Source organism: Rhinoraja longicauda, chromosome 20 (assembly GCF_053455715.1).
Source record: "Rhinoraja longicauda isolate Sanriku21f chromosome 20, sRhiLon1.1, whole genome shotgun sequence".
Taxonomy (NCBI): Eukaryota; Metazoa; Chordata; class Chondrichthyes; order Rajiformes; family Arhynchobatidae; genus Rhinoraja; species Rhinoraja longicauda.
This window is the reverse complement of record NC_135972.1, coordinates 35,512,900-35,584,988: the sequence shown is the minus strand read 5'-3', so window position 1 is coordinate 35,584,988 and position 72,089 is coordinate 35,512,900. Positions and strand designations below refer to the sequence as shown.

The 72,089-nt window shown below is 42.9% G+C and overlaps 2 protein-coding genes and 1 long non-coding RNA gene across 5 annotated transcripts; 1 reads left to right on the top strand and 2 right to left on the bottom strand.

Moving 5' to 3' along the window:
* Positions 1–18,046: 18,046 nt before the first annotated feature.
* LOC144603722 (interleukin-22-like) lies at positions 18,047–20,017 on the bottom strand. The gene is made up of 5 exons (XM_078417399.1): positions 19,652–20,017; positions 19,494–19,559; positions 18,962–19,111; positions 18,463–18,525; positions 18,047–18,165 (listed from the first exon to the last, which is right to left on the bottom strand). The coding sequence occupies exons 1-5, from the start codon at positions 19,811–19,813 to the stop codon at positions 18,073–18,075; spliced, it is 534 nt and encodes a 177-aa protein (XP_078273525.1). The 5' UTR covers positions 19,814–20,017; the 3' UTR covers positions 18,047–18,072.
* Positions 20,018–28,159: 8,142 nt separating this feature from the next.
* LOC144603723 (uncharacterized) lies at positions 28,160–31,433 on the bottom strand. Its single transcript, XR_013548653.1, has 3 exons — positions 31,179–31,433; positions 28,821–29,068; positions 28,160–28,506 (listed from the first exon to the last, which is right to left on the bottom strand). It is a non-coding gene; the product is annotated as an uncharacterized LOC144603723 (long non-coding RNA).
* A 74-nt stretch (positions 31,434–31,507) lies between these two features.
* mdm1 (Mdm1 nuclear protein) lies at positions 31,508–61,854 on the top strand. 3 transcript variants are annotated; one of them, XM_078416650.1, is made up of 15 exons: positions 31,508–31,643; positions 36,026–36,140; positions 37,223–37,614; positions 39,594–39,728; positions 44,876–45,040; positions 51,083–51,192; positions 51,291–51,372; positions 51,717–51,755; positions 51,985–52,160; positions 52,547–52,810; positions 53,352–53,515; positions 54,493–54,626; positions 55,903–56,146; positions 57,969–58,037; positions 61,379–61,854. In XM_078416650.1, the coding sequence occupies exons 1-15, from the start codon at positions 31,626–31,628 to the stop codon at positions 61,492–61,494; spliced, it is 2,223 nt and encodes a 740-aa protein (XP_078272776.1). In that variant the 5' UTR covers positions 31,508–31,625; the 3' UTR covers positions 61,495–61,854. The 3 variants fall into 3 exon arrangements, with proteins under 3 accessions (XP_078272776.1, XP_078272775.1, XP_078272777.1); XM_078416649.1 differs by having other exon boundaries at positions 51,961–52,160; XM_078416651.1 differs by lacking the exon at positions 51,717–51,755.
* The last annotated feature ends 10,235 nt before the right edge of the window (positions 61,855–72,089 follow it).

The following is a 72,089-nucleotide window of genomic DNA, read 5'->3' as shown; positions in this document are numbered from 1 at the left end:
ACAATCAACCCTAAAGATAGAAACACATCTACAAGATTGGAAATGTGGTGAGACTTATGTGATATGTGAATAGCTACTAAAGATTACTCATTGAGCAGTTAACACTTTCCTAGAATTGGAGCTCGTGGGTTAGATTATACCGGGGAAAAGTTGGCACATTAAACATGCACTTTCATATAGTTAAAAATGCCAATTACCATATTTGCAGATGAATACAGATCTGAAGTATTGAGATGGTTCAAAAATTAGAAATGATATGAAACAAACACAAATGTAAGAAATGTCAGCCTATTTCAAGAGAAACTTCTCCATAACTATGCTCAGGCAACCTCTCGGGTCAGGCCCATTCTTCAGACTGACGATTAGACCAGGTGCAAAATGTTATCTGTTCATTTCCCTCCACAGATGCTGCCTGACCTGCTGAGTTCCACCAGTACTTTGGAAAGACAAAAACTGCTGGAGTAACTCAGTGTGTCAGGCTGCACCCTTGGGGAACTGGATAGGTGATGTTTTGAATCAGGACCCTTCTTCAGGGTCCCGACCCAAAACGTCACCTATCAATGTTCTCCAGGGTTACTGCCTGACACGCTGAGTTATTCCAGTATTTTTGTGTCTTTCTTTGGTAAAGTAGCATCTGCTTAATTCATTTTACTTAAAATGGCGTACACTGTTATTGACTCAATGTTGGTGCAATTAGCACAACCTTGGTCCATCAGCATGCCTACCATTTTCTGAATAAGCTGAGTTTTAATAAAAACTTATCATTCGATAATTTTAACATCCGAAATTATCTGACAGATAAAATAAATGAAAATACTTAAGTGCCATACATTTAAACGGATGATCGTTTGTGTTGCACGCCATAAGACTGATAGATGTGGGTTTGATTTTGCTGGTCAGCTGTTATTTTCCTCTAAAGATTTAACATAATCAAGTCAAGTCAAATTCATTGTCATAAGCATTGTGAGGTGCAGGTGCATTGAAACTAGAATACAATAAAGTAGAGAATAGCAGCTCAAAGTGATTCACATGATAAATGATCGTTGTGCTAAACATGTCAAAAATCATCTACAGCTCCCATACCAGGCGACAGTACAATGAGCAGTGATGGATACCATAGATCATTACTGGCACATCACTGGCAACTGAGTCCCGGCCATTCAGGACATTTTCTACCGGCGGTGCCTGCGGAAGGCACGCAGCATCATCAAGGACCACAGCCACCCAGCACGCAGGCTGTTCTCCTTGTTACCGTCAGGCAGACGATACAGGAGTATGGCTGCGCGTACCACCAGACTTAAGAACAGTTTCTACCATCAGGCCATCAGGCTTCTGAACTCATAAACACATTTCAAATCATATATAAGAAAATAACTGCAGATGCTGGTACAAATCGATTTATTCACAAAATGCTGGAGTAACTCAGCAGGTCAGGCAGCATCTCGGGAGAGAAGGAATGGGTGACGTTTCGGGTCGAGACCCTTCTTCAGACCCTTCTTTCAAATCATATATGTTGATTATTTTTAATATTGCCTTTTTACCTATTTTTAATATTGTCTTTTTACCTTACTAATGTCATTTTTAAAATCTTTTTATCCTTGGAATATTACTGCTGAGGTGACCCGTTGTCTTGTCAAATACATTTCATTGTATCGTTGACCCTGTGCCAACCTACATATGACAAATTAAATTTATTATTATTATAAATAGTGAACACAAATTCAGACCTAGCTGTAATACCAAATATGATGAAGTTGCCAAGCCATTCATAATCTCTGGAATGTGGATAATGAATCATTGGGATCAGGTAGTTAAGAACAACCAGTGTTCATAGACCCAGCATCATTCAGTGCCTTCAGTAGAAGGAGAAAGAAGAGAAAATAATAGAAGAAACAAAACTCAAAGCAAATATACTTCCAACAAAATTATTCTATCAGCATTTTTTTTCCTACATCTGTATTGGTTACAATTATTTTTTTCCCTTAAATATAAAATACTATTAAATTCCCTCAGCTGAGTTTAACATGAGAGCATGTTGTTGGGATTGAACTGGGCAACCTTGGCATCCATATATTAGTATCATTTTGATTGGTCATATGTAGCTGGAAGGAAATGTAATGATGATACACATTTTCATAAGATCATAAGGTCATAAGGGATAGGAGTAGAATTAGGCCATTCGGCCATCCATCAATTCAATCATGGCTGATCTATCTCTCCGGCCCAACCCCATTCTCCTGCCTTCTTCCCATAACCTCTGACATCTGTACTAATCAAGAATCCATCTATCTCTGCCTTAAATATATCCACTGACTTTGCCTCCACAACCTTCTGTGACAAAGAATTCCACAGATTCACCACCCTCTGACTAAATAAATTCCTCCTCATCTCCTTCCTAAAAGAACATCCTTTAATTCTGAGGCCTAGACTCTCCCACTTGTGGAAACATCCACTTCACATCCACTCTATCCAAGCCTTTTACTATTCTGTATGTTTCAATGAGGTCCCTTCTCATTCTTCTAAACTCCAGTGAATACAGGCTCAGTGCCCTCAAACACCCATCATGTGTTCACCTACTCATTCCTGGGATCATTCTTGTAAACCTCCTCTGGACCCTCTCCAGAGCCAGCACATCCTTCCTCAGATATGATGCCCAAAACTGCATATTCCAAATGCGGCCTGACCAGCGCCTTATAGAGCCTCAGTGTTACATCCCTGTTTTTGTATACAAGCCCTCTTGAAATAAATGCTAGCATTGCGTTTGCTTTCTTCGCTACTGGGCCAATTTTGGGCCAAAGTGCTTTAATTGTTTTATCTATACTATACCTACTGCGGGAATGAAGTGTTTTGACCCTGGGTGCAAAGGCAGGTGACCAAAGACAGTTGTGGCCAATTTAAACTAATTACATCTTTGCAGCTTTCCGTAACCATACAAGTTCGAAACGTAGAGATGGACTACTTGAGTATCAATTCTAGTTCAACAGATTCCTCATTTAAGTCACAGTAGGAAATATGTTCCCTTCTGTGACTTAAACGAGGTATCTGTTGAACTAGAGTAATTTCATGGTTGGCATAAATACATTTTCTGCACCACAGGCGGGTGCAAAATGCTGATATTTGTGGTAAAGTTACAGAGCAAATGCCAGTAACTGATGTCATGCATGGGGACATATGTCAGAGGTCTAATACTAAAACTGAAATTTCAAGCCCATTCCATTTCATGATCTGGTGCATCTAGAGTGCATGCAGTGTTATTAAAAAATATCCCATCATTAACGTTGACAATAATATATAGCTGGACTAGTTATGCAATTTATACAGTAAGCACATGAATCCTAACTCATACCACTCCTTAAAGTGTTTCCAGTGTTACGTGCGAGAAGAAAATTTTCATTCTACATTTCAGATCTGTAAATTGTAAGCAATTGATAGAATCAGGGGAAGTTGGTGGGAACAGGAGGAGAATAAAATGGGCATATGTAGGATTACTTTGAAAGTTTGCTTGTCAGTCGGCTTATGTTATTTTTGTTTGGCTTCCATCTGTTGCAAATGCCATAAGATTAAATTTATCAGAAGATTAACCGTTTCATTAGATTAAACGTTTTTATCATGACAGAGTAATGCGCATTCTTGCCTCTTCTTTTGAAACCAGGATAAATATGCTCTGATTCAATTCGACAGATCTAGCCCAGAATGAATCCCAGTACAGGCTGGGGTCAAGCAAGTCTTTATCATTGTTCCATCCCTCTTCTGAACCTTTATCATTGCAATGTTGCCCTCACCTCCAACAAACTTCCTAATCATGGAGCCAATTTACAGGGTGAATGGGATGCTGTTCAATCTCTGTCCCCTCCACTCCAAAACTGAAGTCACTGCAAACAAAGCCATCAGGTTGCAGTGTTGATGTGTACGCCTAGTTCAGGGCCCAAACTACAAATCACTGCGAACTCATTTAACAGAATGGATGAGAGAATGGCCTTAACATTAAATATCTGTAAAAGAGAAGTCCTTTAACAACTTGGCCTACTGCAAACATCACCCCCCAGTACAATGCCAGAACCTTTGACGACATGCATTATTTTCCATATCTCAAGAGCCGTCACAGAAAATACAGACGGCAAAATGAAATTAACCTTCAGCACTCCAAAACACTCTACATCTGAAGAAAACAGCACTTGCAGGTCAGGACCCTAAACCTAACATGAATGTTTAATAGGAAACAATGATCCCCAGCCTCATGTGCTCCTCATAAATATTGATGACCTTCAGCAGACGCTCAAGTACTGGAGAATTAGTCCAAAATCCTACATGGTCAGAAATGAACCAATGTCTATACCCTCTCCCAAGCCAAGGTCCCTAAGCATTGAAGTAATGTACTAATTACACGCAGACAGCTCTACTGGGCAGCCCACCGCAACTGCTTTCCAGACGTAGGCCCGATATCCCGAGTATAATAAGGCAAGAGATTAGAAGGAATGATTCAAGGATGTTCACCCAGAGAGTTCACCCAGAGGGTTGTGAATCTGTGGAATTCTCTGCCACAGAAGGAAGTGGAGGCCAATTCATTGGATGTATTCAAGAGAGAGTTAGATATAGCTCTTCGGGCAAACGGAATCAAGGGATATGGGGAGAAAGCAGGAACGGGGTACTGATTTTGGATGATCAGCCATGATCATATTGAAAGGCCATGCTGGGTCGAAGGGCCGAATGGCCTACTCCCACACCTATTTTCTATGTTCTCAAAGTTTCTTGCAGATGTTTAAAAGCATCACTGACTCCTGGGAACCAATGGCCTGTGACTGATTAACATGAAGAAGGAGCATTGGGAAGATACCGAGAAACTTGAGTCACTCCGTTGATAACGTGTGGAGGGTCACCAAATATAGTAGACGGTGAATTCCACCTCTCAAACCCACCCACTAGGGTGGCACATTGGCACAGCTGGTAAAGCTGTTGCCTCATAATGCCAGAGACCCCGGTTTGATCCTGATCTCAGGTGCTGTCTGTGTGGAGTTTGCATGTTCTCCCTGTGACCATGTGGTTTCCTCCAAGTGATCTGGTTTCCCACTACATTGGAGAGATGTGCAGGTTTGTTGGGGCGGCACGGTGGCGCAGCGGTAGAGTTGCTGCCTTACAGCGAATGCAGCGCCGGAGACTCAGGTTCGATCCTGACTACAGGCGCCGTCTGTACGGACTTTGTACGTTCTCCCCGTGACCTGCATGTGTTTTCTCCGAGATCTTCCGTTTCCTCCCACACTCCAAAGACGTACAGGTATGTAAGTTATTTGACTGGGTAAATGTAAAAATTGTCCCTAGTGTGTGTAGGATAGTGTTAATGTGCGGGGATCGCTGGGCGGCGCGGACTCGCTGGGCCGAAGGGCCTGTTTCCGCACTGTATCTCTAAATCTAAAAAAATCTAAATCTAATTGGCCTGTGTAAGATTGTTAAAAATTTAGGGAGTGAATGTACGAGTAGGATAACATCGAGCTAATGTGAACGGGCGATTGGTACTCAGCGTGGACTTTCCATGCTGTGTCTCTCAATCTAACCTGAAACTAAAAACACACATCAACTGTGAGTGAATATACGGATCCCAGACCAGCCCACAGAACTGTAAGGGAAGCAAAGCATCCCTGAACCTGGAAGACAGTTGAAGAAGCAAAATATGTTAAAGTAATGTATAGATGGATGCAAGAGACTGGGGATGCTGGAATCTTGAGTAAAATGCAAATTGCTGGAGGATCGCGGTGGTTCAGGCAACATCTGTGGAGGGAATTATACAGACGAAACATCATCAGTCCATTCCCTCCACAGATGCTGCCTGACCTGAGTTCCTCTAGCACTTTGTTTTCTTTGCAGAATAATGGGTGTTGTGTTAATAAATATTTGAATATTTAGCTTAGTTTTCTTTAGTGATATAGCATGGATACAGGCCTTTCGGCTAACCAAGTACGTGCCGACCATCAATCACCCTTTCACATTAGTTCTATGTTGTTCCACTTTTTTATCCATTCCCTACGTATCATAGGCAATTAACCTACAAATCTGCACATCTTGGGGTTGTGGGAGGAAGCCAGACTATTTGGAAGAAACCCATGCGATCATAGGGAGGACGTGCAGACTCCACACAGACAGCATCTGAGATCAGGATTGAACCCAATCTCTGGCACTGTGAGGCAACAAGTCTATTGGCTGTGCCACAGTCTTGCACTGTGTTACTGTATACATGTGTCAGATTACACATAATTCTTCATTTGTAATAACTATAGTTCAGAAATGTTTATTCACTGTGATGAAGTACTTATTATTATGATAATGTGGCTATAGGTTTATTTCCAACACAACAGTCTTTAGACCGACCTTGCCATGGGGTAAGCCGTTTGAATGGCACAATAGACGATGTTGCTACAATAAACGGGGACAAACCCTGGCAAGTGATTCCTGGATGCAGATGAGGAGGGGGGGGGGGGGGTGGGGGGGTGTTTGATTGTCAGATGGGGGGACAAAGACCAGGGATAAAATGACGATAACATACTTTTAGATATGCGAAGGAGTGAAATGTGAAGCCGGTGGAAGGCACGTGGGCGGAATGGAGTGGGAGGACAAGGAAAGGGAGGCAGAATAGTGGAAGAAATGGGTGTGTATCTGACTGGGACTCATGGAAGAGAGGGGGGGGGGGGGAGAAGGGGGTGGTGGGGGGGGGGGGGGGGGAGAAGGGGGTAGGGTTTGGGGTTTTTACCGAAGATTGGAGAATTCAACGTTGTTACCAATAGGTTGTAAACCAACCGAGTGGAATATGTGGTGCTGTTCCTCCAGTTTGCTTATGATCTCACTCTGGCAGTAGAGGAGGCCTGGGACAGAGAGGTCAGTATGGGAACGGGAAGGAGTGTTCCAGTGGTTAGCAACTGAAATGTAAAGCATGCATTGGTGGACAGCACACAAATGTTCTTCAAAACATTCGCCTAGTCTAAACTTTGTCTTGCCGATGTGAAGGAGGTCACATCAGGAGCATCGAATGCAGGAGGTGAGGTTAGAGGAAGTGAATGTGAACCTTTGTCTCATCTGGAAGTGTTGCTGGCCTCTCTGGATGGATGCAAGGGAGGAGGTGTAGGGACGAGTGTTACGTTTTGTTCAGTTGCAGTGGAAAGCACCTCGGAGGGGGGTAGTTTGGGTGGGATGAGTAAATAAAAGAGATGCAGAGCATAATTGAGAACAGAGGATGGCATCTTTGCAAGACACAGGAGGAGGTGAACTCCAGATAACTGTTGAAGTCAATGGGTTCGTCCCTTCCCACCCAAACCACCCCCTCCCCAGGTACTTTCCCCTGCAACCGCAGGAGATGCAACACCTGTCCCTTTACTTCCCCCCTCGACTCCATCCAAGGACTCAAGCAGTCTTTCCAGGTGAGACAGAGGTTCACCTGCACGTCCTCCAACCTCATCTGTTGTATCCGCTGTTGCAGATGTCAACATCTCTACATCGGCGAGACCGATGTAGGCTCGGCGATCGTTTCGGTGAACACCTCCGCTCAGTCTGTCTCAACCAACCTGATCTCCCGGTGGCTCAGCACTTCAACTCCCCCTCCCATTCCCAATCTGACCTTTCTGTCCTGGGCCTCCTCCATTGTCAGAGTGAGGCCTAGCGCAAATTGGAGGAACAGCACCTCATATTTCGCTTGGACAGTTTACATCCCAACGGTATGAACATTGACTTCTCCCACTTCAGGTCGTCCCTGCTGCCCCTCTCTATCCCCTCCCCCTTCCCAGTTTTCCTACTCGTCTTCCTGTCTCCGACTACATCCTACCTTTGTCCCATCCCCTTCCCTGACATCAGTCTGAAGAAGGGTCTCGACCCGAAACGTCACCCATTCCTTCTCTCCTGAGATGCTGCCTGACCCGCTGAGTTACTCCTGCAATTTGTGTCTACCTTAGGTTTGTAGTTGACGTTAGTCGACAGCCTGTCCCCTGTGATGGAGACAGAGAGATCGAGAAAGTGGAGAGAGCTACCCTAGATAGGCCAAGTGAATTTGATGGCAAGGTGGAAGTTAAATATTAGAAAATGCAGTTGGAATTGTTTCACTCATATTTAAATCTTTAAATATTTCAATGTAAGCTGAGTAGTTTTTAAATTGGCTTTGGTCCAGATTAAAGTTTTCCACTTATAGCAGGAAGCAACCGGTTTCAAAAATGGTGCAAAGATTGATTCAAGGTTCGTTCAAGTTGTGCAGCAACTTTCATCCAGCAGAGCCAGTGGCATAACCACACCCCAATGATGTCACCAAGCAAAGAAACTCTGCTTGCAATTGTCTCTGCCTTCGGAGTCTTTGACATGCAGGATCATTAGACCTAGGTTTTGTCTAATCCGGTTGATATATAATTTACTTCCTTCTCCGGAATACACCTGACAGAAATCTCCGATACATTCAACAATTGTAAATTGAGACACACCCTGAGTTAGGAATCAGGAAACTTCTTATTTGTCAATATTTTCAAAAGAAAAGATATAGACTGTTTAAAAAAAAAAAAAAAAAAAAAAAATTCCTTCATTTTGCAATTTACTGTAACTACTCTGATTATAATAATAAAATTTCCATTACATTTCACCATTGGAGTTTTGTATTTCAAAAGATAACTACATGAAATAAGTTTCTGAAAGGTTTAAAAGAATATAAGTATTTCACATAAATATTTTCATTAAAATTGCTATTTATGTAATGAATAACTTGGGAGAGAAAACTTTTGTTTTAATGCTTATCAAGAAACAATCAAATGAGAATTGCCTTGCCCTGTTCCTATTCAACCTGTATTGATGTCAGGACATCAATGTATCATTTGCACCTAAATCTAAGGTTATGCCAACATGAATATTTAAGATTTGAGCTTTTAAAGCACAGCTAAAATGTGAAGCCTTTCTAGAATCTGATACAGTGGCCCTATTTTCCAAACATGTTGAGCAGTGGATGCATTAATGCATACTTAGTTGTTTAGGTACATTTTACCTCATGAAATGCACTATAAATTTCACAATCTACTGGAACACCAGTCTTTTTAAATTAGTGGATGGAATGGCTATCATAGGAGACAAATACAACTAATCCAAGTGATTGTGCAATAAATAATAAAAAATTAACAATGTATCTTACTTCTGAAGTCTGAACTACATCCACATTCCTCTGCTGCTTGATCCAGCCTGACTTCACCAACAACAATCATGATCAAACTGGTGCACAAATGAAATCTTTTAACCCCGTTACATTGCTCTCCTGAACCCAATTTCCAAGGATTCACAAGAAAAGATTATGCTGACACACTTTCTCTCTCCTTCCCATTTCCACAAAACCACTTTGGCTCTGTTAAAGTGGTGTCAAACTGTTGTGCTGAATGTAATATCCAGCACCCAATCCTTGCCAAGAATATCATGGATGTGGTTTTGTTCATAGAGTGTAGAACGTAATACAGTACAGTACAAGGATGAATTGTACTATGGCCCATGAAAGCTCTACTGACCATGCTGCCAATCTATATTAAACCCACCTGCCTTCACATGGTCTATATCACTCCATTCATTCATGAAGTGTTTAGTTATAAATCAGTAATAAATATTCTTTCAGGAAACGTCAGAATCATAGAAAAATCAAATATCATTCAAGTGCTTGAGTTTGAGACTGAACTCAATTCCATTTTGTGTGTCTTTGCTCCATTTCCCTCATATATTTATCCAAAAAAGTGTCAAAGTTCAAAACAAAATATTTCAATCGAACCCAAAATATTGCAGATGCTGGAAATCTGAACATACTCAGTGGAAAGGCAGCATCTTTCGAGGGAAACTGTTAATATTTATGCCAGTCCAGTATTGATTCCCCTACCCTGGGGACTCTGTGCTTTCACCCAATTTATTCCTCTCATGATTTTATACACCTCTCTAAGATCTCCACTCCACCTCCTGCGCTCCAAGGAATAAAGTGCTAGTCTACCTAATCTCTCTTGAAAGCCCAGAGCCTTGAGCGCTGACATCTTTGTAAATCTCAAGTCAAGTCAAGTCAAGTATATTTGTCACATACACATACACGATGTGCAGTGAAATGAAAGTGGCAATGCCTGCGGATTGTGCAAAAAAAAGTTACAATTACAGCATATAAATTAAAATTAATACAGAAAAGAAAATTTAGTCCCTGGAGTTATAATAGTTAACAGTCCTGATGGCCTGTGGGAAGAAGCTCCGTCTCATCCTCTCTGTTTTCACAGCGTGACAGCGGAGGCGTTTGCCTGATCGTAGCATCTGGAACAGTCCGTTACTGGGGTGGCAGGGTCCCTCATAATCTTCTTGCTCTCGATCTGCACCTCCTGATGTATAGGTCATGCAGGGGGGCGAGTGTAGTTCCCATGGGGCGTTCTGCCGAACGCACTACTCTCTGCAGGGCCATCCTGTCCTGGGCAGAGCTGTTCCCAAACCAGACTATGATGTTGCCGGACAGGATGCTCTCTACAGCCCCAGAGTAGAAGCATTGAAGGATCCTCAGAGACACTCTGAATTTCCTCAGCTGTCTAAGGTGGTAAAGGCGCTGCCTTGCCTTACCCACCAGTACGGCAATGTGTGTTGTCCATGTCAGATCCTCTTTGATGTGGACTCCTAGGTATTTAAAGCTGCTCACCCAATCCACAGTAGACCCATTTATCTCCAGTGGCATGTATGTCCTTGGATGTTGAGCCCTTCTAAAGTCCACAATCAGCTCATTAGTTTTTTTGACATTCAAGAGGAGGCTATTGTCCTGACACCAGAGTGCCAGATCAGCCACCTCCTCCCGGTAGGCCTTCTCATTGTTATCGGAGATCCGGCCCACCACCACAGTGTCATCGGCAAACTTGATGATGGAGTTTGAGCTGAACCTGGCCCCACAGGCATGTGTGTACAGGGAGTACAGTAGGGGGCTAAGGACGCAACCCTGGGGGGATCCTATGTTCAGGGTGAGGGGGCTAGATGTGTGTTCCCCCATCCTGACCACTTGGGGCCTGGCGGTGAGAAAGTCCAGGACCCAGGCACACAGAGGGGTGCTAAGCCCCAGTTCCAGCAGCTTCTCAGCCAGTCTGCTGGGGACTATTGTGTTGAATGCTGAACTAAAGTCAATGAACAGCATCCTCACATAGCCCCCCTGGTTGTCCAGATGAGAGACAGCGGTGTACAGAATCTGGGAGACCGCATCATCCATGGACCTGTTCGTACGGTATGCGAACTGTAATGGGTCCATGTTGCGAGGAAGGAGGGCACAGATGTGCTTCTTGATCAGCCTTTCGAAGCATTTCATGACAACCGAGGTGAGGGCCACCGGTCGGTAGTCATTTAAACATGCTGGAGAGGCATTCTTTAGCACCAGTACAATAATGGATCTTTTGAAGCATGCAGGGACCACGGACTTGGCCAAGGAGAGGTTGAATATTGTGGTGAGCACTGGAGCAAGCTGAGTAGCACAAGACTTTAGTACTCGCCCAGATATACCATCTGGGCCTCCAGCTTTCCTCGTGTTCACATGCGTCAGAGCCCACCTCACCGAGAATGTGTGCACATCCCCGGCAGTGGATCCCCCTCCAGCCTCGCTAGCCAGCGCACTCTCGGTGTTGTTTTTAGACGGCGAGCTGGTGGTGTTACCCATCTCAAACCGTGCATAAAAAGAGTTCAGGTCATCAGCTAAGGAGGTGCCGGCACTTCTGGTTGAGGGGGGGCTGCACCGGTAACTAGTTATAGTCTGTAGCCCCTGCCAAAGGCGCCTGGTGTCCTGCTGCTCCATCTGCATCTCCATGCGTCCTTCACCGCCCTTCGCAGTCGGTAGGACTCTACCTTGTAGTCGTCCATATTGCCGGATGCTAGGCCGGAGTTGTAAGCAGCAGGGCGAGTATTCAAGGCAACGCGAATAGACCTGTCCACCCAGGGTTTTTGGTTAGGAAAGATACTAACCCTTACATGTTATCGGCCATTGTTGCAATGAAGTCCGTAACCGCTTCCGCAAACTCACTGACGTCTCTGGAACTTGCTTGGAACATATTCCAATCGACATCGCTCAGTGCATCTTGCAGCATGGCCTCTGAATGGTCAGACCACTGCTTTACGTCCCTCGTCACTGTCGTTTCCCGTACTATCCGTTGTTTATACTCCGGCAGCAGGAAAATGGCAGCGTGTTCAGATTGAATGGCATCTTTCCTACAGCAAGGGAACCAAAACCAAAACTGAACACAATACTGCGAGGAGTCTCACCAACATCTTGCGGAACTGTAACGTAATATCCCAATTTCTGCACTCAATGCCTGACTGATGAAGGGCAGCATGCCAAACGCCTTCTTCAACACTCTATCAAACTGTAATGCCACTTTCTGGAATCGATGTACTTGTACTCCTAGATCCCCCAGCTCCACGGCATTTCTTAGGACCCTACTGTTTTATTCATTTTCATTGTATTGATAGAACTTATTTACCTGAAATCCGTGAAAAACACTTTATAACGATGATCTTTAATTGCCATAATGCGCAATGCCTTGCAACGTACAAGTGCAAGGCATCAAGTGCCATCAAGTGCATATGCTGCCAGAATCTTGATTGTGAGGCTTGAGTGTCGATTGATGATAGAGTAACCTATTTAAACACAATCCAAAGCAAATATTGAATCTGATACAGTTTTATAAGAAACAATGTTCGGATACTATGAAGGAGGTTCACAAAATTGTGTCATAGACAATAGACAATAGGTGCAGGAGGAGGCCATTCGGCCCTTCGAGCCAGCACTGCCATTCAATGTGATCATGGCTGATCATTCTCAATCAGTACCCCGTTCCTGCCTTCTCCCCATACCCCCTGACTCCGCTATCCTTAAGAGATCATATTGAACATGATCTGTTCCCACTCTACTTCTGATATTACTAAGCGAGTTGCTATTTGGGCTGCTTTATTCAAATCATCTCTAAGCTCTAGAAGTGAGTGCATCACCCTTAATCCTGTCAGCATAAATTGTTTGTGCGTAGTAAGTGGTTCAACTCAGGGTTTGCAAATGAATAAACACACAAAGTTGAAGGATGAAGCCGGGTGTTTATTTCAGAAATATCACATTCAGATCCTTGCATGGCTTCAATCCCTCACTGTCTGTCATCTCCTCCATCCATCCAACCCTCCAATATCACCATTTTGGAAATTCTGGCTCTTGAGTACTACTGATTTAATTTATCCACCATTCAGCTCCCATGTAACTCAGCTCTGGAATTCTTTCCCTCAGCAATGATCGACTAGGGACATTTCTGCAGGAAAAAAAACTGCAGATGCTGGTTTAAATCGAAGATAGACTCAAAATGCTGGAGTAACTCAGCGGGTCAGGCAGCATCTCGGGAGAGAAGGAATGGGTGACGCTTCGGTTCTGAAGAAGGGTCTCAACCCGAAGCGTCACCCATTCCTTCTCTCCCGAGATGCTGTCTGAGCTGCTGACTTACTCCAGCATTTTGTGTCTACTATGGACATTTCCTCAGTTGCACTGCGTAATTTGGTTTACACTATTATGATCTTGTTACACGGCATAACTGATAAGTTATTGTATATTTATTTGTGTGTTGTTGCATTTATGTGCCTGTGAAGCTGTAGCTGTCATTAGCAAAGGGCACAATGTGTTCATTGATGATTGTCAGGAAGCATTAACAAAATGCTGGAGTAACTCAGCAGGTCAGGCAGCATCTCAGGAGAGAAGGAATGGGTGACGTTTGGGAATGGGAAACGTCACCCATTCCTTCTCTCCTGAGATGCTGCCTGACCTGCTGAGTTATTCCAGCATTTTGTGAATAAATACCTTCGATTTGTACCAGCATCTGCAGTTATTTTCTTACATTGTCAGGAAGCAGTTTTTTTGTGCTTTCCCTGTCTGGCCTGTGGGTGGCTCTAGACCCTGTGAAATAGTCCAGGAAGCCATTCTGTGGTCACAAGCCTTTACAAAAGGATAGGGTCAGAAACTGGGCATGTGCCAAACGCAAATATTGGGTCTGCTGAAAGGCCATTAGCCCGGCATTAACTCTATTTGTCTCTCCTCAGTTGCTGCCTGACATGCTGAGTGTTCCCAGCATTTTCCGTTTATATCCCAGCTATCCTGCATTTTTGTTTCATGACAAACATGGCTTTTTTGATGACAGTGGCTGTCAGAAACTACAGTGGCTGTCAGAAACTACAGTGGCTGTATGAAAATAAGTCAATAGAAATCAGGTAAGTCAATGGAAAATCCCCATGGGGTGGATGGATATTTAACTCAAAGCAAGAAATTAATGCATTTCTTAGGCTGGATGTGGTTCAGCTGCATAAATAACAATGACATTCCCTGCATCAGAAGGGCAAAAGTGGGAAAATTCACTGTGAATGGAATGGTGCATAATTCCATTCGTAACTCAGAAAATTATAGACAATAGGTGCAGGAGGAGGCCATTCGGCCCTTCGAGTCAGCACCGCCATTCAATGTGATCATGGCTGATCATTCTCAATCAGTACCCCGTTCCCGCCCTCTCCCTATACCCCCTGACTCCGCTATCCTTAAGAGCTCTATCCAGCTCTCTCTTGAATGCATTCAGAGAATTGGCCTCCACTGCCTTCTGAGGCAGAGAATTCCACAGATTCACAACTCTCTGACTGAAAAAGTTTTTCCTCATCTCAGTTCTAAATGGCCTACCCCTTATTCTTAAACTGTGGCCCCTTATGAAGTATATTGCGCCGGCAAAGAAGCAAGATTTGGACAACATTTAGCCTTGAGCTGCTTAATGGCAAGTACATTTAAGGGATCTTGACAAGGTTGATGCTGAAAGGTTACATCCAAGACCACAAGAAATTGTAGAGAATTGTGGACGCAGCCCAGACCATCACACAAACCAACCTTCCCCATCTAAATGGTGCTGCCTCGGCAAGGTCACCAGCGTAATCAAGGACTAGTCACATCCCAATCACTCCTCCCATCATGCAGAGGTATAGAAGTGTGAAAACGCACACCTCCAGATTCAGGGACCGTTTTGTTCCAGCTGTTATCAGCAACTAACCATCCTATGTGTAAGAAGGAACCACACATGCTGGTTTGTACCGACGATAGCCACAAAAATGCTGGAGTAACTTAGCGGGCCAGGCAGCATCTCTGGAGAAAAGGAATAGGTAACATTTCGATTCAAGACCCTTCATCGGACTGAACCATCCTATCACCAACTGATACCCAGTGGTCCTGAGCTTCAGGGACCATTTTGTCCCAGCTGTTATCAGCAACTAACCATCCTATGTGTAGTTGGTCATTGGAGAAGCTGGACTATCTTTAATTGGAGGTTAATCTTGCACTAAAGTTATTCCCTTTATCCTGTAACGACACAGTGGATGGCTTGATTGTAATCATGTATGGTCTTTCCGCTAACTGAACAGCAGGCAACAAAAAAGATTTTGACTGTACCGATACACATGACAATAAACTAAACTCCAACTAGACCATGGTCACCACAAACTGACGAACATTTTTTGCTCAGGTGAAAATAAACAGGTATTTTAGTATTATGCCGGTCATGTTGATATCACACGAATATGATTCCGGCTTTTCCCGTACTAAATCAAGAACAGATTTGCCCTGTATTTCTTAATGAAGCAGATGTCTTTAAAACGCACTCATACATGGTTCGTTCTTTCTAGTGAAATCCTAAGTGGGGCTAATTTAATTATTCTGCATAGGAAGGAACAGCAGTTCCTGGTTTACACCGAAGATAGATTCAAAATGCTGGAGTAACTCAGCGGGACAGGCAGCATCTCTGGAGAGAAGGAATGGGTGACGTTTCGAGTCTCGACCCGAATCGTCCCGCCGCCTGCCCCGTTGAGTTACTGTACCCAAGCATTTTGTGTCTTGATTCTTTTTTGAGGTCGAGAGTCCAGATTCAAGAGGGTTTGAATGACACGTGTACCGGTAAAGAGACAATGAAACCCTTACTTGCTGCAGCGGACAGACCCTTAACCTCAGATGGGCACAAAAATGCTGGAGTAACTCAGCGGGACAGGCAGCATCTCTGGAGAGAAGGAATGGGCGACGTCTCGGGTCGAGTCCATAAGGGTCTCGACCCGAAACATCCCCATTCCTTCTATACCGAGATGCTGCCTGTCCTGCTGAGTTAGTTACTCCAGCATTTTTTTTCTCCATCCTCGGTGTAAACCTCACCTGCAGTTCCTTCCTACACATAACCTGAGATTACCCCCGTGACAGGGCAGTAGCGCGCATTGCCCATGTCAGATTGTGTTTCAATTATTTATGTACCGGGAGAAATGTTTCTCTCGTCCGCGACTTGAAGAGTAGCTCTTCGATTCCATCGGGTTTTATTATGTCGCCGTCTAATTGAACAATGATGTGTGTGTGCACACATAGAAACAGAAACTTGGTTTATGAAATCCGAACCAACCTTCATTTGCCGACTGAGCCATATGCTTTCTTGCTGAACTGTAACAAAAATATAGCTGATGCTTATTAAAATAATTGATCAATGGTTTGATTCGGATGCAAAATGGTGACAAAGTATTTCCTCTGGGGGGAAAAAACTCGCAGACTCTGTTTACACTTCTCGCTCGCGTTTAGGTCGGTAATTCTTTACCCGAGCCGACAGCAGCTGTTTTTAACATGGAAAACTCATGTTTTCAACTCCAAATTATTCACTCATTTGAAACAAGCTTTGTGTTTTAGTGCATATGGTCACAATGAGAAAATTTGCCACTGTAAAGCCCTGCATTCCCTCTCTCTCCATCCCTCCTCCCATCCACGTCGCACCAGTTTCTTGTTAGCACCCAGTAAACAGCTATTGGCCTGTTTCCTTATTCATCTATATACTAAAACTCTCGTTTGTTATCTTGTTTGTGATCGAACTTCAGCCAAAACGGCACACGATGGCGGGACAATTTTAGGCCCACCTTACTCACCGTTGTCGCTTTAATGGTAAAGCAAGTAGTTTTATTGAAATCGGTGTTATATTTTTAAAGTTATTCACATTTTAAAGTTTAAATCTATCTCCAAGGGAGGGAGGGGGGGATAAGGGGGAAGGGGAAGTAGGGAGGGGAGGGAGTAGGAAAGCTTAAAAGGAGGGGAGGAGGGAGGGGGGAGAAAGGAGAGGGGGGTTGAGAGGAGGGGGGGGGGGTTGAGGAGAGAGGGGGGTGGGGGGTTGAGGAGAGAGAGGATGGGGCGGGGGGGGGGGGGGGGGTTGAGGAGAGAGGGGAGGGAGGACAGGGTGCTGCACCAATGCAGGAGGTTTGGGCCCAACGGGTCCACTTTGTCTAGTTTGTTCTATATCTCTCTGCATCACCGTCTATATATCTCCTTTCCCTTTCCCCTGACTCTAGTCTGAAGAAGGGCCTCGACCCGAAACGTCACCCATTTACTTCTCTCCAGCCTGTCCCACTAAGTTACTCAAGTATTTTGTTTCTATCCACGAAATAAAAACATGTTTTCCAAGTGCAATAGATTTCCCCATGTCTTCCACTTTGGAATAAAAGTGTATTAAAGTCATTGTGTAGGAAGGAACTGCAGACGCTGGTTTATACCGAAGGTAGACACAAAATTGCTGGAGTAACTCAGCGGGTCAGACAGCATCTCTGGAGAAAAGGAATAGGTGACATTTCGGGTCGGAACCCTCCTTGAGCAGATTAAAAGGTATGTTTTCCAACGGACAACCGAGTATATGTTTGTTTCTCACAGTTGTTTGTTTCCGAAGGAACCAGTTTTGAGCTTGGATCAAAATGTAAAACACTTCAATATATTTCGTCACGAACATAGTGATTCACATATAAAACGGCCCAGCCACGCGCAATTAAAAACACAATCACAACATAAAATTTGTATTAAAGGTTTATTCATTTTATAAAGACGCGATCTTTGACTTGCTACCAAACACGAATAAAAAATGACCAAACAAAATGCTACATAACTTACTGTAAGCAATTAGAATGTGCATGACGTTACACACGATAAATACATCAGAAATAAATATATGTCATTTGTTAAGTTAACAAAACGTGTTTTTGAGAAACTATTACAGTGTCCTTGTGTCTTGAGCTATTTCTTCATCCCCTTCCCGCGGTTGAGCAGCGGCTCCCTATCTCCTGAAGGAGGATGAAAAGTCCCCCCACGACCTTGGCCTTCCTCGCCTCGCCCAGCTGCAGTAGACGAGCACAAACAACAAGAACATCAGTCACATTCACTTAGTGCAAGAAAACCAAGAAACTGCTGTGCGCGGAGCATCGAAAGTCGTGCTGCTGAAAGTCGTGCTGCTGAACTCAGCTGGGGTCGGTTCTTTTCCTGACTCTTGGTCTCATCACAACGTGAAGTGTCTGGGGCTTTGATGCATCATATTCACGTGTGCACAGGTGACCCCTGACTATCAAAGCATCGACATGACTGTTTTTCGCCTTTAATCTGATACTCAACATGTGTGTTTTTTTGTTGTAAATTACCTGCTCCACTTTCTGCTTCAGTCGGTCAATGTTTTCGTTGGCTTTCGTTTTCTCTTTTGTATCCTGAAACGAACACACAACCAGTTCAATGTGTAGGAAGGAACTGCAGATGCCGAAGATAGACACAAAATGCTGGAGTAATTCAGGCAGCATCTCTGGATAAAATGGTTGACGTTTCGGGTCGAGACTCTTCTCGAGTCACAGTCTGAAGAAGGCTCTCGCCCCGAAACGTCACCCATTCCTTCTCTTCAGAGATGCTGCCTGTCCCGCTGAGTTACTCCAGCATTGTGTGTCTGCAAATTAGTTCAATCACAAGAGCGCGTTCCATCGGCTGTTCCACTGATTTTCTCCATTGATCTTCCTTCTGTCGTTGCCCCTGGACCTGAGCCGCCTGCCCATCGGGACAGTCATCGGCAGGGGGTTAAATTGGCCCTTTGAAGTGAGCGATATCTAGTCTATGTTTTCCCGAATTGGTTCGATCACAACAGGAAACACTTACGCAATCAGACATGTGCCGTTTCATCAGGACGGTGAGAAACTCCTTCACCTCGCCCAGATGCGGATAGTTGGTCTGCAATTCGTCGGAGTTCAGAACTGTTATAAGATAGAAGTCAATCACCTCTCTGAGCACGTAGCAGCTGCCAGATTCCTGCAAAATAAACCAGGGGTCTCTCAGGTATTCTCCAAACAATAACTTAATGCTGTGAATTGTTTAACTTGTGTAGGAAGGAACTGCAGATGCTGGTTTAAACCGGAGATACGACACAAAAAGCTGGAGTAACTCAGCGGGTCAGGCAGCATCTCTGGAGAAAAGGAATGGGTGACGTTTGGAGTCGTGACCCTTCTTCGGACTGGTTAGGGATAAGGGAAACGGGAGATGTAGGCGATGATGTAGAGAGATAAAGAACAATGAATGAAAGATGTGCAAAAAAAAAAGGAACTATGATAAAGAAACAGGCCATTGTTAGCCGTTTGTTCGGTGAAAACGAGAAGGTGAAATTGATGATCGTCGCACCAATGTAAGATTGTACCTCTAGTCCCCGGAATAGGTCCTTCCCCACCAGCCTGGTGTCCGTGTCTTCGTCGTGCCTTTGAGCCTGTGGGATGATTGGTGTGAATGAATGTTATTGTGAAAGCACGGAACAGCAATAACTTCCACACAGAGTGAAAGACAGAAACATTCGCTCACATCTCTAGACAACACGTGGAACTTGTGTCTCATCTGTCGCAGAAATCGTTCTTCAATTCGACAAACCGCATTCGTTGTCTTTGAATTCAACCTCGGGGCACAGTTCCCCAGGACTGCAAAGCAGCCAAGGACCAACACAGCTGCGGTGGTGAAGGGGTGCATTCTGAGAGCAATGTATCAGACAGACCTGGCCAACTTGCAAATCAAAACCGCCTCACGTCCCTGCACCTCAACTGGATTGAGATAAGGCTGACAACCAAAAGTGAGCAAGATAAATTAAACTACAGATTTAACCACGACATCTACTTTTATGAATACACCACTGGGGTGAACTGTTTATATATCCTTCACAGGTAGTTCAGAAATTTCGCTGAATGACATAATTACGTGCGGCATTTACTCAGTAAATTTCCGTTTTCTTCCAGGTAATTTTCCGATTGTGCAAATTCAAACACAAGCTTAAAAAAAACCCCACTATTGGTATATGGAATATAATAAATGTATTGACCAGTAATGCGAGCTTTCATAGCGAGATGTCACACCTTTGCTATTTTTTACTCGAGGAAAACCCCCGAATATCAATTGGTAAAAAAACCGCATGGTCTAATCTGCCGACACGGGTCATTTTAGAGAGACGCTGGGCAGCTTTATTTGTTTAAAATGTCTTTTCCAACCTTTGTCGTCCGGTTTACCCCAGGCAACTATTCGAAAGTAAATTTCCCCCCACCCTGTTTTGTTCAGTAATTTGAGTTTACACTTCTACCATAAAGCAACCGACAAAGGGGAAATGTTAAAATACTGTTTTTAACATTATTATTTTGTTCAAATTGACCCCTTGAGTAGGTGACATTTACCCCCTGGGGGTTAATTCACCCTAGGTTGGGAACTCTTGCTTTATTGGAAGAGTGCCAATTAGACAGGATGGTTAGATAAGGACGCCGAATGCTTTCTTTTCTTACCTGAAGCACACTATACACAGAGGGCGTCACAAATATCTGTCACAGTAAACTATGCTGGAATTATGTTCGTATTTATTCAGCATGGAGACGAAAGAAAGCCGAAAGACCGCACCTGGAGTACTGTGTGCAGTTTTGGTCTCCAAATTTGAGGAAGGATATTCTTGCTATTGAGGGCGTGCAGCGTAGGTTTACTAGGTTAATTCCCGGAATGGCGGGACTGTCATATGTTGAAAGACTGGAGCGACCAGGCTTTAGAAGGACCTGGAATTTAGAAGGATGAGAGGAGATCTTATGGAAACGTATAAGATTATTAAGGGGTTGGACACGTTAGAGGCAGGAAACATGTTCCCAATGTTGGGGAGTCCAGAACAAGGCGCCACAGTTTAAGAATAAGGGGTAGGCCATTTAGAACTGAGATGAGGAAAAACTTTTTCAGTCAGAGAGTTGTGAATCTGTGGAATTGTCTGCCTCAGAAGGCAGTGGAGGCCAATTCTCTGAATGCATTCAAGAGAGCTAGATAGAGCTCTTAAGGATAGCGGAGTCAGGGGGTATGGGGAGAAGGCAGGAACGGGGTACTGATTGAGAATGATCAGCCATGATCACATTGAATGGCGGTGCTGGCTCGAAGGGCCGAATGGCCTCCTCCTGCACCTATTGTGTATTGAAACGCCGAAATAACGCAGTGGTTGACGCAATCACTGAGTTAAATGTGATTTTACCAAAAGTTATATTACCAATAGGTTTTAAGTTAAGTTATTTTCATTACTGGCTAAATCGCAGTTTGAGCACTGGACACAGTTCTCAACAGTCAAGAGTATTTGATTATCATGTTTACCGACAACGGAACAATTAAATTCTTATTTGCAGCAGCAAATACACATATCCTTTTTCTCTAGAGATGCTACCTGAACCGCTGAGTTACTTAAGCACGTTGTGTCCATCTTTAGTACGAAAATCTGTATGACCCCCTTGGAAACAGGCTCAAATATCTGTCACAGTTAATGTTTTTCAGCAAGATCATTACTCTTGCATCGAAGGATTTCCAGCTATTGGCATGGGGTTTCTCTCCAAATGGTTTATTGGTATCATTGCATCAAACGCAAAGCGCAGCTTTCCACCTCCGGAACCTAGATGCGGTGCGATGGTCAACTGCAGGTGCGATGGAATGATGTCCTGTTGGAAGACTGCAAAGCCCCAAAGTACCTAGGTGTGGTCCTCGATCGCACTTATCACATCGCCAACATGTTGACGAAACCAAGACAAAGGTACCAACACCCGGAACAATGTCATGGAAAAACGGGCAAACAGCTCATTTGGAAGTGACCCAACACCAATCCGCACTGCAGCCCCGGCGCTCTGTTTCTCAGTGGTAGAATATGCAAGCTCCGCATGGGGCCGCTCTGAACATGCACGCAAGGTGGACTCTGCATTGAACACTGCCTGCAGGAAAGTCACAGGATGCCTGAAGCCGACAAAGGTTGAACATCTGTACGAGCTGGCTGGCATCGACGAACCATCTCGAAGATGTGATCGGGCAGCTGCAGTAGAACGCTTCATTGCAGACACAGACTCCCGTCACCCCTTGCAAATCACCAACATGCCAAGAAACGCTTGAAGAGTCAGAACAGCTTCATGAACGAGAGCCAACCATGCAAAGGGACCAAAACCAAGCAACAGACGGCACCAGGACACCACTACCTGGAAAGCCCTAAACCGCCTCCGCACTGGAGTGGGATGTTGCGGACTCAACCCGAAGAAGTGGGGCTTCTCGGACAATGACAAATGCAACTGTGGAGAGGCACAGACAATGGCCCACCTACTGACTTGTGATGGAGTGGCATGCACTGGGGACGATCTCCGCAGAGTCACAGATGTGGCACTGGCTGTGACAAATCCCACTCTTGAATTTGATTCATAATAGCCTAAGGCAATGCATGTTCTCCTTTCGTGTGTTTCAACCCAATAGAACATATACAACAAACTTGGAAGTACTTGTAGGGGCATAAGAAACACACACGTTGCTCATGGAAGATGATTATCAGAACAGAGTATGCAGCTACTATCTCTAATGCATGGAATTAGGTAATTTATCCCAATACATTGCAGGGTGGCACAATGGGACAGGTCGTTCAACTGCTGCTTCGCAGCTGGAGACCCAGGTACAACCATGACCTCGGGTGCTGTCTGTGTGGAGATTGCACGCTCTCCCTCTGAATGCTCATGTTTCCTCCAGGTGCACCAATTTCTTCACACATCCTAAAGAAGTGTGGGTTTGAGGGTTAGTTAGACTCTGTAAAATTGCCCTTAATGTGTAGGGAGTGGATGGGAAAGTGAGATAACATTGAACTAGTGTGAATGTATGATTGATAATCAGTCTGGACTCAGTGTGGTGAAGCGTCTGTTTCTCTGCTCTCAGCCAAACCAAACTAAACTAAACACCTTGCATTAGCAGGTCCAGGACAAGGCAGGAACTTTCTTGGAATTGCTGGGTGCAGTTCATCAGCATCATCAGGTTCAGGACTCCTTGTTGAATGCAAACCCCCAAACTTGCTGGGCAGGTTCAGTTGCCGATTTCCAGGTTTTGACCTGTTGCTGGACTCTGTATGACGGGCCACAACCTTGCAAAATTTTCTAGCACATAGTCTGAGGAAACTGTCCATTAAATCAATGGCAGGTTAGACCTATCCATGTTCATCAGTGATGATGCCTGACCCACTGAGTTATTCCTGCACTTTGTGTCCTTTAGACCTGGTACACGATCTGCAATAGTGAACTGCTTGGGTTTTAAATTAAAACTCAAACATAGCCAATCTGAACCTGATTTGAATGCACCTGTATAACTCAGACATTTGGAAACATTCAAGAATCTTCAAAGCTTCAAAAGGACGTATCCAATATTTTGTCCTCAACGCCAGTGTCCTTCACTCCATTCCATCCCACACAATCTAGTCCAGTTGTGCTGCCACCCCAGTCTGATAAGCTGTAAGATCTACATGTCAACTGGAATGCCTCATCAAAGTTTCAGAATTCCATTTAATCCTGCTGAAGTTTTTATATTTGACAGAGAGGAACTTGGGTCAAAAATTCGCAGCTGCACTTGGGAAGTGGAGAATGTAAGAGGAAGCCTCAGAGACACATTGTTGCCATAACCATCTTCAAGAAAGGAGGCAAATCTGGCTGTGGTAATTGCAGGGGAATTCATTGCAAAAGTCCTCCTTGTTTACGTACTCCCAGTACACCTATTTTTAAACTAAACAGTGGAGAAAGAGTAACTCAAAATCGCTTGCCCTTCCCCATCTCGATCACAGGACCTTTGTCCATATGGAAATAAATGATGACACCAAATAACGTCGAAAACAAATTTGCAGCGCGAAGCATCGACCACGAGACATGGCCTTTATTGGCTTTACACAACTTTCATTCTTTAAATCAGAAGATATTTTGGAAAATGCTGCACCTAAAAATTTACCTGCATTAAACTTTTGCTAACTGGTGGCTTGCAAACCATTATTCTAATCCATGTCTCCAACACAACTCTAATCCCAGTTAATGACAGGTTCAATGCTGTGTCTTTGCTTAAACTGTTCACACTATCTTTTGTGCTACAATGTTGTACCCTTTGCTACCTGCTGGAATAGAGTTAAACTACAAGATGAATGGGAAATTGTTCAACCCATGTTGTCTCACTCCAGAGCCATGGTCACCCAATTTTCAGTGCGCAGGTGGGGTTTGCCTGTTGTCACAGTGGCCAAGCACCAACCCGTTGCTCTGCAATCAATGAAGTGGACAAAATAATTGGCCTTGGATCACACATCAACAAAATGGAAATATTCTATCAACAAACCTAAGACAATAGAAGATCCATGAAGAAACCTTAGAAGAAATGTAATCCAGGGGCCTCCTCTCAGTGAGTCAGGCATCGCGAGCAAAATTAACCACCATGCCCAGGTTGTCTGAGCCAACTGATTGGGTGTCATCCATGGTTGTCACCAACAAGAAGAACAAACAGGAGATCAGAATATGCATCAATCCGAGAGACCTGAACATGGCGTTGAAAAGGCCACATCACCCTTTGCGTACGGTGGAAGAAGTGGCTGCACACATGTCAAATGCAACGGTGTTTTCTGTCTTGGATGCCAAGAACTCTTTTTGGCAGATTCCACCTGGCCACGCGTCTTCAATGCTAACCACTTTTAGCACTTCTTTTGGTCGCTACAGGTTTTTGAGGATGCCATTTGGAGTCACCTCTGCCAGTGAGGTGTTCCAGTGCTCCATGGAGCAGATTTTCGCTGGAAATCCCTGTGCGATCATTGTTGACGATATATTCAATTGGAGGCAAGAATGTAGAAGAACAGGACGCTAATTTGAAAAAAGTGCTCAACGTGCCAGAGAGGTGAACGTGAGGCTCAAATGCAAGTTCCGGCTGAAGCAGGTCAGCTATGTCGGACACGTTTTCACAAGTGAAGGCCTCAAAGCGGATCCTTCCAAAACAACAGCAATCAGCGAAATGCCGGTGCCAACAGATGTCCCCGCTCTGCAAAGATTTCTGGGGATGGTCAATTACTTTGGGAAATTCATTCCAATAGACAATAGACGCAGGAGTAGGCCATTCGGCCCTTCGAGCGGGCACCACCATTCAATGTGATCATGGCTGATCATTCTCAATCAGTACCCCGTTCCTGCCTTCTCCCCATACCCCCTGACTCTGCAATCCTAAAGAGCTCTATCTAGCTCTCTCTTGAATGCATTCAGAGACTTGGCATCTACTGCCTTCTGAGGCAGTGAATTCCACAGATTTACAACGTGTGATGCTTCTCAGTACAGACTCGATGCGGCATGTTTGCAGGAAGGAAAGCCCGTGGCATATGTCTCACAGACGCTCACTGACACCAAAACCAGATATGCTCAAATTGAAAAAGAGCTGTTGGCGGTGGTTTTTGTTCATTTCAAATTCAATGATTACATCTATGGCAAGCCAGTGACCATAGAAACAAACCACCAGCCCCTGGTCACCATACTAAAAAAGCCCATACATGCGGCATCGGCATGACTTCAAAGGATGATGTTAAGACTTCAAAAGTACAGCATCACCCTAATTTACAAATGTGGAAAACAGATGCACCTGGCAGACACTGTCTCGAGCTCCCAGGAGTTCCATGGTTCAGCATGCTGATCAGGAGGACTGCTTTGATGTCATAACAGTCAGCTACATGTCCTCTTCTCGCCTTGAAGAGGTAAAGAGACACACGGCAGATGACACGACCCTGCAGACATTCAGCGCTATCGTCGGCCATGGATGGCCCTGCAAACAACGCATGTTGCCACATGCTGTTCCCCTTATTTTCCTTTCCAAGATTAACTAACTATTGATGGTGGGGACATCATGAAGGGTCACAAAGCTGTCATTCCATCCTCACTGCACAAGGAGTACATCAGCATTATGCAATGGGTGCACCCGGATTGGGATGATAAAGGAAATATGCCAGGAGTCCAGGTCTTACCTAATCCACTCAGAAGGAAAGTTGTACAGGAGGAATCGCGGACACATTTTGCCTGTAAGTGAGCCGGCCCCAGCACAGCCAGATCAACCAGCACTGCTAGATCCATGTGACACTGATACCGATCACCAGGATACTGGACTGGGTCAAGCGCCAACAACGCTCTTACAAGAAACGGACAAGCAATAATGGACACTGAGCAGTTTCAGGTTCAGGTGCCTGTGCTTGTAACTAAGTTGCCTTCGAACACCACTGAGGGTCTGTACCGAACACGCTCAGGTCGTGTCAGCAAGCAAAATCCTAAGACTGAATTCACTTTTTTACGATGCTGTGACTTTAAGTTTGTGTCTTACAGTGTGTACATTTGTTTGGCTATAGTATTTAGCATTTAGCGGCGCAGTGGTAGAGTTGCTGCCATATAGCGAATGCAGCGCAGGAGACTCAGGTTCGATCCTGACTACGGGCGCCGTCTGTACGGAGTTTGGACGTTCTCCCCGTGACCTGCGTGGGTTTTCTCTGAGATCTTTGGTTTCCTCCCACACGTACAAGTATATAGGTTAATTGGCTGGGCAAATGTAAAAATTGTCCCTAGTGTGTGTAGGATAGTGTTAATGTGTGGGGATCGCTGGGCGGCACGGACCCGGTGGGCCGAAGGGCCTGTTTCCTAGTGTGTGTAGGATAGTGTTAATGTGCGGGGATCGCTGGGCGGCACGGACCCGGTGGGCCGAAGGGCCTGTTTCCGCGCTGTATCTCTAAATCTAAAAAAAAAAATCTAGTATGTAGTACCTCTTTCTTTGTATGTTGTTTGACTAGTGTTTAGTATTTAGTATGTAGAACCTCCTACCTTGTATGCCTATTGTAGCTGTAACTGCATTTTGTACACGGCTTGAGCATGATATTTAGTTTGATATGGACCACAATGCAGGGTTTAGTTCTGATTTTAGTGCATGAGCTCTGTGAAGAGCAACTTTCTCCTTCACGGGTTATGTAACTTTAACTTACGTTGGTTGTTCTGCCAGTTGGGATGTACCTTCCCTTTCACTTTGACCATCTAAAATTATTATCATGCATCTAATGATATATAGACCTCGACGGAGAGTTGCGGGGGTGGTTATTTACAGCAGTACTTTGACAATGAGCATAGACTCATAAAGCTGGGGAAGGGTCTCGACCCGAAACGTCACTCATTCCTTCTCTCCAGAGATGCTGCTGTTGCTGCCTGTCCCACTGAGTTACTCCAGCATTTTGTGTTGATCTTCGGTTTAAACCGGCATCTGCAGTTCCTTCCTACACATTGACTGTGAGCAGCTGAGGTGACCGTTATTTCTATGAGGTGAGATGTGGCCAAAGATAATAGAGCGGAGCAAGATGGACCACTCCGTCGAAATTGCGTACACTGGTGTAGTACACAACGGAACGGAACATCCGCCATTTTAGCAAAACCCGCCGTTCGTTATGCCTCTCGCAGTGTAATCAGTGTTGTGGAGGAACAGTATACCATTGTGATACCATAACTGTGATGATACCATTAAAATGCAGAATATCTCATCTATCAATTCACATTTTTTTGTTATTTTTCTTTTAAAATGTTTTCCCCCTGCTTAATTTTTCTGATTTTATTATTTCTTACTGTTTCTGCCCATTGCTCTCCCATCCTTCCTCCCCAGCCCCCTCTTTTGTGCAATTTCCCTTGTATTGCTCTAACACACACTTTGCACAAATTTAACTTTTATATATATATATATAAAAGGCGATTCGACCCTTATGGTTTGTGCACATCATGTGAAAAATAAGATGAAGAGAGAAATAGAGCATTGCTTTAAATCAAAGTTGCTTCTGATCCATGAGAAGGAACTTTGAGATCTATTTATCTCAATCTTGCCACACACACCAATTCTATCTATCTATCTATCTATCTATATATATACACATATGTACACATCTCTAGTTTATTTCTTGTGATTTCCTCTAATTATTTGTTTAGCAACCTTTTTCTTTCAAATTGTCTCTCCCTCTCTCCCTTGTCAAAAATGAGTTACATGAACCATAAACAAGGATAAAACTTTTTATTTCTGTCATATCAGGTAACCAATGAAAGTGATGTAAAAGTCAACATATTTCAAACAATGATAGCCCGACCCCTTCCTTACCCCAAAGGACAATATGTCCTTATAGATAATAATAATTACACCGTAATTTGTATCATTTTGTGTTGGTAACAAAACAAAATTTCAAACTATATACATAAACAAGTTCATTACTTTAAATATATATTTCAAGCAACCTATGTACTTGACTCATGTTGCACTTTTTGAGCTTTCTTACACTTCCTTTTAAGTCATGTCCTGCATTTTTCTATTCTTAAAGTAAGAATGTTCGGCCTGTGTGTTGTGTGACACTGCGAAGACAGAAAATCATGGGATAGGGAAAAAAAAAAAAAATACAAATTAGATAGATTTAGCATATACATGTAAATAAATCAGCATCTACTACTAATTATCAATTAAAATAGATGTGATGCACCAATTTCAGTCTACCAAAAGAAAATACAAGTACACATTCTATTACAAATGAAAAGAAAAGTACCATACACGCTATTACATATTGTACCAGTAGCAATTGTATCAGTTAGGATACAAATTTGTAATTTAGCCTAAGTGAGAAAATTCATGTAATTTTAAAAAGGAAAAAATTACTAGCAATTATGCCTACCTCTTTGCTGCTTTGAAGGCTTTGGTGAAGATGGGAGGTTCTCACGTGGGGTGGACAAACATTTCGGCAGATTAGGGATCTGAAAGAGCGTTGGAACTGCATTCCATTGTAGCCTGTTCTTAGTCTGCTTGTTGGAAAAACAGTGAAGTTCGAAGTGTTCTGAACAAAGACGGCAGTTGTTTGACAAGTACTCCGGAGTTCGGTGTAGGAGATCTTGTCGACAAGTATTCTGGACCCACTGTTGACATCTGAAATCACAGAAAAGATCATATAGGATAAATTTATAAGAACAAATTTGATTATAGGGGATTGCATGTAAGGTTGTAAGGTCATGACGCACAGAGTCGCTCAAGCCATCTGGAGGACATGGCAGCTTCTGGCATACATTAGCAACACTTATATTCTTACCTTGAAAAAAACGGCAAAATGGTAAATTATTGTGCTGTAAAAAATGAGGAAGAAGCTGGAGGATCTGGCGGAGGAAGAGGAACCGGGAGAAGGGTTGAAAAGCCCATGGACGCAAGAAGCAGCTGGGAAGACGTCTGGCCAGCTGGCAGGAGATGGGGAAACGCGGCCGGGAAGGGACGCAGGAGAGCAAAGCCAAGAAGCAGAGGGGGTGGGTGAGAAGAGGAGGAGGAAAGGATGGGCTTGAGAGAGCGGGGAGAGGAGCAGCGGGAAGAACCTGAGCCGAGGGGCCTGGAGGGTCTCCAGGGGCAGAAGCAGCGAGCGCTGGAGGTCGGCGAGCGACCCGCCGTGAGGGCAAAGGGCCCAGGGAGCCGTGCTCGACGGCCTTGGAGGAGGCACGGAGAGTCGAGCCCGGCGAGGAGGAGAAAGAGGACCGGGGAGAGGCCGATCGGCAGCGGAGGCCGAGCAGCAGCGAGAGCTGGGCTGGGAGCCGAGGCGGAGGACCAGGCTACGGCTCTGCTCGGCGGCCCCAGCCACGAGGTGTTGAGCGCCAGTCGTGGAAGCGGAGCCCGGCTGACGGAGATGGCGAGCGGGGAGAAGGGCTGGAGGGTCAGCAGGTGCAGCGAGGGTGCGAAGAGCCGCAGGAAGCGAGGCGTGGAGCAGGGGCGCCGAGTCTGGAGGAGCGAGGAGCGCAGGAATAGGGAGCGGTGTCGGGACATTCGGAGCGCCGGGAGGGAGTCGGAGACGTGCTGATGGGTGAAGACAGGGAAAGCCGAGCTGCAGCAAAGTGCAGCCGCAGCATTCAACTGCAACACCCCCTCAAATTAGGACTGACGAATTGTTCCACAACAGAAGTAGTTCCAAACATAAAATAGAAGAAAAAGTCTGCACTGAAAGCCATAGTGAGTGATTACCTACAGTACACGGCATGCCCCCCAGAAGGCGTTGTGTGACAATAGTACAGGTCAGGGGTCTTGACCTCGCCTGCCGTGCAATCCCCCTATACCTACAAACCTGCAGAACGGATGATATATCACTTAAGTGTAATTGTTTTCAGGGGTGGGGAGAGACCTGTTGATCGAAAATGCATTTTTCCTCTAATATATCAATTTACCTTAAATGTAGAAGAGCTTTTTAAAATCTTCCTACATAGACCCTTTTAGCATTTTCTTTCTATCCTCTTTTGGACCTGAGACACTAGCAAGCATGCCTCAGAACAAGAACAAAATCAAAAATGTACAGCAGTGTAAAAATGGACAACTTTACTATTAAAAGGCTTTTTTTATTAAGTTATGCATACTTTATATTATTTTAAATTGTTACTATATGTCATTAGCATAGCCAGGTATCCTGGATTGGGGGGGGGGAGCAAACATACTCACCAAGTGAAAATAATATTTTAATATTATAGTCAACGACAGAAAATAATATTTTCTCACCTTTCTTTGTTCTTGGGGAACCTAAAGAAGGACAGGTCGGGTCGTTTGCTTTGGCGATTTGAACAGTTTAAAGCAGAACAGTGAGCTGAACTTGCAGATGCCATGACGATTCGAGTGATTCTGCTTACCAAAATGGCGCTGAAATGTACCCATGACCGTCTGCGGTTTTTAGGGTCGCGTGGTCTATCTTGCTCCTCTAGTACCTTTGGGTATGGCGGGCGAGGAGCGCGCAGTGCCACGCTGTGGTCAGGGCTGCCTCCAGCAAAGATACTAGAGGAACAAGATAGACCACTCGACCCCAAAAACCGTAATACGTCACTGTGCCATTTTAGGAGGCAGACACATTTAAAAAGAACAATAACAAAAATCTGTGAATTGATAGATGGGATATATTCTGCATTTTAATGGTATCATCACACAAATAAAGCTCTGTTATACCTGTTATACTGTTCCCCCAAACACTGATTACTCTGCGAGAGACATAACGGACTACGAAAATACCATTTAAAAGTACCATTTTGCCTACTAAAATGGCTCCTTTGCGTACATACAAAGTACACTTCAGTATAGGTGATTTCAACGGAGTGGTCCATCTTGTTCCTCTAGTATCTTTGATCTTGCTCCTCCAGCATCTTTGATCTTGCTCCTCCAGCATCTTTGGGTGTGGCGGCGGGCGAGGAGCGAATAACCCCCACCCTGCAGTCAGGGCCGCGTCCAACGACCCACTGAAGCCGCCGCCGCTGCGGGGTCGCCCAGCCCGTCAACCAGGGCGCTGGTTGGTCGCCGTGCGCTTCTCCCTTTGCGCACGCGCACGCCGAGGGACGCGACTTTCGCCAAGGAAACGGCGGGGAAACAGAAGCGACGGCGCTGAGGTGATCCTGAGGTGATCAGGTAGCGGCACCACCACCACCACCACAACAACAGTGGCGGCATCAGCACCGGCGGCGATCCTGCCTCTACAATGCCCGTCCAATTCAAGGTAAGATCGCCGCTCTTACATTTGTTTATTGGCAAGAAAGAAAACTGCAGATGCTGGTTTAAATCGACGGTAGACACAAAATGCTGGAGTAACTCGACAGCGGGTCAGGCAGCATCTCTGGAGGGAAGGAATGGTGACGTTTCGGGTCGAGACCCTTCTCTCCAGAGATGCTGAGTTACTCCAGCATTTTGTGTCTACCTTTGTTTATTGGTGATCCTCCTGGCGGAGGCTGTTGTGGCGGCCGCAAGGTCCCCTGTCCCCCGGCCCCCGGGTCTCTGCAGGTACGAGGAGTGATCCAAGCGGAGCCCGGCTTTCCACACTCTGCTCACTTGTGGTCACCGACACTCCAGCGCGGGTTTGCTCTGAAGAAATACACGGAATGAGGAACGGGACTTGTTCTTGGCATAAACACTGGAGCTCTCTGTGCCAGAGCTTTGTATACTTAGTGTCAGTAGACTCTGGAGAGCAGCCCGCATATTTTGACTCTCTAAAACTCTCGTTTGTTATCCTGTTTGTGACTGAACTTCAGCCAAAACGGTACACGATAGCGCGACAATTTTAGGCCCACCTTACTCACCATGGTCACTTTAGTGATAATGCCAGTAGTTTTATTGAAATCGGTGTTATATTTTTAAAGTTATTCACATTTTAAAGTTTAGGAGGAGGGAGGGAGGGGGGAGTGGGGGAGAAGGGAGGGGGGGTTGAGGAGAGAGGGGGAGGACAGGGTGCTGCACCAATGCAGGAGAGGTTTGGGCCCAACGGGTCCACTTGGTCTAGTACGTTCTAAATACCTGGGCTGAATTCCAGAGCCTGCTATGATTAGGTGTGTAAACCTTTGGCAGGACTCCCTTGTTAATGTCAAGAACAAATTCTGTTCTTGACGTGAAAATGAAAAACAGTTTTCCACTTTCCCCTACACCCCTTAAACACTAGGGACAATTTACAGAAGTCAGTTAACCTACACACCCTAAAATGTACAGACAAAGAACCGCAGATGCTGGTTTATACCAAACATAAACACAAAGTGCTATAGTAACTCAGCGGGTCAGGCAGCATCTCTGGAGGGAAAAACACTTTTTGAGAGGAGGTATATGTGAACCTCTGCCTCATCTGAAAGGACTGTTGGGGTCCTTGAAAGACGTTGGGGAAGAGGCATAAGGAGAGGTGTTGCATGCCTGCGGTTGTTGGGGAAAGTACCTGGGGAAGCGGTAGTTTAAGTGGGAAGGACTGAGTGAACCAAGGAGTTGCGGAGAGAGTGGTCTCTGCGGAAGGCAGAAAGGGTGGAGATGGGAGGATGTGATTAGTGGTGGGATCCCGTAGGAGGTGACGGAAATGTCAGAGGTTAATGTGTTGGATGCGGAGGCTGGTAAGATGAAAGGTGAGGAACAGGAAAACTGTCATTGCTTCTGCGGGGAGGGGGAGCGAGAGCAGAACCACGGGACACAGAGGAGACATGTGTGACATGTCTCAGGAGACATCAGGGCTCCATCTATGACAGAAGGGAGGAACCCACATTCTCAGAAGAATGAGGAAATCTCGGAAGTCCTAGTATGGAATACCTCATCTTGGGAGCAGATGCAACGGAAACAGAGGAATTGAGAGTTGCGATTGGCATCTTTGCAAGAGGCAGGGTGGGAAGAAATGTAGCCCAGATAACTGTGGGAGACGGTAGGTTTGTAACGGATGTCCGTTAATTACTCTGTCTCCTACAAACCCACTTGTCTTTGGGATGTGGGAGGAAATTGGACCGCCTGGAGGAAACTCACATGGTCACAGGGAGAAAATGCAAACTCTACACAGACAGCACCCAAGATCAGGATTGAACCTGGCGCTATGAGGCACCAGCTCTGCAAACTGTGGGAGACACTGTGCCGCTCTTCAATTGCTGCTTTTAAAAGTAACCTATAATCCTGCAAAGCTGTGCTTCAATAGATGAAACTAATTACAATATAGCCTCTCAGGATTACGCTGAGGCCTGGAAAGGATTAAATGCTGTTGTTGCAGTGCAAGACCTATATTTACACTCGCCATCTGGCGATACTTCAGGTCTGATGATAATTTTAAATTGATGTTTTGTCCCAAAGGTGATTGTTGCAACAGATTATACTCAAATATTTTTCTTGTAAATTATACTTTATCTTTGCATTATACCATATTAAGTAATTAAATCAGGTAATGACTGAAAGGTGGAAAAATACATCAGATTTAAAAAAAGTTTTAATACAGATAGCTTTGAAGACAAACATTGTCCATGGAACCAAATGTTATTATTTTAACTGAAATCAAGATTATGAATGGATCAGCATTATGGAGGGTTCAGGGTGGTTTTGATCTGAAGATTAGGAAGGAAATTGGTATATGTAGAAACAAATTTATCAGCAAACAATTTACAAGGCAACAGAATAGCAAATGGTAATGCAGTAGATTTAGGTTATCAAATTGGCTTTCATAAAGCTGCATCATCAAATGGAGAATTAGGTCAGGAAATGTGGAAACGGGCGTGTAGTAGAGTGACTTCTTTACTAGTTTCAGGACAGTAAGAAGAGTAGGAGTAAAGAGTATTTATTTACTTGAGAGCTGAGTGAATATGACAGTTACCAAATAAAATTGAAATTCAGTACAGCCATCATTTGTCTAGATCATAGAGAGCAGTACTTGAGGAGGTAGCAGGATCAAAAGGTATATCAGAAATACAATTCCTTTGATGGTGGAGAAATTGGAAGTAAGTGGAGATAGATTACTTGGGAGTGGTAGAAAATCAGAAAGGCATCCCCTGGTGTGGATGGAAATCTGAAAACACCTGTCGTGGGCATTGTGGACATTAAAAACATCATCCCTCTGGATGAAAGGACACAAATTGCTGGAGTAACTCAACGGGCCAGGCAGCATCTTTGGAGAACATGGAGAGGTAATGTTTTGGGTCAGGACCCTTCATCAGACTGATAGTGGAATGGGGGAGTAGAAAGCTGGGAGAGAGGAGAGGCAGGACAAAACATGGCAGGTAATAGGTGAATGAAGATGAGGGGAGGGGTTATGGGGTGTTGGTTGGATCAAAGGCTAGAGATTAAAGCAAAAGGTGTGAGACGGAAGGATTGAAGAGCTGTAAATTGTGAAGCCGGAGGAAGGAATACAGGAATACTAGGGGGAGGGGAGAAATAAGTGAATGTCCAGGTACAGCACATGGGAGGAGGCAGCGGAAGGGCGGGGGGGGGGGGGGGGTAGAAGGGGGAGTGTGAGGCGGATTGTTGTTAGAGGTTACTTGAAATTGGAGAACTCGGAGTTCATACCATTGCATTGTAAGCTACCCAAGCAGAATATGAGGTGCTGTTCCTCCAGTTTGTGTGTGGCCTCGCTCACTTGGAGAAGGCCCAAGACGGAAAGGTTACTATGAGAATGGAAAGGGGGGTTAAAATGGTTAGCAACCAGGAAATTCAGTAGGTTTTGGCGGAACAAGCGTAAGCGTTTGACGAAATGGTCGCTGAGTCTATGCTTGGTCTTGCCAATGAATAGGAGGTAACATCTATGTTTTGTAGCACCCTTGCATATGAACATCGGATGTAGAAGGTGAGGTTAGAGTAACTGCACATGAACCTGTCTCATCTGGAAGGACTGCTGAAGTCCCTGGGATGGAGACATGGTAGGCAGTACGGGGACATCCCTCAGGATGACAGTGAGACTAAGATAACATCTGTCAAGGTTGGTAGGAGAAAAAGGGGGCTGTACTTCTTCCAGAGCAGTGCGGTCTTTATGTTGAATGTAGTCGGCAATTGTGCTCTTTTAATAATAGATTTAAAAGTGACAAGTCTTTCAATGATAAATCTGTTAAGATATTTAAAAAGATGAATGAATTTTATTTGTGAAGGTGCCACAGACCATAACACAAAGAATTATGTTTGAAATAAGAAATCTTTAAAGGTGCTATAATGTTTGCAAATTGTGACACGTTCCATGCTACCAATCCTTCACGAATATGGCCAGCCCCAGGTAGCAACCTTGTGCTCCTGTGCCTGGCCAACATTTATTTCTTCAGCAGTTCAACAAAACTGTAAATGATTCTTTTTCTTACTTCATTTGTGAGACAATGCTGAGTGAAAACTACTGCAGTATGATATAATAATCCTAACTCTTATTTCAAAAGTAATTATTTGTACCATGTTTTTGGGGACTCTTGTGAAATTCATTCAGTTTTTTACATCTTGCACAAATAATTGAAAGACTCGCCTCTTTTAATCTATTTATTTGAATCCAATACTTAATTTAGTTTGGTTCTTCGTGTAAGTTGAATTTGAGAAAAAGATTTTTGTTTTTCAGAGAAACAGAATTCCATCTTTGGCTGACATTTGATCTTTCTGTTAAATTATGTTTTGTGCTTACTCCTTCAGGGTTTAAGTGAATACAAGCGTAACTTCAGGTGGAACGATTCAAAGAGATCACGCTCTAATAGTCCTGATTCTAAACAGAAGATAGCATGGGCAGGTGTCCCTTCAGAACTGCTTGGTAAGATTTTACCTCAATGTTTTTCCCAACGATCAATTTGATTCAGTTTTTATAATTTGCAGGTCAACCTTATTGCCCAAGCTTTGATCTTAATCTGTGGTATCAAACAAGGCTGTTTCTTCGTCCCAACAATTTTCTCAATCTTTCTCTTGGATCGTTGCACCTTACCTCTAACAAGCTGTCCACTGGAGTAGAGTGATTTGTAGGATACATGGGAAACTGCAACCAACGTCATCCCTTGTCCAGAATCAAGATCACCCCATCCTTGTTAATTGAGCTCGTATGCAGATGAGGATGACACTTGTGTCATTTGAAGGCTGCTTTCTAAGTCATCATTGAATCATATAGTGAAGCATGTGAGAGAACAAACCTTACACTTAATATCAGCAAAAAGAGCTAGATAGAGCTCTTAAGGATAGCGGAGTCAGGGGGTATGGGGAGAAGGCAGGAACGGGGTACTGTTTGAGAATGATCAGCCATGATCACATTGAATGGCAGTGCTGGCTCGAAGGACCAAATGGCCTCCTCCTGCACCTATTGTCTATTAAACAAAGTCCTTAGTAACCTTTCTCCCACTACATAACTTTGCCCTCTAACAAAAAGATCTACAATCGGACCCAGGAATAAATTGTACTTGAGTTTGACGATTGAATGTATGCATGGTATATTTCTTTTATTTAGATAGCATGCAAAACAGAACGCCAGAACAGACTATTCCAAGCTAGTCATAGCAAGGTAGGCAGGGGGGAAAAAAATCAAGGATGTTCTCAAAGCTTCCATGAATATGAATAATACCACATCGACTCATAGGAATCCCTGGCTGATACGCACACAATGGAGAAATAGTATTCAACCTTTGAGAATTATGAATGCATTTTTTGGGACATAAGTTCACCTAAACACCAAAAGGGCACACCAGTTCCCAAACTATTTGCCTGTCTGACTGGTCAGTCATCACCTGCCCCACCAGTGGCAGAATCTGCAGGTCCCACATTACCTTAAGCAGTCAATAGCATGAAAAGTGTAATTTAAAATGGTTACAGTAAAAAGGATTATAAATGCCTTTTTTATTTGTATTTTAGGAAATACTAGGGAACCAAATTTTATCTCAAAGAAACGAGTGCCATATTACAGACCTCAAGTTTCACAATCTTTTCAATGGGACGGGAATAGTGAATCAAGAACTACATTTAATAAACCAATACCAAATTTATGTGAACAAGTGAAATTGCAGTCTTCTGAAGTCAATGAAAGAGTAATTGAGAAGAGTCAAGCGAGCCATAACGAATGTGAAACACCTGATGGTCCTCGAAAGCCTAAAGTGCCCAGATCGCGGTCTGCAGACTGTCATTTGCACTCAGTGCTAGAACCAACGGCAGCTACAAACAAGCAATTGGCTACAGATGCTCAGAAAACAAAGGACAACAATATATCTTGTAGGACGAATGTTGTGGATAAGGCAGTTGGTGCTGATGTAAGTAGAAACAATGATCATTGAGTTGATTCATTGAATGCCAAAATGAAAAATTGTATTTGTAATCATATTCTGGTCCTTTTGAAAATTTTCAAAATATTTTAGGAACGTATATATGTATTTAAAAATAATTTATAATATTATGATAAAACGGTTTCATTTATCCACATCTTCAATATATTATGTGATACGGGAACCCTGGCTTTGTGAAAATAGCTTATACTTATGACATCTTTTGAGATTTGAAAAGTGTCAGAGTGGGCTGTGAATGTGATACTAAAATGATTATTATGGCAAACAATCAAAAGTTTGGTCAAAGAGGAATATCTCTCTAGATTTTTATTAATTTAAAAGCCTCGAGAGATAAAGTAGTTGGAGCAATAATTCCAAAAATTAGAGCTGTGGAATAGTCCAATTCTAGAATTGAAGAGGCACTAACTTCCTTGAGGGTTTTAACTGTGGAGAAGGTTACAGACATTGGAAGGGGCAAAACGAAGGAAGAGTTTGAAAAGCTGGGTGAAATTTCTAGTTCACAGGTTGCTTAATCAGGAGCCATAGAGGTTAGTGAGTAGAGATCTGATGGGGGAACAGGATTTGCGTGTTTGCAAACGTGTGGCAAAGTCTCACAGTTCAGAATAAATCAAGGGAAACCAACCTCCTATGATTTGGGGTTGTTCATTCTGAAAGAAACAAAACACGGATTTAAAAATATCAACAGCAGGTGAGCTGATGTCCTGGTGGAGTTGGATTATGTTCTGAAGATGGAGGTAAATAATCTTAATATCCATATGTAGTCTGAAGTTCATCCCAGGGCCAAAAATAAGATAGAAGTTGTGAACAGTTTGGTGCAGATCCAGATTTAGAATAGTTTATTGCCATGTACATTAGGGTGCATGAAATTCTTTGTTCACCTGAAGCTCGCAGAGTAAATGGTATACATACAATAATGATAATTACAGCAATAAATATAACAACGATTGCAAAAGAGCAGAATGGTGAAAGATTTGTTGTGCAATATAAAGAAGTGCACAAAACAAATAATGGAATATCCAAATAATGTTGAGTTGTGAGTAAGAGTACGCGGCAGCTGCTTCGGGAAGGGAGTGTGAGAAAGGTAATTAGTTCCGATACCCATGGGAAAGAACTTAGAAGCCTGGAGGTCCAGACGTTCAAGCTCCTGTGTCTTGTCCTAGAAGGTAAAAGAGAGAAAAGGGAAACGGGGCAGGCATCCTTGACGTTACTTGCAGCCTTTTCTGATGCAATGCACTGCAAAGATGAACTGCATGGAAGGAAATGACGTGACTGTGATGGACTGGGCTGTGTTGACCACTCTCCCCGTTCAGGCAGTCAAGAGAAGGGAAATTACCATACAGCTGAGATACATCCAGTCAGAATACTTACAGCAGCGCATCTGTAGAAGTTCAAGAGAATCATTGTGGACAAGCTGAGTCTTCTCAGACAACTAAAAAAAGTAAATGCACGTTTGCACTTTCAGGATCACTGCATCAGTGTGAAGAAACTAGGTTAGGTGGCTGGTAAGAGGGATGTCATGGAAATTGTAGGTATCAATCATCTTTACAGCAGATCTGTTGGCACATTCCTCCCCATTCCCCTCTCCCTAAAATTATTTTAAACAGATAGGGAGAGGTTGTCAAAGTTAATGACAAACTTTGGATGGTCCCGATTGTTTCAGTAAAAGATAGTTTAAAAATAAAATTAAAAAAAATTAATTCAAAATACTACAAACAATTAAAAAAATTAATTCAATCAAAAATATAAATTACTGAGTATTTCCTCCCCTTTGAAATGAATTGAGTTCATGCCACTGTGCTGTGCCATTTGGTTCAGGGCCTACGTCAGTAAGCAAATTCCCCATAAAGTGCTGAGGAATTACGAGAAACTCGTATTCACTGATAAAATTTCACGAATTTCTATATACTGTTCTGTTAATGTTAAAGATGTTTTGCTGTTATTTATAGGTTAGCTATGCACTCCAGAGGAAAGCAGGATTGAAGACTGCACAGCAGAAGAGTTTAGGGAGAAGCTCTGAGTATCAACGGCAATTTGCTTGGAAAAGTCAAATAAATAATTCTCCATTACTGATTGCAGAGCAGGTAGGTATTCACCGCCTTGCCTCGTATTTCATTGAGCAGTCTATTTGCGAAATATCCTTACAAGAGTATAATTAGTCCAAGGTTACCCGTTAGCTTTAGAAAAGATGACAAATGCTAGACCCAAGACTTGGGCTTTACGGATGATCCTATGATAATCTGCAATTTGAGAGGGAGAAGGTTAAATCGGAAGTGCCAGTGTTGCAGTTGAACAAAGGGGACTATGAAGGCATGAGAGAGGAGCTGGCCAAGGTCGACTGGAAAGGGATCCTAGCAGGAATGACGGTGGAACAGCAATGGCAGGAATTTCTGTCCATACTCCAGAAGATGCAGGATCATTTCATTCCAAAGCGAAAGAAAGATTCCAAGGGGAGAAGGAGACAACCGTGGCTGACAAGGGAAGCTAGGGATGGAATAAAACTAAAAGAAAAGATGTATAACACTGCAAAGCAGGAAGCCAGAGGATTGTGAAACTTTCAAAGGACAACAGAAGGTACCAAAACGGGCAATACGGGCTGAAATACGGTACAAGGGGAAGCTGGCCAAGAATTTAAAGAAGGACAGTAAAAGATTCTTTCGATATGTTAAGAGAAAAAGATTAGCAAAGTCAAATGTGGGTCCCTTGAAGGCAGACACGGGTGAAATTATTATGGGTAAAAAGGAAATGGCAGAATAGTTGAACAAGTACTCTGGATCTGTTTTCACTAAGGAAGACACAAACAATCTCCCAGATGTACTAGAGGATCTAGGGGGATAGAGGAACTGAAAGAAATTTGCATTAGGCAAAAAATAGTATTGGGTAGACTGATGGGACTGAAGGTTGATAAATCCCCTGGGCCTGATGGTCTGCATCCCAGGGTACTCATGGAGGTGGCTCTAGAAATAGTGGACGCATTGGTGATCATTTTCCAATATGATGTAGATTCAGGATCAGTTCCTGTGGATTGGAGGGTAGCTCATGTTATCCTACTTTTCAAGAAAGGAGCGAGAGAGAAAACGGGGAATTACAGACCAGTTAATCGTTGGTGGGGAAGATGCTGGAGTCAATTATTAAAGAGGTAATAATGGTGCATTTGGATAGCAGTAAAAGGATAAGTCCAAGTCAGCATGGATTTATGAAAGGGAAATCATGCTTGACTAATCTTCTGGAATTTTTTGAGGGTGTGACAATTAAAGTAGATGAAGGGGAGCCAGTGGATGTAGTGCATCTAGATTTTCAGAAAGCCTTTGATAAGGTCCCACACGGGTGATTGGTGAGCAAAATTAGAGCACATGGTATTGGGGGTAGGGTGTGACATGGATAGAGAATTGGTTGGCAGACAGTAGGAGTCCTACAAAGAGTAGGAGTAAACGGGGCCTTTTCAGAATGGCAGGCAGTGGCGAATGGAGTGCCGCAAGGCTCGGTGTTGGGGCCGCAACTGTTTACCATATATATTAATGATTTGGATGAAGGAATTAGAAGTAACACTAGCAAGTTTGTAGATGACACAAAGCTGGGTGGCCGTGTGAACTGCGAAGAGGATGTTAGGAGGTTGCAGGGTGACCTGGACAGGTTGAGTGAGTGGACAGATGCAGTATAATGTAGATAAATGTGAGGTTATCCACTTTGGCGGCAAAAACAAGGAGGCAGATTATTATCTCAATGGTGTCAGGTTAGGTAAGGGGGGTGCAGCGAGACCTGGGTGTCCTTGTACACCAGTCACTGAAAGTTGGCGTGCAGGTACTGCAGGCAGTGAAGAAAGCTAATGACATGTTGGCCTTCATAACGAGAGGATTTCAGTATAGGAGTAAAGAGGTTCTTCTGCAGTTGTATAGGACCTGGTGAGAGCGCACCTGGAATATTGTGTGCAATTTTGGTCTCCTAATTTGAGGAAGGACATTATAGCTATTGAGGTAGTGCAGCGTAGGTTCACCAAGTTAATTCCTGGGATGGTGGGACTGATATATGATGAAAGAATGGGTCGACTGAGCTTATATTCACTGGAATTTAGGATAAAAGGGGATCTTATAGAAACATATAAAAATTCTTAAGGGATTGTCAGGCTAGATGCAGGAAAAATGGTCCCAATGTTGGGGGGAGTCCCGAACCAAGGGTCTCAGTTTAAGAATAAGGGGTAGGGCATTTAGGACTGAGATGAGGGAAAAAATATTCACCCAGAGAGTTGTGAATCTGTGGAATTCTCTGCCACAGATGACAGTGGAGGCCAATTCACTGGATGTTTTCAAGAGAGAGTTAGATTTAATTCTTAGGGCTAAAGGCATTAAGGGATATGGGGGAAAAAGCAGGAATGGGGTACTGATTTTAGATGATCAGCCATGATCATATTGAATGGCGGTGCTGGCTCATAGGGCCGAATGGACTACTCCTGCACCTATTTTTCTCTGTACAGGTCAGTTCAAGGAACTTGATAGTTGTAGAAAAGTTGCTGCTCCTGAACCTGGTGGTGTGGGACTCCAGGCATCTGTACTTGGGCTGGATGGTGGGGATCCTTGAGGACAGATGCTGCCTTATTGAGCCTTTGCCTTGTGTAGATGCTTTCGATGGTGGGGAGGACTGTGCCCATACTGGATTGGCCTGAGTCCACCACTCTCTGCAGACTCTTGCATTCCTGTTGACTTATTTAAGATCTTTATAAAATCTTCTCTCCCCACAAGTGTTAACAAACAGTCTTTCTAGGTGAGACAGAGATTCACCTGCACCTCCTCCAACCTCATCTATTGTATCCGCTGCTCTAGATGTCAACTTCTTTACATCAGCGAAACCAAATGCAGGCTCGCCGATCGTTTCGCTCAACACCTTCGCTCAGTCCGCCTTAACCAACCTGATCTCCCGGTGGCTGAGCACTTCAACTCCCCCTCCCACTCTCAGTCTGACCTTTCTGTCATGGGCCTCCTCCAGTGCCATAGTGAGGCCCACCGGAAATTGGAGGAACAGCACCTCATATTTCGCTTGGGCAGCTTGCAGCCCAGCGGTACGAACATTGACCTCCAACTTTAGATTGTCCCTCTCTTCCCCTCCCCCTTCCCAGTTCTCACTCTATCTTCCTGTCTCCACCTATACCCTTCCTTTGTCCCGCCCCCTGACATCAGTCTGAAGAAGGGTCTCGACCTGAAGCGTCACCCATTCCTTCTCTCCTGAAATGCTGCCTGACCTGCTGAGTTACTCCAGCATTTTGTGAACAAGTATTAACAATTTCTGCATACTTCCCCCTCCATAACAACCCTTCTCCATCTCTCTGCTTTGCTCTAATGCAGGCTTCCGTTACTTGTTGCACCTGGTCTTGTTGCACCTCCCCTTTTCCTAATCTGACTCCATTCAGATAATAATCAGCCTTCCTGTTCTTGCCATCAAAGTGGATAACCTCACATTTATCCACATTATATTGCATCTGCCCACTCACCCAACCTATCCAAGTCACCCTGCAGCCTCATAGAATCCTCATCACAGCCCACACTGCCACCCAGCTTTGGGTCATTCACAAATTTGGAGATGTCACATTTAATTCCCTCGTCTAAATCGTTAACATATATTGTAAATAGCTGGGGTCCCAGCACCGAGCCTTGTAGCACCCCACTAGTCACTGCCTGTCATTCTGAAAAGGACCTGTTAATTCCTACTCTTTGCTTCCTGTCTGCCAACCAGTTCTCTATCCATGTCAATACCCTACCCCCAATACCATGTATCTAATTTTGCACATTAATCTCTTGTGTGGGACACTTGCCAAAGGCTTTTTGAAAGTCCAGATACACCACATCCACTGACTCTCACTTATCCATTCTACTTGTTACATCCTCAAAAAATTCCAGAAGATTAGTCAAGCATGATTTCCCCTTCATAAATCCATGCTGACTTTGACCGATCCTGTCACTGCTTTCCAAATGCGCTGCTATAACATCTTTAACAAACAACTCAAGCATCTACTCCACTACCGATTTAAGGCTAACTGGTCTATAATTTCCCATATTTTCTCTCCCTCTTTCCTTAAAAAGTGGAGTTACATTGGCTACCCTCCAGTCCACAGGAACTGATCCAGAGTTGAGAGAACATTGGAAAATGATCACCAATACATCCACGATTTCTAGGGCCGCCACCTGCAGACTGTCAGGCCCTGGGGATTTATCTGCCTTCAGTCCCAACAGTTTACCTAACACCATTTCCTGACTAATGTGTATTCCCTTCAGTTCCTCCCTCCCACTGGATCCTCGGTCCCCTAGTATTTCTGGGAGATTGTTTGTGTCCTCCTTAGTGAAGACAAAACCAAAGTACTCGTTTAACTGTTCTGCCATTTCCTTGTTTCTAATCTAATCCTATCTCATCAACGATGCACTACATACCACTTCCTGTACTAACGTGGGCTTATTTTTTAATTGTTCATCAATTTTTTTTGCAATCTATTTGCAATTAATTGTTTTCTAGAATTTATGTGTAATTTATGCGCATGTAGTTTTTGTCTGTTTTTGGGTCTATGTGCCTGCTGCTGCTGTAAGCCAGATTTTCATTGTACCTGTACCTCAACAAGATGTTCATAGGACAATAAATTCGATTTGACTTAATGTACAAATGTCTTAAGGGAACACATGTTGTGTCATCTAAATGAATAATGTGATGACTTTGATATGCACTAACGAGGGAAGAAGTAATGTAAGAAAATAACTGGAGATGCTGGTACAAATCGAAGGTATTTATTCACAAAATGCTGGAGTAACTCAGCAGGTCAGGCAGCATCTCAGGAGAGAAGGAATGGGTGACGTTTCGGGTCGAGTCTGAAGAAGGGTCTCGACCCGAAACGTCACCAATTCCTTCTCTCCTGAGATGCTGCCTGACCTGCTGAGTTACTCCAGCATTTTGTGAACGAGGGAAGAAGAGTCTGTGTCAGGCTTTCTAATTAGATCAAACAATAAAAATGTTTGATATTATTTCAACAGCTTTTGAATTAGTTGAGTTTATAGGACTTGGTATTACAATCCCTACTGTAATCGGCACCTTCTTAATCTCTTGAGTGGGGGTAGGGGTAAAGACCTATCTCATATCTCCACAAAAGTATTATAGTTAAGCGTATGAATGTTGTTTATATATTCAAAACATTCTTGACACATGGTGGCAGTCTAAATTATTGTTGGTAACATTAAGAAACATTATACCTCTCCAGATTATTCATACCAAACCTCAGGCACTTCAAAAGGGTAAGAAGATTCGTGAAACAGAATATTCAAGTCAATTCAAAGGCATGCAACCACCAAAAGGACCACGCTTGCGTAAAGATTTTGAAGAGAAAGCTTTAGCGTGTGAACTGGGAAGCCTTTCTCCTCTGAAGGTAATTGTCTGCTTGATTTTTTAAATGGTCAACCAAAAGAAAAATCTGAAAATCTCTCAGCATGTTTGGGTCTTCTTTGTTGTGCTTTAGATGTCCTTCCCCAGCTGGAAACATTGACGGAATAAATTGTAGTTCTTGGTTAGGCACATTTCAGGTGGTCAAGCACGTTTCAGCAGGCCAGGCAGCATCTGTGCAGAAAGAAACAATTAACATTTCAGTCCAAATATCCTTCTACTTGTACTTCTATCATCTGCAAATATTTGAAAACATTTCAGGTATAGAAAAACAGGGACTGTTTTGGGTTGCTGATGAAATAGTTTGATTCAAATAAAGCCTGATGAAATAGTTTGATTCAAATAAAGAATACATGGGTACAGGAAATACACTCCCTGGTACAGCATGTTAAACATACAAAGACATGGATTAGGAGCAGGCCTGGACACTTTGAGCCAGCTCCACAATTCACTAAGATTGTGGCCTATTTGTGTGTAACCTCAACTACGCATTCAATTCTAACCTTTTATCCATGCCTTTTCAGTATCTTTCTACGTCTTAAAAATATTCAATGGTTCCACATCCACCACAGGAAGAGAATTCCAAAGACTCACAACTCTCATCCCTTAAATGGATGACACCCTTATTTTTAAACAATCCCCATAGTGATATATCCTCCAATGAGAGGAAACATTTCCTCCATATTCATCCTGTTAGTTCTCCTCATCATATTGCCTCTTTTACTCTTCTCAGTGGGGGAAGATAAAGGCCTAGCCTGTCCAGCCTTTCCTGAAACAACTAATTCATCCCCAGGATATGTCTAGTAAACCTTCTCTAAACTGCTAAAGCAAAACCATTTCAGTCTTTTAGTTAATAATAGTTTTTTGTTGACTTTCTTAGTTACTTGCTATGGCTGCATTTAAGCTTTTTGAAAATCATGCACTATGTTATCATTCCATAGTGCTATTTGAACAAAAGTGGACTAATATTTTGGTATTCTTGAAAGAATCTTCACAACTATTAAATTAATTTGAACTCTTTCAGAACCCTGGGGTGTAGTCCATTTAGTCCAGATGACTTATCCACCTTCAGACCATTCAGCTTCTCAACTATTCCATGCCAATCAAGATGCCCCATCCAGCTATTTCCATTTGCCCATGTTTGGCCTACATTCCTCTAAACATTTCCTATCCATGTACCAGTCTATGTGTCTTAAATGTTGTTATGGTACCTATCTCATAACAACATAACATAACATAACAACACTTTATTGTCACTCGGCACAACACCGAACGAAATTTCAGCAGTCACAGCAAAAAAAGAAAAGAACACAGGACACACGACCCCAACACAAACATCCATCACAGTGACTCCAAACACCCCCTCACTGTGATGGAGGCAACAAAACTTCCCCTCTCCTCCCCCCGCACCCACGGACAGACAACTCGACCCCTACCGAGGCAACCGACACGCACAGCCCCCCGCAAGGGGATGGAAGCCCCCCCGGCCGAGCTGCCCCGGGCACCGAAACGTCCCGCGGCTGCACCGGGCGATGTTAAGTCCAGCGGCCGAGCCGCACCGGGCACCGAAACGTCCCGCGGCCGAGCCGCACCGGGCCCCAAAACGTCCCGCAGCCGAGCCGCGCCGGCGATGTTAAGTCCCGCGGCCGAGCCGCACCGGGCACTGAAACGTCCATGTATCTCCTCTGGCTGCTCATCCCATATACCCACCACCCTCTGAGTGAAAAAAGTCACCCCTCGGATTCCTTGCCCCTCTCACCTTAAACCTTTGTCCTCTGGTTTTTATTTCCCTCCCCTATGTAAAAGACTGCATTCACCCCCTTTATTCTCCTCATGATTTTATACTCTGATAAGATCACCCCAGCCTCATGCGCTCAAAGGAATAAAGTTCTAGTCTGCCCAATCTTTCCCTACACCGCAGGGCTTTTGACTCCTGGCAACCTCCTCATAAATCTTCACTGCACTCTTCCCAGCTTCATGACATCCTTCCTTTAGCAGGGCAACTAAAACTGAACACAAGACTCCAAATGTGGCCTCAGCAATGCCTTGTCCAACTGTAACCTAAGATCCCAACTTCTGTACTCGGTATCCTGACTGAATGGTGGAAGAACTGAATACGTTTTTAAGTTAGTCTTCACAGTGGAAGACGCCAGCAACATGCCAGAAATTCAAGAGAGTCTGGGGCAGAAGTGAGTCCATTCGTGATTACTAAGGAGAAGGTGCTTGAGAAGCTGAATGGTCTGAAGGTGGATAAGTCATCTGGACCAAATGGACTACACCCCAGGGTTCTGAAAGAGTTGGCTGTAGAGATTGTGGGAGCATTAGGAGTAATCTTTCAAGAATCACTAGTGTCAGGAATGGTTCCAGATGACTGGAAAATCGCAAATGTAACTCCATTGCTTCAGAAAGGCAAAATAAAGGAAATAATAGGTTGGTTAGTCTGACTTCAGTGGTTGGTAAGATTTTAGAATCCATTATTCAGGATGAGGTGTTGGGGTGCTAGCAAGCACATGATAAAATATGCCAAAGTCAGCATAGCTTTGGTAAGGGGAGATCTTACCTGACAAATCTGTTGGCATTCTTTGAGGAAGTAATAAACAGGATAAACAAAGGAGTTTCAGTGGATGTTGTTTATTTGGATTTTCAGGCCGTTAAAGGTGCCGCATGTGAGGCTACTAAACAAGGTAGGAGACCATAGTATGAGGCAGGGTACTATCTTGGATAGAAGATTGGCTCACTGGCAGATGCCAAAGATTGGGAATAAAGTGGACCTTTTCCAATTGGCTGCCAGTGTTCCATAGGGGTTGGTATTCCAGTGTTCCATAGGGGCTGCTAATGGCTCTGCAACTTTTCACGTTAGAAATTAATGATCTGGATGATGGAATTGATGGCTTGGTGGCTAAGTTTGCCGATGCTACGAAGATAGGTGGAGGAACAGGTAGTGTGAGGAATATAGCATTGCAGAGTTTACGATCATGTACTTTGGTGAGAGGAATAAAGGCATAGATTATTTTCGAAATGGGGAAATTATTCTGAAATCGGAGATGCTAAGGGACTTGGGAGTCTTAGTGCTGGATTCCAAAAAGGTTAATTTGCAGTTGAGTTGGTAGTAAGGAAGGCAAGTGCCATGTTAGCATTCATTTTGAGAGGACTAGAATATAAAAGCAGGGATGTAATGCTGAGGCTTTATAAGGTGCTGGTCAGGCCACCTTTGGAATACTGTGAGCAGTTTTGTGCCCCTTATCTGAAGGACGTGCCGGCCCTGGAGTGTGTCCAGAGGAGGTTTAGGAGAATGATCCCGGGGATGATTGGGTTAACGCATGAGGAGTGCTTGATGGCTCTGGGCCTGCACTCACTGGTGTTCAGAAGAACGAGGGAGGGGGTCGCATTGCAACCTTTTGATTAATGAAAGGCTCAGATAGAGTGGATGTGAAGAGGATGTTTCCAATAGTGGGAGACTCTAGAACCAGAGGGCACAGCCTTAGAATAAAAGGACATACCTTTAGAATGGAGATGAGGAGGAATTTCTTTAGCCAGAGGGCTGTGAATCTGTGGAATTTCTTTGCCACGGATAGCTGTGGAGGCATTGGGTATTTTTAAAGCGGAGATTGATAGGTTTTTGATTGGTGAGGACGTCAAAGGATACAGAGAGAAGGCAAGGGAGTAGGGTTGAGAGGGAAAAATATATCAGCCATGATCGAATGGCGGACCGCCTCGATGGGCAAGATGGCATAATTCTGCTTGTATGTTTTATGGTCTTATGATGTAGATCAATGTACCAAAAACCTTCTTTACCATCCTATCTACCTGAGATGCCACTTTCAGGGAACTATCTACCTGTACTCTTGGATCCCTCTGCTTTACTGTATTCCACAGGGCCCTACCTTTCATTGTGAAGGTCCTACCCTGGTTTGACTTCCCAAAATGCAACACCTTGCACTTATCTGCATCAAACTTCATTAACCATTCCTCAGCTGATCAAGATCCTGCTAGAATTTTTAATAACCATTGTCACTGTCAATGATATCATCGACTTTAGAATCATTTGGAGACTTATTAATAATTCCTTGTACATTCTTATCCAAAGATTTGATATAAACCACAAACAGCAGTGATCACTCAGGCACATCACTAGTCACAACCTTTCAACACCAGCCTCTGCTTCCTTTCATGAAGCCAATTCTGTATATGGATGATGAAGTCTTTTTTAGCTCTTTCAAATTGCTCCCGCCTTTATCGTTATAATCTTAGTGGTGCTGGTGCCTCAAGTGGTATCATTGAGAAGTTCCATCCTGACACTCTCTGAACCTGGCACAGAGTATAAGAGCCAAATTCAGTGTAAATGCTTTGGCCCAAACGCAGTGACAGAGTAACTTAAAACTATGGTTCCTGCTATCACTGAGTAAGCCTGAGACTTTTGTGTTTGAAAATCCTGGAAGTTATGATATGTCAACAAAATACAGGCAAATATTATTTTCCTTGTTTATTCTCTAAAAACAAACATCCCTCATTGAAACACCGTTTTTACTTCTTCCTACTCTCTCTCCACAAAGATATTTTATATGAAAATAAAGGACAATATGAGGTTTTGATTTATTATTGTCACATGGACCATGGACAATAAATAGGTTGGTTTTGCATGCTGTCCAATCAGGCCAGATAGTATTACACATAATTACAATGGTCAAAAAATAAGTGCAATAGGTAGAGCAAAGGGGAAGATACAGTGTGCAGATTATAATAGAGTGCAGAATATAATATGCAGAATATGAATATATCTATATACTAAAACTCTTGTTTGTTTGTTCCTGAACTATATCCAAAACGGTACATGAGAGCGCGACAATTTTAGGCCCACCTAAAGGGCCTGTCCCACTTAGGCGATTTTAAGGCGACTGCCGACAGTTGCCGACAGTTCGCCGGGGTGTCGCGGGCATGATCGTGAGGAGTCTTCCAAGAATCGTAGTGGATCTCAGCGCGTCGCTGAGAAATCAACCGTAGTGAAATTTCTCGGCGACAGCTGGCTTGTCGCCAGGTATCGTTGCTTATTGCGGGCGCTGTCGCATGCTGTCGTTTGCTAATTTCTCTTAGATGCATTTAGAAGCACATAATATAAGTAAAGTCATTTCAAGATATCATAAAATACTTGTGTTTAACCAATTTATTTACAGTCAGGACATTTGACAGGTAGATTGGAGGCAACAGTTTGACGGTCAGGTAAGTGTGGGAATTTTCGCGATGTTTATGGCCATCAGCGATCACATTTAAAGTAGGCTCCAAACCCAGATATGCAACACAGAAACCAGATATGCATCTCCCTTACATTTTCAAAGAAAGCCCACACACTTTTCCCAAAAATCCATTTAACCACTTTTAAAATTAAATTTCTTAATACTGTTATTAGTAAACTGGAAGACAATCCAGTTTTGGCCTTGTTACCGTGAAGCTTGGTTTTCAAGTAATTCGGGCAAGATGTTATAGTTCAAAACTCTCAAGTACTTACCGACTGACTTGTCGGTGATTTCAGCAAAAAATTAAGACGCCGGAGAAGCATTGACAGCGTGGGAATTTCACAATGTTTCCGAAGACGGTGTATTCCGGACCTGCCTCGGCATTGTCGTCGTGATTGTCGTCGGGTAAAAGAAAATTTCGGCGATCTGCTACGACTTTGACAGTCGCCGGCAGTCGCCTAAAAAATCACCTAAGTGGGTCAGGCCCTTTACTCACTGTCGTCACTTTGGTGCTAATGGAAGAACTTTCATTGAAATCGGTGTTATATTTTTAAAGTTATTCACATTTTAAAGTTTAAATCTATCTCCTAGGGAGGGTGGGGGGAGGATTAGGGGGGTTGAGGGGGAGGGGGGAGGAGAGGGGGCTGTACCAATGCGAGAGGTTTGGGCCCAAAGGGTCCACTCGGTCTAGTTATATAATAGAAACAGAACTTTATGTTTCCTAAAAGAAAATCAGTGAATCCTTTCTTGCCTGCCTCTGATAGAATACATGGAAACTGAGGTCTGCTTTTCTTAAGTCAACAGGGTCAACCTTAAAAGACCAGAAACAAGATGTAGAGCTCCAGGGCAAACTTCTTCTGCATGAACAGAATGCACAAAAAACTGCCCACTCAAAGAAAAGATTTAGGTACTCAACTTTTACATTTAAAATACCCTGTGTAACTTCATTTATCGCATTCAGTGGTGTAAACTGTATTTAACACTATTTTGCTGTATCTTTTCCAGAAACTTAAAATCTGAATATAAGACTAATTTTCGATCTCCTGCTCAGTACAAATATGAAGAAGCAGAATGTAGATCTGAAGGGGTTAGTAAATATTTGCATAGAGACTCGCTGCATGACTGTCACTTGCACTGCTGTAATGCCTGTATGGGCAATTCATTGGTGCCTTTAGAAAAGTCAGTTTGCCTTACCATTACACTTAAATACCTCACATGACAATGATTTTTAATTAATGTATTTTGTGAAGATTTGAATTAATTTCAATGTACTTTTAAATCTGATTTGTAAAGGTTGTGATTGCACTTTTATGCAATTTTTCACTCACTATATCCTGCAAATTCTTGTTGCTTCACAGCTTTTAATTTTAAATTTAGTGTCATTGGATTTGCACTAGCAGATTATTTTAAACCATACTTCTTTTTAAACAGGGAACTGAAATCAACATAATTTCCCCTTGGTATGCGGAGGTTAGTTTTTAGATGAAATTTTGAATGATTATTTTTGTTTATACTAATACACACTTAGAGTAACACCAAAATAAAATACCTAGAAACTGCTCTAAGTTAGTAACCAACATATTTTCTGTGAAGAAAGGGACTATTATATTAGTGAAAATTACTTGTCCTAATTTGAATAGATTTTGAAACTGCACTGTCATTGGTACAATACAAGAAGAACAACATTTTCATGCCACAGGTGAAGGAACTTCGAGAGAAAGCTGAAGCATATAAGAGGAGAGCGCGGGGTACTCATTTCTCCCGGGATCACCTCACCCAAATTCAATCTGAACAAAATAAGCTGTGGGATGTGTCCTCAACATCTGATAGTGAAGAATCAGTCAGTGAAAGTGTCAAAGCTCTGGACCTCGCAAGGTATGGCTTAAGGATGTGAATGTTCCAGGGCAACTTCATTAAAAATAACAATAATATTTACATCAAATTAAAGGCATACTTTCCAGAGTTTGTTTCTGAACAATGCATTTGACAAAAAAAAGTAATTTTTTTGTTTTGCGAGTAGCTAGATTTTATTTCTTGTTCTTGATTGTGTATTGCATAGCTTTCGTTACAAATGTTACTTTGAAAACCCTTGAAAATTATTAATGTTATGTGCTGTTATGGACAAAGACATAGCCTTATTCAAGAAAATATCTGGCTTGAATGACATGCAGAAGCTGTATCTGCAAGATATAAAGTCATGTCATAATATTGAGAACATCCAGAGAATATTCCCTGGTAGTGAAATGTCTTCATATTTTTAGGGTCAGAAGAACGCACATTTCCAGCATGCAAAAAAAAAGTGAATCCACAGAACAAAATGCTATGTCATCACCAAAGGCCAGGATAAAATACAGTGAAAGAGTAGAGAATGGTATTTCAAATGTACCTACCCTTCCAGTCAGCAGAAAATTGGCATGGAATGATGAGGAAGAGAAACTACATGAAGCAGGAGGTGACCAAGTCCAAATTTGTGAAACGAAGGAAGTGGTTGAGGGGAATGCTGAAGCAGAAGCAGTTATGGAAAGGTAATAGTGGTTGTTGAAAATGTGTATCAGAATGCAGTGAAAGGGTGTGGGACAAGGGCTGGAAAAACAGTGCCGTTTAAATGAAGTCTAAACTTTGGGTTAAAACATATGTCAAGTTAATTATTTTATGTCATCAAATTTACCTGACTTCGTTCAAATCCCCAAAAATCTAAAACTTTCATGCAAGTGAACTTTGTTTTTGTCACCATATAATCTATTTATATAAATGCATATCTCTGGGGAAATTTGACCGGCTCTCTCAAAGTTAAAATTAGCCCTATTACGCTATTCCTGCTTTTCAAAATTAAATTTAGATGGAAAATTGTGATGCTAGTGCAGAGTTAAAAAAAATGTATAGTCTTTATTGGTTTGGAATTATGTATTTAAAATTTTTTTTTGCTTCCATGATTTTTAATTGCACAATGTGGGAGGGCTGATTGTTGAAACGTTTTATTTTCATATATAAGTTCCCTTCTTGTTAATCAAAAGATTTAGTTATTATGGGTTACAAAATTCAATATTGGCCTCATTAAATTTCCAGAGAAGCAGCCCCCGTAAATGGAGAGGATGTGGTAATAGAAACGTCAGATTCCAATGGGCAGTCTGAGTTTGGATCTGATGCAGGTGGGCGGCTGCCGACTCCAAAGCTGAAGACAATTGACAGAGCACAACGAACTCATCATGATCTGACCACACCAGCCATTGGTAGGACCGTTTTTTGCTGTAGTACAAATGCCCATTTTTAGTAATGTGTACACGTTTATGTGACATATTTTTGCATTTGCTATCAAACTGTACAACTCCACCCCATCTGTCGTGGGGTATACTGACTCCCCCCCCGCATCTCAATCTTGCACATCCCCAATCCTGGACTTTCCACTCGTCACTTTAATTTCATGTTTTCATCTATCTTGGTGTGTTTTATGACTGTTGGCAGACCAATTTCCCTCCAGGGATAAATAAAGTTCTATTGTATCGTATTTAATTGCATTTTTAAAAGCTGTGGAAATGTGCATGTGTATAAAGAAGACTGGAGAGCATGATATCAATTTAAAGGTTATGATTTTGGAGTATCTTATTCTAATATTTGTTTTAGCTTGTTCTGCTGTGGATTATATCGTGCTTCTGAGCCCGTTCCAGTTTGTTAATTTCTTCTTGCTCACAGCGGTAGTTTGTTACCCCATGTTTCAACATCTTACTTTCTAAATTAGCATAATATTATGACAAGTAAGATTATCCTTGCTGGCTGGGACCGTCCTATCTGAAATTCACTCAACGCGAAACCCCCTTTCTAATGTAGAATCAGGTCAAATTAAAACAAAATACTAAAAAATTGTTCCTTATAAGTGGAAATGTGGGAAAGAGGGAGAGAGATTTTCTAAAGTATTCCAAATTTACTCACTTTAAAATTGATATGAGATGGGAGATTACGAGCACAGGGAATGACTTCTAGAAGTTGGTTAAATGTTTACTGCAATGTGAGATAACTATAAAAGCTTTTGTGTAAAATATAATTTCTGAAATCATCAATATTTTTTGTAAATGGTGTGTTGGAGGTTGTGGGCGATGGAGGAATGAGTGGCAGGGTGAAAATAGAGGAAAATAATTGAAATGTAACCTGCGAAACCCAAGAGACTACATGCACTTGATAATTAAGTCTTCATTTTAATTTTTCTCACCAGGGGGTGCTGTCTTGGTTGCTCCTTGCCAAGTCAGATCACCATCACCTCTTCATAGAAGAAGTCAGCCTCCATTGGGAAAAGCGTATTCGCCATATAAGTATTTATCAGAATCACCAAGCAGAATATCGAAAAAGGTACATTCTATGTAAGGGATTTGAGAGACTATAATTATCTTTGTTTAAGTAATCTGCCACAAATTCTGTTTCTACTCTTTTGATCAAATGTAATCAGAAGCATCTGGTGCCCTGGGAACTGTTTCACATTGCAGTATTATTTGCTTAACTTTCCCTTTTGGGTAATGGATCAATTTCCTTTACAAAGCCTTACTCATAGAGCCATTGAGCCACACAAAATGGAAATTGGCCCAAAGGTGTAACTTTCCCAGGCCAACCAAGATGCCCCATTTACACTAGATTCCCTCTGCCCACATTTGGCCCATATCCCGCTAAACCTTTCCTATCCGTGTACCTGTCCAAATGTCTATTAAAAGTTATTACAATACCTGCCTCAATTACCTCCTCTGACAGCTCATTCCATACACCTACCACCCTCTGTGTGAAAAGGTTGCCTCTCAGTTTCCTATTAAATCTTTCCCCTCTCACCTTAAATATGTGTCCTCTGGTTCTTGATTTCCCTACTCTGGGTAAAAAAACTATGTGCATTTACCCTATCCCCTTCATTATCTTATACACTTCGAAAAGATCACCCACAGCCTCCGGCGTTCCAAGTCCTAGCTTGCCAAACCTCTCCCTGTTGCTCAGGCCCATAAGTCCTGAAAACATCTTGTAAATCCTCTGAACTCTTTGGAGCTTAATAACATCCTATTGCAGGGTGACCAAAACTGAATACATTACTCCAAATGTGGCCTCACCAACGTCTTGTACTCCGAGATCTTCGGTTTCCTCCCACACTCCGGAAAAGCACGGGTTTGTAGGTAAATTGGCTTGGTGTAAGTGTAAATTGTCCCTAGTGTGTGTAGGATAGTGTCAATGCGCGGGGAAGGCTGGTTGGTGCAGATCCAGTGGACTGAAGGGCCTGTTTCCGCGCTGTATCTCTAAACTAAACTAAAAAAACTAAGATAACTTTACACTTCACATCCTTGTGTGTTCCAGCAAGAATAACGAGTTACTTAATTACAATTAGATGTGGGAATTCCAGGTGATTTCCATTTCTTCCTGCTTATCCAGCTTCAACCCCAGTTGTGCTAAAGCTCTTTCTTGTGCTGAAGGTGGATAACAGTAGACTTGGATTCGATCCTGGAACTTTCAGGCTTGTGGGGTTCACTCTGTCGCACCATATCCACTCAGTCATTGAAGGAAGGTGGTGCATGAGGTAATTGTTGTTGTCATAAAATTTTATGCCAGATTTTAATAATGCATAAACGAAAAATCATCTTCCTTTACTATCTAGACTGAACTGCTGCGACAATCTCCAGCAGCTGGAGTTAAGACATGTGATCCTATTCCTTTGAGGGAAGAATACATGTCTGGAGATTACAGTAGCCCATCGCATGTAAAGTCTGTGTCATCCGTTCAAGCATTACTGAAGTCTCTTCCTGCCTCCGATCAGAATTGTTCAGTTACTGCTTCACCATCTCGGAGCTTCCCACATCGGATACAAGGAACACTTAGACATCCGGAGTTTCAGCATAATGGTAACTTGTCCAACTTGATGTTAGGGGGACTTCTACAGACTATTGAAATGGGTAAACAGGGTAGATTAAATTCATTGCAAGGTGAGGAGAAGCAATATAATTAAAGATTAGCAACTTGCAGCTTTTTGAAAGGGAACCAATGAACTGTGCATGGATTTCCAGAAGACATTTGATGGGGAATCACATGGAGGCATGTCATGGAATCATACAGCCTGAACCTGACCCTTTGGCACAATTCGTCCATGCTGATCAAGATACCCATATATGCTAGTCCCATTTGCTTGCGTTTGACCAATAGCCCTCTAAATCTTTCCAATCCGTGTACCTGTCCAAATGTCTTTTAAATGCTGTTACTGTGCCTGCCTCAATCTCTGGCAGCTTGTTCCATATATATACCACTCTGTGTGAAAATGAAAGGTTATTGTGGGAAATGAAAACACATAGTGGGGGAGGAAACACATTGTGAATAGATTATTGATTGGCTAAAAGGAAACAGAAATTGGATGAACATAAATGGAACTGCAGATGCTGGTTCATACATAAAAATGACCCAAAGTGCTCGAGTAACTCTGGGTCAGGCAGTCAACCAACTGGATCTTTGGTTGACAAGATATAATGAATGGTGTGCCACGGGGACAGGTAATGGGGGCTCATTTTTTCATAATTTGTGTGAATAACTTGGATGAAGGCATGTTCGTCAAATTTGTGGATGACACAAAGATGGGTAGGAAAATAAGTTGTGAAGATATAAAAGGATTCAAAGGGTCATTGGTTGGTTAAGTGATTGAGTTTGAGCTTTCTCATTTAATGAGAATAGCCAAGTGGCCAGGTCCTTATTCGTATTTACATTTGAGACTAATACGTAACTATGAAAATAAGACTGAATTTGCAACATGTAATAATTATTTTAAATGAGCAATCTTTACTGCAATGGAGCTGTTTGACCTAATGGAAAGATTTCTGTTCTCACGATGAGACATTCCATTCCAGGGCAGCTGAAACATCCTCCTTAATGAAACATGGTTTCCCCTCTACCCTGGTTGATGAATCCCTCGCTCACATTTCCTAGATTTCTTCTACTGCTCTCTATCTGCCTTCCCCCAGAAAGAACTGAGGTAGAGTTCCCTTGGACTTCACCTTTCATCCCACCAGCCTCTGCATCCAGCATATCATCCCTCGTTATTTCCGCCAACTACATCAGGATCTCCAACACCAGTCACATCATTCCCTCTCTACACCTTTCTGCTCTCCACAGGGACCACTCTGTCTGTGATTCCCTAGTTTACTTCCTTGCAACCGTAGGAGATGCAATAGTTGTCTGTACACCTCTTCCCTCAGTGTCATCCAGGAACCTAAATAGCCCTCCCAGGTAAAGGCAATGGCTCATATGCACCTCCTATAACCTCGTCTGCCACATTCAGTGCTCACGATGTGGCCTTCTCTACATCGGTGACACCAAGCACCCAGCTTCTCTCACCCCATTACCCAGTTTTATGTCCCTTCCCTCCACCAATTCCATCTGTCTATTACCCACTCACAACCTACTGGGTCTCTTATCCCCACAGCTTTCTGGTTCCATCTGCCCATTAACCCCCACTTATCTTGTTCCACGTATCATCTTCCTTAATATTTCACTGTAAGCACTGTTTTCACTTGTAATGTTCTAGCATTAACAGCGCTATACTTAAAAACGTTGCTAGTAAGTGTAGATATATCTTTTTTTTTAAATGCAGTTTTGCTGAGATATAATGGGTGTTTCAAAATCTGGAGAAAACTGTGTAATGAGAATCAATATTAACTTCCTTTTGTAACTCAAATGAAGGTAATACTGGAGGACCAAGAACCGGACTGCTGAGGTTCCAGTTAACAGATGCAGCTGGAGCAGACAATGGTATTTGCATAGTTTTTCCATCATAATTCAAACCACGCTTAATATATCGTCTGAGATGGTTATTATAGAATTTATGTCATGGTGTAACAGGGTTACAACTGAGTCGACTGAAGTACTTCAGTGATTCCTCCCCATATTCTAAAATGTACTGGAAGAAATAGAAGGGATATTAACAGAAATAAAAAATAATGAAGGATGAGGTTATTCAATAAACAGATGCTTGAAAACAGCTCAGCTGCTCTACACTTATATCTGTAGTTAGTCCAAATCAACAGGTGGGAATGGGATGGCTTCCCCATCAGGTCTGCAGTCAGGCACAGTTACACACTCTCCACTGTCTTGTTCGTCTGTTGTACAGAACCCTTTGCCAAATTGTGACATTGCCAGGCAGTGGGAGCATTCAGGTCAAAACCTCCCTGCACATGAAAAATGTCGCCGTCTCTTGCTCAGATCCTGGGTCGGTCCGCAGATTGATTAGCACCTGCGACCAGTTTGAATCAGTATCAGGAGCCAGAGTCATCCTCTAGGAGAGCGCGACCATGATCTTCGGCAACTGGCCTGACCATTCTTGCTTCCCCTTTAACATCAAGTCTGACTTCTTGAAGGTGCTGGGGATCTGGTCCGGGAGGGCAGAGGCATGTGACAAGAATTGGCTGGAGCGGATAACCAAGAAGAAAGGTGTAAACTAAATATAAAACATTTTCCAATGTATTTAATTAATAATACATTTAACATCCATGGTCTTGAATCACAGATCTACATTGGAAATATTAATCTACTAATCATTTCTTCTGGAATTAATTTTAGGGTTAGGGTTATAAACAAGATCTTCCATAGAGACCTTTACATTTATTTCCCATGCCAACTTGTTTTTAATGCTTAATAATGATTAAAATCTGATTTTTCACTTTTTCTTGAGGATTTGATGTCAATATATATTTCTCTAATATCTATATACTAAAACTCTCGTTTGTTTGTTCCTGAACTACAGCCAAAACGGTACATGATAGCGCAACAATTTTAGGCCCACCTTACTCACCGCCCTTTGGTGCTAATGGAAGGAGTTTCATTGAAATCAGTGTTTTATTTTTAAAGTTATTCACATTTTGAAGTTTAAATCTATCTCCTAGGGAGGGAGGGGGAGGGGGGAGGATAAAGGGGGTTCAGGGGGATGGAGTGGGGGGGAAGGGATGGGGGGGGAGGAGAGGGTGCAGCACCCATGCAGGAGAAGTTTGGGTCCAACGGGTCCACTTGGTCTAGTATATATATGTAAATATATACCTCGTATCTATTTTCTACTGGATGGTTACGATATGTTTCAACTTATTCATAAATTGTATTTGTTCCATATTTATCATTTACTATTTTGTTTACATTGATGAGGCTTTGTTCAGTGAACAAAGTAACAAGTGAATCTTTAATTGTTCCACATATCTTTTGCAATCAAATAAAATTAAACTAATTTGTTAATTATATTATCGGGCATTCTAAGAAAGGTATTGAATTCATTTGAAATCATGATATTTCAATACATATGGTATAAAATAAATTAAAAGAGATTCCAAACTACAAACTCTTGTTTGCCCTGGGACTTCGGGCTTTTGTTTTGTTTTGCTATAACATTGTTTTAATTTATTGAACTTCTTTTGCTTGTTTTATTATCCTTGACTATTGTCATTGAGCACTGTCTTTGCAGACCTGTTATGCTGTGCAAGCACAAATGTCATTGTTTCGTTTCGGTACATATGACAATTAAACACTCTTGGCTCTTGAGATGCTGGAATCTTAAGCAAAAAAGAAAGTGCTGGAGGAACTCAGCAGGTCAGGCAATATCTATGGAGGAAATGGATAGGTGAGGCTTTGGGTTGGGGGTTTTCTTCGGATTCATTCGACGAGGATTAAAACTAGGACTCTGCTATTTTGTCCAGAGATCAGTAATACATGAAATTGTGATAGTAAGTGTGTTTTACAATTTCTAAAATGTTACTGTGATTCAAGCTCTCTTTATTCCCTCTTGCAGAGGAAGATCGATTGTCACTAATATCTACACGATCAGTCTGACGAAGGGTCCCAACTTGAAATGTCATCTATTCGTTTCCCTTCACAGATGCTACCTGACCCGCTGAATTCCTCCAGCACTTTGTTTTTTGCTAGCAGAATGAATTGTGAGCTAACTTTGGAATGGACAATAGCGAGAGAAACTAAAAGGGTAGCCATTCACAATGATAATAATGTTTCACAGATCAGTCCTGAGACCACTGCTAATCATAATTTACATTTATGATATAGACTGAAATCACATACACATTGTATGTACAAAGACGTACAGGTATGTAGGTTAATTGACTGGGTAAATGTAAAAATTGTCCCTAGTGTGTGTAGGATAGTGTTAATGTGCGGGGATCGCTGGGCGGCGCGGACTTGGTGGGCCGAAAAGGCCTGTTTCCGCGCTGTATCTGAAATTTAAAAAAAAAATATTGCAAATTATATCAGCCGATGGAATGTTAATGGGGAAATGCAACACATTATTGGGAGACAATAATAAATTTGCAGAATGGGCAAGTATGTGGGAAATAGGTGTGTGGAAAATAGTAGGTTGCTTATGACTCAGAAGGACCATGTGTGGGTGGAGTAGAGAAATAAAGAAACCAAAATAAAAATCCAATAATCGCTAAAAGTTGTGCGTAGGTTAACAAAGCCATTACAAAAATTAACTAAACCAAGTATCAGGATTTATTTTTCCAGTGAATTAAAATGCAAGAAAGTTGTGCCAAAACTGTGTAAGACCCCAAGCTGTTGTGATGAAGAGTCTGACCTGAAATGTTAATTTTGTTTGTCTTTCCACAAATGCTGCCCGACTAGCAGTTTCTAATTTTCTTTCAGATTTCCAGTATCTGCATTTTATTTTGAGCTATCATTCAATTTTTGACCTTTATTAGTCCACCATTAGCATAGAGTATACTATTCTGGTCACTGCATTATAAAAAATCTTGTGGAGACACTGGAGATAGTGCAGGATATTTAAAAGGATGATACCAGAAATGTTAAGCAATGCAAATTGGACAAGGAAATGGACAGATGGACAGTCCTTTTCCATCAGGCTATAGAACTATCCCAACCTCAAACAGCATCTGTCCATTTCCCTCCACAGATGCTGCCTGACCTACTGAGTTCCTCCAACATTTTGTTTTTAAAATCAGCATTGTGCTTATTAAAGCTAGGACTCTGCTACTTTGTAAAAAGATCAGTCAGACATGAATCTGTGATAGTAAAGGTGTTGCAACGCCAACACAAAAAAAAAGTTAACATGTGATTCAAGCCTGGTTTATTCTCTCTTTCAGAGGATGATCGAATGTCACAAATATCTGCACGATCAGCAGCATCCAGTTCACTGGCCTCTCAAGTTCTTGAACGTGCTCAGAAAAGGAGAGATAATTTCTGGGGCAAGAACTTATGAACTTTCAGATAGTGGTTCTTACCAAAAAGGAGTGTGTGGCTTTTGGTAAGGTGTGAGATTTTTCTAATCAGACAACAAAATCCTGTTCAGATTTGAATTAGCATTTTTGCTTTGGATGTGATAAAGGTTACACTTTTCCCTTCTATTTGTAATTTTTAAATGTTTGATTTATCGTGTTTTGTGTGTTTAGATGTCGAGAACAAAAATTCAGGTTTTGGTGTTTGCTAAAATTTTACAATAAAAAAGATTCGTAAAATACAACCTAATTTCAGCATCACAGAATAAAGTAAAAAACATGACTCGCTTTTAATGTCTGTAAAAAATGGAATTGCACAGGATAATTTTAATAAAGTATTTTTATAAAAACATGAATGATGAATTTGTATTATGGATCAGGATTATTATATAAGATTACTTGTTAACTTGATGCTCCTGCTATAACAATCTACACAGAATATTTGTGCAGAGGCATGGTTTCCATGATTTACACCATTGCTGGTCCAAATGAAAAAGCTACTGCACTCTATGCACATGGCATAGCGCAGAGCGACTCCTGTCAACTCTCATTGAATCCAATGCAGAATATGGCTGTTACTTTGCTTAAATTATCGAAGCACTTTATGAACTTGATGCTTACTATAGAATCAACACTATTGCAAACATTGGTGATAATAGCTACTCTACTTCAGCATAATTGCACTGCACTTGTTTAGAAATTGCTGATACAACTATGTCTACATTCAAGTACCTTTATTAATACTGCCACAGGGTAACAATACAATCTAGTTGGAATAATCATGCCTTTTACATTTTGCTTGAAGCCTCCAGAGAGCCATATTTAATATGCAAATGACAATAACTTGCAAAAATTCATAAATCCTGAATCAGAACCCGGGAACCTGTCCAGGTTCAAGAAATACCATTGGGATAATTGAAACTCTATGACTGCTGTTATGCAGCAATGCAATGAATCTAATGTGTGATAGCTTGGGGTGGGAATTGACTTTACAGAAAAATGGTGCAACCTTTTGGGAGGAAATCTTGAACTGTTGCCAGCTATCACAGAGCCCAGAGTCTTAATTTTAAAATTCGACAAATGCAAAGACTTCACATCACCAAAGATAGACGCAAAATGCTGGAGTGACTCAGCGGGACAGACAGCATCTCTGGATAGGAGGGAATCGGTGATGTTTTGGGTCGAGACTGTTTCTTCAGTCTGCGAGTCGGGGGAGAGGGAGACACAGATATGAAAGGGTAATGTGTGAAAACGAGACATCAAAGGGGTCGAAGATCAATGAAAATGTAGAATAGATCATTGTTAGCTAAGAGAAGGTGACTAAAGTACACAAAGATCACATTTAATCAGGACAGTCAGACTGGTCGGAGAACTAGGATGGGGAGGGGGGGATGATGAGAGAGGGAAAGCAAGGGTTACTTGAAGTTAAAGAAGTCAATATTCATACTGCTTGGTTGTAAACTGCCCAAGCGAAACATGAGGTGCTGTTCCTCCTATTGCCATTGGACCTCACTCTGGAGGAGGCCCAGGATAGAAAGGTCAGTATGGGAGGGGGAGTTCAGCAGTGTTGTAGGCTTAGATGGACTGAGTAGAGGTGATGTAGATTTAGATGGACTGAGCAGAGGTGTTCAATGAAATGATCGCCGAGCCTGAGCTTGGACTCGCCGAAATATAGGAGTCCACACCTGGAACAGCGGATACAGTAGATGAGGTTGAACGAGGTACAAGTGAACGCTGCCTCATCTGAAAGGACTGTCGGGGTCCTTGGACGGAGTTGAGGGAGGAGGTATCGGGACAGGTATCACCATCTACGTTCTGACATCCAGGAATGCCACTGCTTGGAACTTGCAATAGTGTCAAGATGATGTGCAGTGCAGTTAACTTACACTGTTCAGAAAATGACAACAATAGACTAGTCTGAAGAAGGGTCTCGACCCGAAATGTCACCCATTCCTTCTCTCCAGAGATGCTGCCTGTCCCGCTGAGTTACTCCAGCTTTTTGTGTCTATCTTCGGTTGAAACCAGCATCTGCAGTTCCTTCCTACACAATAAACGAGCTGTAACGGTAACCAGTTCTGTTTTTTTTAATAGAATCATCCAATTCTTTATCATTCTAATAAATATAATGATAATGTTCTTGGCAAAATGCTGGAGTAACTCAGCAGGTCAGGCAGCATCTCAGAAGATGCTCTCCTGAGATGCTGCCTGACCTGCTGAGTTACTCCAGCATTTTGTGAATAAATACCTTCGATTTGTACCAGCATCTGCAGTTATTTTCTTATACTATATGTTCTTGGCAAAAGTAGACAACGAGGGGACATAGATACAGGGTAAGGGGAGGGAGGTTTCGGGGGGATGTGGGAAGGAACTTTTTCACCCAGAGGGTGGTTGGAGTCTGGAACTCACTGCCTGGGGTGGTGGTGGAGGCGGGAACACTCACAACGTTTAAGAGACATTTGGATGGGCACTTGAAATGCTACAACATTCAGGGCTACGGTCCAAATGCGGGAAAATGGGATTAAAATTAGACTGTGTTTGGTAACGGGCGGCACGGACACGATGGGCCGAAGGGCCTCTTTCTGTGCTGTAGGACTCTATGACTCTATGAGACAGGCGGCAGCGGCGCTCACAGGCAGGTCTACATTCGACACCTGGGAGTCACTCAAGGGTGAAATTCCAGCACAAGTGCATACATTATGCCGAGAACTGAATCTTACTTGCAATTTTCGCAAAATAAATAGGTGTGCTTTTTTTCCCGTGCACATGACCATGCAGATTTGCATATTGTAGTAACTTTCCAGGAAGGCAGCGCCAGTCCCCGGCCTTTCCTCTGTCAGCTGCGGGCAGTGGTTGAACGCGATGTGTTTCGGGTTCGTCGACGTTTCCCTCCTCGCGAAACTAGAGCAACCGCTGCGTTTCCAGGGGACACCGGGGAACTCCGCTTGAGGTTCTGGGCTCCGTTCCCACCAGCGTGGTTGGAAACGGGTGAGAGTAGTCACCCACCGAATGGACGGGTGCCCCGTTTGCGAAGACAGTGGTGTGTTTCAGCATTGGATACAAACGTGTGTCGTCTGCATGCATGCACTCAGGTGAAGAGACTCAGGTGCATGGGCAAAGTCACATTTCAATCCCCCTTTAAAGGACTTTTAAAAAAAATCTATGACATTGTTGGCAGATCGCAAATGCTGAATGTGTTGAGAGTGACAACTAGGACGCTGTTGAGAGATAAACTGCCAAAGAAGGCTTGCTTTTATATGAGGTTTGCAACCCGGCTAGACCTCCCACCATGTTTGCCAGTTTAATCAGTTTAGTTTATTGTCACGTGTATCGAGGTACAGTGAAAAGCTTTTGCTGTGCTAACCAGTCAGTGGAAAGACTATACATAATTACAATCGAGCCATTTTACAGTGTATAGATGACATGATAAGGGAATAAGGTTAGTGCAAGGTAAAGCCCGATCAAGGATAGTCCGAGGGTCACCAATGCGGTAGATAGTAGTTCAGGACTGCTCTCTGGTTGCGGTAGGATGATTTAGTAGCCTGATAACAGCTTGGAAGAAACTGTCCCTGAAACTGGAGGTGTGCGTTTTCACACTTCTATACCTTTTGCCTGATGGGAGAGGGGAGAAGAGGGAGACGAGAGAATTCATCTGCGAAGTATAAACAAAGAAGTTAAATTAGTACAATGTAATGGGATTGAGGTTACAGAAACCTCAATTGATTTTGGCGAGCACATCAGTTACAACGAAAGACAACTCATGTAAAGACATCTGCTTTGCATGCTTCTGCAATTGTCATTGCAAGTGTCATTTACTGCTACAAACACAACTTGCCCTGATCTCTCGCAGTTAACCACATGAAGTGGCACAAGCCACTAATGTATTTAAGAGAAGAGTGCGACTCAGGGTGTGACTCATCCTTGATTATGCTGCTGGCCCTTGCTGAGGCAGCGTGAGGTATAAATGGAGTCAATGGAAGGGAGGTTGGTTTGTGTGATGGTCTGGGCTGCTTCCACAATTTGCTGCAATTTCTTGGGGTCTTGAATGGAGCTGTTCCCAAGTAGCCTTAAAGTGTTAGCCTTGTTACTTTGTGTAATAAAGTGCTTAAGTACATGCTAAGATACAACGCATCATTTTATTGAAGCACTTACAACATAGGACCTGCAGTACATTACAGCTCTAAGCTGCTACATCTACTGTCTGACGTAGGCGAGTTCTTAATATTATAAAGCACGTACTAGGTGGGACTACTACTAACAAGCACTACGATTGGTTAGCATGCAATAGCCCATCTACACTTTGTACACTTGCTTTCCGTGTCCAGCACAATGTTCCCCTCTGGAATTTGCACTTTGTGGGTGGACAGTGATATAATTTATACTCTAAGCTTGGTAAATGTCTCACTCTATCACTTTTTTGTTTATTCCTCATTGGGTTGTGGCGTTCTCTGACAATGTCATTGTTTACTGTGCATTCCTAATTTCCATGAACTGAAGAGGCAGCTAGGGATTGAGAAAATTTAGAAATCAGACTTTTTTATTAAATATCAATCTGATGTTTTCATGATTACTACTACTCAGCCTAACTCCGTTTTAAATTCCAGATTTTAATTAATGACTTGTATTTAATTTTCCATCTGGATGAATGGTCCAAGACTGTCGCTTGGGTTGGTGAATTGGGATGTGTGAATATACCTTCCATTGTTACCTTTCCACTTTGGAGATTTGAATCAATTTGCAGGAACAGAAAGCTGGTCATTACACATCTTTGAGTCCCAAAACGCAACCTTATCCTTGTCCTCCAGAAATGCTGCCTGGCCCACTAAGTTACTCGATCGAGCACTTTGTGTTTTATTCAAGATTGCAGCATCTGCAGTTCCTTGTTGCTCCTTTGCATATCTTAAATCCTTTTTCGTTAGGTTTACTTAATTTCAACAGCAGCGTTAAAACAATTTCTTGATTATGAGCAGGTTGACAGTAAGTTGCTTGTATTGTGGGAATAGTGAGGAGCTAAGTGATTAGTAATGAAATCCATGATGTTTCACAACTCTTAGACTACCTTAGACTCATCACAAATTGCTGGAATATTTACATCATGATAACAAGCACTTTAAACTCACAATTTTACACTCCACCCACTCCTGCTCTCGTCATCATTATCTGGTTTTGGAAAGCTATTGTAAATTCTGACACAAGGAACTGCAAATGCTGGAATCTTCAGCAAAACACAAAATGCTGGGGTAGCTGGTGGCACAGCGGTAGAGTTGCTGCCTTACAGCATCAGAAGCCCAGGTTCAATCCTGACTGTGGGTGCTGTCTGTATGGAGTTTATACATTTTCACCGTGACCATGTGGGTTTTCCCCGGGTGCTCCGCTTTCCTCCCAAACTCCAAAGACGCAAAGGTTTGTAGGTTAGATGTGTAGGAAGGAACTGCAGATGTTGGTTTATACTGAAGATAGACAAAGAATGCTGGAGTAACTCAGCGGGTCAGACAGAATCTCTGGAGTAAAGAGTGTGGGAGGAAACCGGAGCGCCCGGAGAATGCCCACGCTGGTGACGGGGAGAATGTACAAACTCTGTACAGACAGCACCCACAGTCAGGATCAATCCCGGGTGTCTGGCGCTGTAAGTGATAAAGGCTAGAGTGAAAAAGTAGACATTCCAATCATTCTGTCCTAGGACCTTCCCACCGCCAGAGTGAGGCCATGGGTCATTCGCAAAGTGGAGGAACATCACCTCATAGAAACATAGAAAATAGGTGCAGGAGTAGGCCATTTGGCCCTTCGAGCCTGCACCGCCATTCAATATGATCATGGCTGATCATCCAACTCAGTATCCTGTACCTGCCTTCTCTCCATACCCCCTGATCCCTTTAGCCACAAGTGCCACATCTAACTCCCTTTTAAATATAGCCAATGAACTGGCCTCAACTACCTTCTGTGGCAGAGAATTCCACAGATTCACCGCTCTCTGTGTGAAAAAAAACGTTCTCATCTCGGTCCTAAAAGACTTCCCCCCTTATCCTTAAACTGTGACCCCTTGTTCTGGACTTCCCCAACATCGGGAACAATCTTCCTGCATCTAGCCTGTCCAACCCCTTAAGAATTTTGTAAGTTTCTATAAAGTTTGTACGCTTGCGGAGCGTACAACCCAACAGTGTCAACACTGAACTCTCTAATTGTAAGTAATACTCTCTTTCCTGTGCCTCCCTCCCACTCGGCTGCACACCGACTACCCTGCCCTTTACTCCCCCCCCCCATAACTTTCCACCTCTCTTTGGCTTTACATTTCACTCTTCTTATCTGACATCCTTTTGTCCCCTTTTCATCTCTAGTCTTTGTCACTTACTCGACCCATCTAGCAATTGAACCCCTCTCACCTGTATCCAGCTACCACTTGCCAAGCTTTGTCTTGCCCCCACCTCTCTTTTCCAGCTTTCTCACCGCTTCCACAATAAGTTAGAAGAAAGGTCCTTGCCGGAGATGTTGCCTATCCATTCCCTCGACAGGCGCTGTCTGACCTAATGAGTTCCCCCAGCACTTTGTGATGGGTGAGGCAAGCTGCCATATTTGCAATGTTTTGCAGTTAGCAAAACTAATGTAATTACATTGCATCTCAGAATTTCTTGAAGTACTTTGCAGTCAAAGTTAATATAGGAAAGGCTGGCAGATCTGTTTTAGTAACACTGATTAAGAGAGAAATATTCCGTACAGACAGCACCTGTAGTCAGGATGAACCTGGGCCTCCGGTGCTTAAAGGCAGTAGCTCTACCGCTAGGCCACCGTACAGATGCTATTGCAGCAATTACAACCAATCTCACGCTAATATTGCAATCAATAGTTTGTGTCAGATGAGCAACGTTTATACTAATATTAGAGAAAGTATTCATTGAGTTCCACACCCATTACTAAAATTCTAGCTTCCAGATGTTTAAATTTGTCATTTACATTTTATTTTGAAATGTCAGTATTTCCTTTCTTCTTTAAAAAAATATTTATTGATCAACTTTTAGGGGAGGAAAGTGGATTTGAGGAATGTTAGATCATGTTGAAAGGTATGAAGCGCTGAATTGGCTCCCCTTGTTTCTACCTAGGTTGGTCTTAAGAACATCTTTAAGATCCCAGGACACTATTTGAAGAACAAGGAACCCATAAAATTTTATATGTTTCAATGAGATCACCTCTTATTCTTTTAAATTCCAATGGACTATTGTAAATTCTGACACAAGGAACTGCAAATGTGTTTCTCATAGTGAGTCATATAATATTATGTAGGTCTGCATTACTAAGTAAAGGATGGTGGAAATACATAACCTTTTAATTGGTATCTGCAAAGGACAAAGACAAGTTATATATTATGTGATGTGTTGAAAGATACAGAAGCAAAATCATCACAATCCTCTGTTTCACCTTATTAGATTTCTCTGAATTTCAGGTTTCCAACATTTGTGGGTTTTATCTTGCTCTATTTGCTGCCCTGTGTCCCTCACTGCTGTGATTTTGAACAAACAATTTATTCAAAAATGAAGGAATTATACATTTCACGATTTATCTCCAGAAACTGAGAAAAGCTTTGCAGTGATATTTCCTTTGAGAAAAGAACATTTAAATAACAGCCCCTTGCAATTATATTTCAGCGTTGGTAGTGGGCCAAGATGGTGAAAGCACAGAATGTGTTTCTGCTGATTTGAAAATGAAGGGATGTTTGAGATGGGGCAGCAGTTGCCTAGCACAGGTGGCTCATTGTGGGTTATTTTTGATGCAGGGACTGTAAAAGGAAAAAAGAACTGCAATTAACTTCCTGACCCTTATACTTAATGCCCCGACAAATTTAGTTTAGTTTAGTTTGGAGATACAGTGCAGAAACACTCCCCTCGACCCCCTAAGTCTGTGCCGACCAGCGATCCCTGCACACTTACACTATCCTGCACACACCAGGGACAATTAACAATTTAACCAAGCCAATTAGATTACAAACCTGTACGTCTTTGGAGCGTGGGAGGAAATTGGAGATCCCGGCGAAAACACACCTCGATCACGGGGAGAACCTACAAACTCCGTACAGACAGGAAACCGGAGCCAGGATCGAGCCCAGGCCTCTGGTGCTGTAAGGCAGCAACTTTACTGTTGCACCACCCTGCTGCCTGTGAAGACAAATATACTATATGGCTTCTATACCACTCCATCTACTTGCGTTGCCACTTTCAGATCCCTCTGTCCATCAATGCTGTTAAGGGTCTTGCCTTTGACTTTATACTTTCTCTTTAAATTCGAGCTCTCAAAGTGCAACCCCTCATTCTGTGCTTTCACCAACACGGCCGGTTCTCTGATATGCTTCAATTCACAGTCTCGCAACACCAATGCTGGAATATAATTGCAAGGTGATGTTATTTAAATGTTCCTTTCTCAAAGGAAAAGTCTCTGCAAAGCATTTCTCAGTTTCTAAAGGTACAACGAGATCTGGGTGTCCTCGTGCATCAGTCACTGAAAGGAAGCATGCAGGTACAGCAGGCAGTGAAGAAAGCCAATGGAATGTTGGCCTTCATAACAAGAGGAGTTGAGTATAGGAGCAAAGAGGTCCTTCTGCAGTTGTACAGGGCCCTAGTGAGACCACACCTGGAGTATTGTGTGCAGTTTTGGTCTCCAAATTTGAGGAAGGATATTCTTGCTGTTGAGGGCGTGCAGCGTAGGTTTACTAGGTTAATTCCCGGAATGGCGGGACTGTTATATGTTGAAAGACTGGAGTGACTAGGCTTGTATACACTGGAATTTAGAAGGATGAGAGGGGATCTTATCGAAACGTATAAGATTATTAAGGGGTTGGACACGTTAGAGGCAGGAAACATGTTCCCAATGTTAGGGGATTCCAGAACCAGGGGCCACAGTTTAAGAATAAGGGGTAGGTCATTTAGAACGGAGACGAGGAAAAACTTTCAGTCAGAGAGTGGTGAATCTGTGGAATTCTCTGCTTCAGAAGGCAGTGGAGGCCAATTCTCTGAATGCATTCAAGAGAGAACTAGATAGAGTTCTTAAGGATAGCGGAGTCAGGGGGTATGGGGAGAAGGCAGGAACGGGGTACTGATTGAGAATGATCAGACATGATCACATTGAATGGTGGTGCTGGCTCGAAGGGCCGAATGGCCTCCTCCTGCACCTATTGTCTATTGTCTATCATTAAATATATAATTCCTTCATTTTAGAAATTGTTTGGTTTAAACTCCATCTGCCATTTCTCTGTCCACTTCTGTAGCTAATCTCGATGCTACTGTTTATTTTGATGGCCTTCCTCACCAACTGCGACTCCAGAAATGTTGATGCATTCTGTAAACTTTCTAATCTACCCTTCTACATTTACACTAGATCGTTTATATACGTCACGAACAGCAGGGGTCCCCGCACAGATCCCTGCAGAACTCCACTGGTCACACTATTCCAGCCAGAATAACACATGCACTACAACCCTCAGTCTTCCATGAGAAAGCCCGTTATGAATCCAAACGGCCAAGTCATCATGGATCTCATGCATCTGAATCTTCCGGATCAGCCTACCATGTGCGACGTTATCAAATGCCTTTCTAAAATCCACGTAAAATCCACGTCACAACCTTACCCTCATGGATCAACTTTGTAATCTCCTCAAAAACGTATCAAAGGTATCACAAAATGCTGGAGTAACTCAGAGGGTCAGGCAGCATCTTTAGGAGAGATACCAGCATCTGCAGTTATTTTCCTCCTCAAAAATTTAAATAAGTTGTTGAGGAGCAAAGTGATTAATCATGAAATCCATGATGTTTCACAACTCTTAGACTACCTTAGACTCATCACAAATTGCTGGAATATTTACATCATGATAACAAGCACTTTAAACTCACAATTTTACACTCCACCCACTCCTGCTCTCGTCATCATTATCTGGTTTTGGAAAGCTATTGTAAATTCTGACACAAGGAACTGCAAATGCTGGAATCTTCAGCAAAACACAAAATGCTGGGGTAGCTGGTGGCACAGCGGTAGAGTTGCTGCCTTACAGCATCAGAAGCCCAGGTTCAATCCTGACTGTGGGTGCTGTCTGTATGGAGTTTATACATTTTCACCGTGACCATGTGGGTTTTCCCCGGGTGCTCCGCTTTCCTCCCAAACTCCAAAGACGCAAAGGTTTGTAGGTTAGATGTGTAGGAAGGAACTGCAGATGTTGGTTTATACTGAAGATAGACACAGAATGCTGGAGTAACTCAGGGGGTCAGACAGAATCTCTGGAGAAAAGAGCGTGGGAGGAAACCGGAGCGCCCGGAGAATGCCCACGCTGGTGACGGGGAGAATGTACAAACTCTGTACACCCACAGTCAGGATCGATCCCGGGTGTCTGGCGCTGTAAGTGATAAAGGCTAGAGTGAAAAAGTAGACATTCCAATCATTCTGTCCTAGGACCTTCCCACCGCCAGAGTGAGGCCATGGGTCATTCGCAAAGTGGAGGAACATCACCTCATAGAAACATAGAAAATAGGCCTCATTCCACCTTTCAGCACTAGGTCTGTGCCTATGCATGTCAGGAATCTTTTCTGCTTGTTTTATCAATTAGCAT

What these genes read in the sequence shown, in the direction of transcription:
- LOC144603722 (XM_078417399.1), bottom strand. Translation starts at nt 19,813, where the DNA reads ATGCACCCCTTCACCACCGCAGCTGTGTTGGTCCTTGGCTGCTTTGCA. An exon ending in AACGGCACATGTCTGATTGC is followed by an intron (nt 18,526 to 18,961) that starts GTAAGTGTTTCC and finishes TGTTCGTTTCAG; the next exon opens with GATACAAAAGAGAAAACGAA. An exon ending in TGAAGCAGAAAGTGGAGCAG is followed by an intron (nt 18,166 to 18,462) that starts GTAATTTACAAC and finishes CGTCTACTGCAG; the next exon opens with CTGGGCGAGGCGAGGAAGGC.
- mdm1 (XM_078416649.1), top strand. An exon ending in TGTCCCTTCAGAACTGCTTG is followed by an intron (nt 36,141 to 37,222) that starts GTAAGATTTTAC and finishes TTTGTATTTTAG; the next exon opens with GAAATACTAGGGAACCAAAT. An exon ending in TTTCCCCTTGGTATGCGGAG is followed by an intron (nt 51,756 to 51,960) that starts GTTAGTTTTTAG and finishes GTACAATACAAG; the next exon opens with AAGAACAACATTTTCATGCC.